The sequence below is a fragment of the Gymnoscopelus braueri genome (genome assembly GCF_963280865.1).
Source record: "Gymnoscopelus braueri genome assembly, chromosome: 7".
In the NCBI taxonomy this organism is placed as follows: Eukaryota; Metazoa; Chordata; class Actinopteri; order Myctophiformes; family Myctophidae; genus Gymnoscopelus; species Gymnoscopelus braueri.
Window position 1 is genome coordinate 20,526,756 of NC_137608.1, and position 60,948 is coordinate 20,587,703.

At 43.0% G+C, this 60,948-nt stretch overlaps 2 protein-coding genes across 2 annotated transcripts; both read left to right on the forward strand.

Annotated features, from left to right (window-relative positions):
• Positions 1-18,442: 18,442 nt before the first annotated feature.
• Positions 18,443-26,074, forward strand: LOC308088752 (uncharacterized protein). The gene is made up of 10 exons (XM_080433315.1): positions 18,443-18,620; positions 18,815-18,919; positions 20,172-20,214; positions 20,323-20,472; positions 20,840-20,960; positions 21,159-21,371; positions 21,700-21,783; positions 22,469-22,610; positions 25,007-25,169; positions 25,290-26,074. Coding segments are annotated over exons 3-10 (1,110 nt in total). The 5' UTR covers positions 18,443-18,620; positions 18,815-18,919; positions 20,172-20,212; the 3' UTR covers positions 25,525-26,074.
• Positions 26,075-29,086: 3,012 nt separating this feature from the next.
• cspg4ba (chondroitin sulfate proteoglycan 4ba) lies at positions 29,087-57,734 on the forward strand. The gene is made up of 10 exons (XM_080433951.1): positions 29,087-29,277; positions 33,040-33,203; positions 37,898-41,470; positions 41,851-42,324; positions 42,600-42,776; positions 47,261-47,459; positions 48,508-48,639; positions 52,989-53,161; positions 53,755-53,938; positions 54,050-57,734. The coding sequence occupies exons 1-10, from the start codon at positions 29,196-29,198 to the stop codon at positions 56,101-56,103; spliced, it is 7,212 nt and encodes a 2,403-aa protein (XP_080290077.1). The 5' UTR covers positions 29,087-29,195; the 3' UTR covers positions 56,104-57,734.
• Positions 57,735-60,948: the final 3,214 nt, after the last annotated feature.

Consider the following 60,948-nt stretch of genomic DNA (forward strand, 5'->3'; position numbering starts at 1 on the left):
CTGCAGAGGGAGAAGCGCGGGCGCACCATCGTGATCATCACGCACTTAATGGACGAGGCCGAGCAACAGGGTGACCTTGTGGCCATCATGGCCACTCTTTTTTTTAAACAGCCAAATTAATTAATCAGGAGAGAAGGCTCCGGTCAGTGGGAGCGAGGAAGAGGAGGTCGCTGGGAGCGCTGTGAAGAGTGAGTTCTTGGAGGAGGAACCGACCGGAATGGTCTCCGGGGTCAGGATCAAACATCTAACCAAGGAATTCAAAGTGGGCAACGAGACGCTGCAGGCAGTTCGGGACCTAACGGTAAACATGTTTGTCTGTTCCCGCCCACCAGTGGACGGGCTTACATCAAAGGTTATGACATCGGTCACGATATGGCTCTGATCCGCCGCAGCCTGAGTCTCTGAGAGTCAGCCCTGACTCAAGAGTCAACCCCTGCCCTGACCGGCGGCTCCAAAGGGGTGATGCTGGATGAGGCCACGGCGGGCATGGACCCCTCGGCGCGGCGCGCCACCTGGGACCTGCTGCAGAGGGAGAAGCGCGGGCGCACCATCGTGATCATCACGCACTTAATGGACGAGGCCGAGCAACAGGGTGACCTTGTGGCCATCATGGCCACTCTTTTTTTTAAACGGCCAAATGAATTAATCAGGAGAGGAGGCTCCGGTCAGTGGGAGCGAGGAAGAGGAGGTCGCTGGGAGCGCTGTGAAGAGTGAGTTCTTGGAGGAGGAACCGACCGGACTGGTCTCCGGGGTCAGGATCAAACATCTAACCAAGGAATTCAAAGTGGGCAACGAGACGCTGCAGGCAGTTCGGGACCTAACGGTAAACATGTTTGTCTGTTCCCGCCCACCAGTGGACGGGCTTACATCAAAGGTTATGACATCGGTCACGATATGCCTCTGATCCGTCGCAGCCTGAGTCTCTGAGAGTCAGCCCTGACTCAAGAGTCAACCCCTGCCCTGACCGGCGGCTCCAAAGGGGTGATGCTGGATGAGGCCACGGCGGGCATGGACCCCTCGGCGCGGCCTGGGACCTGGGACCTGCTGCAAAGGGAGAAGCGCGGGCGCACAGTGGTGATCATCACGCACTTAATGGACGAGGCCGAGCGACAGGGTGACCTTGTGGCCATCATGGCCACTCTTTTTTTTTAAACGGCCAAATGAATTAATCAGGAGAGGAGGCTCCGGTCAGTGGGAGCGAGGAAAAGGAGGTCGCTGGGAGTGCTGTGAAGAGTGAGTTCTTGGAGGAGGAACCGACCGGACTGGTCTCCGGGGTCAGGATCAAACATCTAACCAAGGAATTCAAAGTGGGCAACGAGACGCTGCAGGCAGTTCGGGACCTAACGGTAAACATGTTTGTCTGTTCCCGCCCACCAGTGGACGGGCTTACATCAACGGTTATGACATCGGTCACGATATGGCTCTGATCCGCCGCAGCCTGAGTCTCTGAGAGTCAGCCCTGACTCAAGAGTCAACCCCTGCCCTGACCGGCGGCTCCAAAGGGGTGATGCTGGATGAGGCCACGGCGGGCATGGACCCCTCGGCGGCGGCGTGCCACCTGGGACCTGCTGCAGAGGGAGAAGCGCGGGCGCACCATCGTGATCATCACGCACTTAATGGACGAGGCCGAGCAACAGGGTGACCTTGTGGCCATCATGGCCACTCTTTTTTTTAAACGGCCAAATGAATTAATCAGGAGAGGAGGCTCCGGTCAGTGGGAGCGAGGAAGAGGAGGTCGCTGGGAGCGCTGTGAAGAGTGAGTTCTTGGAGGAGGAACCGACCGGACTGGTCTCCGGGGTCAGGATCAAACATCTAACCAAGGAATTCAAAGTGGGCAACGAGACGCTGCAGGCAGTTCGGGACCTAACGGTAAACATGTTTGTCTGTTCCCGCCCACCAGTGGACGGGCTTACATCAACGGTTATGACATCGGTCACGATATGGCTCTGATCCGCCGCAGCCTGAGTCTCTGAAAGTCAGCCCTGACTCAAGAGTCAACCCCTGCCCTGACCGGCGGCTCCAAAGGGGTGATGCTGAATGAGGGCACGGCGGGCATGGACCCCTCGGCGCGGCGCGCCACCTGGGACCTGCTGCAGAGGGAGAAGAGCGGGCGCACAAAATTAATTAATCAGGAGAGGAGGCTCCGGTCAGTGGGAGCGAGGAAGAGGAGGTCGCTGGGAGCGCTGTGAAGAGTGAGTTCTTGGAGGAGGAACCGACCGGACTGGTCTCCGGGGTCAGGATCAAACATTTAACCAAGGTGGACGGGCTTACATCAACGGTTATGACATCGGTCACAATATGGCTCTGATCCGCCGCAGCCTGAGTCTCTGAGAGTCAGCCCTGACTCAAGAGTCAACCCCTGCCCTGACCGGCGGCTCCAAAGGGGTGATGCTGGATGAGGCCACGGCGGGCATGGACCCCTCGGTGCGGCGTGCCACCTGGGACCTGCTGCAGAGGGAGAAGCGCGGGCGCACCATCGTGATCATCACGCACTTAATGGACGAGGCCGAGCGACAGGGTGACCTTGTGGCCATCATGGCCACTCTTCTTTTTTAAACGGCCAAATTAATTAATCAGGAGAGGAGGCTCCGGTCAGTGGGAGCGAGGAAAAGGAGGTCGCTGGGAGTGCTGTGAAGGGAGTGCTGTGAAGAGTGAGTTCTTGGAGGAGGAACCGACCGGACTGGTCTCCGGGGTCAGGATCAAACATCTAACCAAGGAATTCAAAGTGGGCAACGAGACGCTGCAGGCAGTTCGGGACCTAACGGTAAACATGTTTGTCTGTTCCCGCCCACCAGTGGACGGGCTTACATCAACGGTTATGACATCGGTCACGATATGGCTCTGATCCGCCGCAGCCTGAGTCTCTGAAAGTCAGCCCTGACTCAAGAGTCAACCCCTGCCCTGACCGGCGGCTCCAAAGGGGTGATGCTGAATGAGGGCACGGCGGGCATGGACCCCTCGGCGCGGCGCGCCACCTGGGACCTGCTGCAGAGGGAGAAGAGCGGGCGCACCAAATTAATTAATCAGGAGAGGAGGCTCCGGTCAGTGGGAGCGAGGAAGAGGAGGTCGCTGGGAGCGCTGTGAAGAGTGAGTTCTTGGAGGAGGAACCGACCGGACTGGTCTCCGGGGTCAGGATCAAACATTTAACCAAGGTGGACGGGCTTACATCAACGGTTATGACATCGGTCACAATATGGCTCTGATCCGCCGCAGCCTGAGTCTCTGAGAGTCAGCCCTGACTCAAGAGTCAACCCCTGCCCTGACCGGCGGCTCCAAAGGGGTGATGCTGGATGAGGCCACGGCGGGCATGGACCCCTCGGTGCGGCGTGCCACCTGGGACCTGCTGCAGAGGGAGAAGCGCGGGCGCACCATCGTGATCATCACGCACTTAATGGACGAGGCCGAGCGACAGGGTGACCTTGTGGCCATCATGGCCACTCTTCTTTTTTAAACGGCCAAATTAATTAATCAGGAGAGGAGGCTCCGGTCAGTGGGAGCGAGGAAAAGGAGGTCGCTGGGAGTGCTGTGAAGGGAGTGCTGTGAAGAGTGAGTTCTTGGAGGAGGAACCGACCGGACTGGTCTCCGGGGTCAGGATCAAACATCTAACCAAGGAATTCAAAGTGGGCAACGAGACGCTGCAGGCAGTTCGGGACCTAACGGTAAACATGTTTGTCTGTTCCCGCCCACCAGTGGACGGGCTTACATCAAAGGTTATGACATCGGTCACGATATGGCTCTGATCCGCCGCAGCCTGAGTCTCTGAGAGTCAGCCCTGACTCAAGAGTCAACCCCTGCCCTGACCGGCGGCTCCAAAGGGGTGATGCTGGATGAGGCCACGGCGGGCATGGACCCCTCGGCGCGGCACGCCACCTGGGACCTGCTGCAGAGGGAGAAGCGCGGGCGCACCATCGTGATCATCACGCACTTAATGGACGAGGCCGAGCAACAGGGTGACCTTGTGGCCATCATGGCCACCCTTTTTTTTAAACGGCCAAATTAATTAATCAGGAGAGGAGGCTCCGGTCAGTGGGAGCGCTGTGAAGAGTGAGTTCTTGGAGGAGGAACCGACCGGACTGGTCTCCGGGGTCAGGATCAAACATCTAACCAAGGAATTCAAAGTGGGCAACGAGACGCTGCAGGCAGTTCGGGACCTAACGGTAAACATGTTTGTCTGTTCCCGCCCACCAGTGGACGGGCTTACATCAAAGGTTATGACATCGGTCACGATATGGCTCTGATCCGCCGCAGCCTGAGTCTCTGAGAGTCAGCCCTGACTCAAGAGTCAACCCCTGCCCTGACCGGCGGCTCCAAAGGGGTGATGCTGGATGAGGCCACGGCGGGCATGGACCCCTCGGCGCGGCACGCCACCTGGGACCTGCTGCAGAGGGAGAAGCGCGGGCGCACCATCGTGATCATCACGCACTTAATGGACGAGGCCGAGCAACAGGGTGACCTTGTGGCCATCATGGCCACTCTTTTTTTTAAACTGCCAAATTAATTAATCAGGAGAGAAGGCTCCGGTCAGTGGGAGCGAGGAAGAGGAGGTCGCTGGGAGCGCTGTGAAGAGTGAGTTCTTGAAGAGTGAGTTCTTGATCCTGACTGGCTCCAAAGGGGTGATGCTGAATGAGGCCACGGCGGGCATGGACCCCTCGGCGCGGCGCGCCACCTGGGACCTGCTGGAGAGGGAGAAGCGCGGGCGCACCATCGTGATCATCACGCACTTAATGGACGAGGCCGAGCAACAGGGTGACCTTGTGGCCATCATGGCCACTCTTTTTTTTAAACGGCCAAATTAATTAATCAGGAGAGGAGGCTCCGGTCAGTGGGAGCGAGGAAGAGGAGGTCGCTGGGAGCACTGTGAAGAGTGAGTTCTTGGAAGAGGAACCGACCGGACTGGTCTCCGGGGTCAGGATCAAACATCTAACCAAGGTGGACGGGCTTACATCAACGGTTATGACATCGGTCACGATATGGCTCTGATCCGCCGCAGCCTGAGTCTCTGAGAGTCAGCCCTGACTCAAGAGTCAACCCCTGCCCTGACCGGCGGCTCCAAAGGGGTGATGCTGGATGAGGCCACGGCGGGTATGGACCCCTCGGCGCGGCGCGCCACCTGGGACCTGCTGCAGAGGGAGAAGAGCGGGCGCACCATCGTGATCATCACGCACTTAATGGACGAGGCCGAGCAACAGGGTGACCTTGTGGCCATCATGGCCACTCTTTTTTTTAAACTGCCAAATTAATTAATCAGGAGAGGAGGCTCCGGTCAGTGGGAGCGAGGAAGAGGAGGTCGCTGGGAGCGCTGTGAAGAGTGAGTTCTTGGAGGAGGAACCGACCGGACTGGTCTCTGGGGTCAGGATCAAACATCTAACCAAGGTGGACGGGCTTACATCAACGGTTATGACATCGGTCACGATATGGCTCTGATCCGCCGCAGCCTGAGTCTCTGTGAGTCAGCCCTGACTCAAGAGTCAACCCCATCCCTGACCGGCGGCTCCAAAGGGGTGATGCTGGATGAGGCCACGGCGGGCATGGACCCCTCGGCGCGGCGCGCCACCTGGGACCTGCTGAAGAGGGAGAAGCGCGGGCGCACCATCGTGATCATCACGCACTTAATGGACGAGGCCGAGCGACAGGGTGACCTTGTGGCCATCATGGCCACTCTTTTTTTTAAACGGCCAAATTAATTAATCAGGAGAGGAGGCTCCGGTCAGTGGGAGCGAGGAAGAGGAGGTCGCTGGGAGCGCTGTGAAGAGTGAGTTCTTGGAGGAGGAACCGACCGGACTGGTCTCCGGGGTCAGGATCAAACATCTAACCAAGGAATTCAAAGTGGGCAACGAGACGCTGCAGGCAGTTCGGGACCTAACGGTAAACATGTTTGTCTGTTCCCGCCCACCAGTGGACGGGCTTACATCAACGGTTATGACATCGGTCACGATATGGCTCTGATCCGCCGCAGCCTGAGTCTCTGAAAGTCAGCCCTGACTCAAGAGTCAACCCCTGCCCTGACCGGCGGCTCCAAAGGGGTGATGCTGAATGAGGGCACGGCGGGCATGGACCCCTCGGCGCGGTGCGCCACCTGGGACCTGCTGGAGAGGGAACCTGCTGGAGAGGGAGAAGCGCGGGCGCACCATCGTGATCATCACGCACTTAATGGACGAGGCCGAGCAACAGGGTGACCTTGTGGCCATCATGGCCACTCTTTTTTTAAAACGGCCAAATTAATTAATCAGGAGAGGGGGCTCCGGTCAGTGGGAGCGAGGAAGAGGAGGTCGCTGGGAGCACTGTGAAGAGTGAGTTCTTGGAGGAGGAACCGACCGGACTGGTCTCCGGGGTCAGGATCAAACATTTAACCAAGGTGGACGGGCTTACATCAACGGTTATGACATCGGTCACAATATGGCTCTGATCCGCCGCAGCCTGAGTCTCTGAGAGTCAGCCCTGACTCAAGAGTCAACCCCTGCCCTGACCGGCGGCTCCAAAGGGGTGATGCTGGATGAGGCCACGGCGGGCATGGACCCCTCGGTGCGGCGTGCCACCTGGGACCTGCTGCAGAGGGAGAAGCGCGGGCGCACCATCGTGATCATCACGCACTTAATGGACGAGGCCGAGCGACAGGGTGACCTTGTGGCCATCATGGCCACTCTTCTTTTTTAAACGGCCAAATTAATTAATCAGGAGAGGAGGCTCCGGTCAGTGGGAGCGAGGAAAAGGAGGTCGCTGGGAGTGCTGTGAAGGGAGTGCTGTGAAGAGTGAGTTCTTGGAGGAGGAACCGACCGGACTGGTCTCCGGGGTCAGGATCAAACATCTAACCAAGGAATTCAAAGTGGGCAACGAGACGCTGCAGGCAGTTCGGGACCTAACGGTAAACATGTTTGTCTGTTCCCGCCCACCAGTGGACGGGCTTACATCAACGGTTATGACATCGGTCACGATATGGCTCTGATCCGCCGCAGCCTGAGTCTCTGAAAGTCAGCCCTGACTCAAGAGTCAACCCCTGCCCTGACCGGCGGCTCCAAAGGGGTGATGCTGAATGAGGGCACGGCGGGCATGGACCCCTCGGCGCGGCGCGCCACCTGGGACCTGCTGCAGAGGGAGAAGAGCGGGCGCACCAAATTAATTAATCAGGAGAGGAGGCTCCGGTCAGTGGGAGCGAGGAAGAGGAGGTCGCTGGGAGCGCTGTGAAGAGTGAGTTCTTGGAGGAGGAACCGACCGGACTGGTCTCCGGGGTCAGGATCAAACATTTAACCAAGGTGGACGGGCTTACATCAACGGTTATGACATCGGTCACAATATGGCTCTGATCCGCCGCAGCCTGAGTCTCTGAGAGTCAGCCCTGACTCAAGAGTCAACCCCTGCCCTGACCGGCGGCTCCAAAGGGGTGATGCTGGATGAGGCCACGGCGGGCATGGACCCCTCGGTGCGGCGTGCCACCTGGGACCTGCTGCAGAGGGAGAAGAGCGGGCGCACCAAATTAATTAATCAGGAGAGGAGGCTCCGGTCAGTGGGAGCGAGGAAGAGGAGGTCGCTGGGAGCGCTGTGAAGAGTGAGTTCTTGGAGGAGGAACCGACCGGACTGGTCTCCGGGGTCAGGATCAAACATTTAACCAAGGTGGACGGGCTTACATCAACGGTTATGACATCGGTCACAATATGGCTCTGATCCGCCGCAGCCTGAGTCTCTGAGAGTCAGCCCTGACTCAAGAGTCAACCCCTGCCCTGACCGGCGGCTCCAAAGGGGTGATGCTGGATGAGGCCACGGCGGGCATGGACCCCTCGGTGCGGCGTGCCACCTGGGACCTGCTGCAGAGGGAGAAGCGCGGGCGCACCATCGTGATCATCACGCACTTAATGGACGAGGCCGAGCGACAGGGTGACCTTGTGGCCATCATGGCCACTCTTCTTTTTTAAACGGCCAAATTAATTAATCAGGAGAGGAGGCTCCGGTCAGTGGGAGCGAGGAAAAGGAGGTCGCTGGGAGTGCTGTGAAGGGAGTGCTGTGAAGAGTGAGTTCTTGGAGGAGGAACCGACCGGACTGGTCTCCGGGGTCAGGATCAAACATCTAACCAAGGAATTCAAAGTGGGCAACGAGACGCTGCAGGCAGTTCGGGACCTAACGGTAAACATGTTTGTCTGTTCCCGCCCACCAGTGGACGGGCTTACATCAAAGGTTATGACATCGGTCACGATATGGCTCTGATCCGCCGCAGCCTGAGTCTCTGAGAGTCAGCCCTGACTCAAGAGTCAACCCCTGCCCTGACCGGCGGCTCCAAAGGGGTGATGCTGGATGAGGCCACGGCGGGCATGGACCCCTCGGCGCGGCACGCCACCTGGGACCTGCTGCAGAGGGAGAAGCGCGGGCGCACCATCGTGATCATCACGCACTTAATGGACGAGGCCGAGCAACAGGGTGACCTTGTGGCCATCATGGCCACCCTTTTTTTTAAACGGCCAAATTAATTAATCAGGAGAGGAGGCTCCGGTCAGTGGGAGCGCTGTGAAGAGTGAGTTCTTGGAGGAGGAACCGACCGGACTGGTCTCCGGGGTCAGGATCAAACATCTAACCAAGGAATTCAAAGTGGGCAACGAGACGCTGCAGGCAGTTCGGGACCTAACGGTAAACATGTTTGTCTGTTCCCGCCCACCAGTGGACGGGCTTACATCAAAGGTTATGACATCGGTCACGATATGGCTCTGATCCGCCGCAGCCTGAGTCTCTGAGAGTCAGCCCTGACTCAAGAGTCAACCCCTGCCCTGACCGGCGGCTCCAAAGGGGTGATGCTGGATGAGGCCACGGCGGGCATGGACCCCTCGGCGCGGCACGCCACCTGGGACCTGCTGCAGAGGGAGAAGCGCGGGCGCACCATCGTGATCATCACGCACTTAATGGACGAGGCCGAGCAACAGGGTGACCTTGTGGCCATCATGGCCACCCTTTTTTTTAAACGGCCAAATTAATTAATCAGGAGAGGAGGCTCCGGTCAGTGGGAGCGCTGTGAAGAGTGAGTTCTTGGAGGAGGAACCGACCGGACTGGTCTCCGGGGTCAGGATCAAACATCTAACCAAGGAATTCAAAGTGGGCAACGAGACGCTGCAGGCAGTTCGGGACCTAACGGTAAACATGTTTGTCTGTTCCCGCCCACCAGTGGACGGGCTTACATCAACGGTTATGACATCGGTCACGATATGGCTCTGATCCGCCGCAGCCTGAGTCTCTGAGAGTCAGCCCTGACTCAAGAGTCAACCCCTGCCCTGACCGGCGGCTCCAAAGGGGTGATGCTGGATGAGGCCACGGCGGGCATGGACCCCTCGGCGGCGGCGTGCCACCTGGGACCTGCTGCAGAGGGAGAAGCGCGGGCGCACCATCGTGATCATCACGCACTTAATGGACGAGGCCGAGCAACAGGGTGACCTTGTGGCCATCATGGCCACTCTTTTTTTTAAACGGCCAAATGAATTAATCAGGAGAGGAGGCTCCGGTCAGTGGGAGCGAGGAAGAGGAGGTCGCTGGGAGCGCTGTGAAGAGTGAGTTCTTGGAGGAGGAACCGACCGGACTGGTCTCCGGGGTCAGGATCAAACATCTAACCAAGGAATTCAAAGTGGGCAACGAGACGCTGCAGGCAGTTCGGGACCTAACGGTAAACATGTTTGTCTGTTCCCGCCCACCAGTGGACGGGCTTACATCAAAGGTTATGACATCGGTCACGATATGCCTCTGATCCGTCGCAGCCTGAGTCTCTGAGAGTCAGCCCTGACTCAAGAGTCAACCCCTGCCCTGACCGGCGGCTCCAAAGGGGCGATGCTGGATGAGGCCACGGCGGGCATGGACCCCTGGGCGCGGCGTGCCACCTGGGACCTGCTGCAGAGGGAGAAGCGCGGGCGCACCATCGAGATCATCACGCACTTAATGGACGAGGCCAAGCCCAAAAGAAGTGACTGTTAAGGCCACATGAGGTCGCTTATAATAAGAAGTCATGGCAACACCAGAGTCGTGGGCAACACTGGTAGCAACGCAATCATCCTTCATTTCATTCAGTGTGCATGCCTTTCTCTTTTCTCTCTCAGTGGTGGTCTTCTCCTCAGCTTTCAGGTCAATGGTGATACTTGCTGAATGCCTACCTCGCTAGGCTCTATTCATGCTGTGTTTGACGACGTAAGAGAAGCCATGGTCAACCGTATGCTAATGCCATGGCCGTGGCTTCAGTGGCTTGGCTATTGTTCTCACAACAAGTCTGGCTATAATAGACCTTTTTTTTCCTCTTTTTGTTTTCATTCACAGGTAATATGAATTAGCTTATTCTTTAATCATGTCGCGGGCCTATAAAAGGAGACTATTTACATATGTTTTGGTATTGCCCCTCAATTAAAAGTTTCTGGATTTGGATTAAGGAGATTGTTATAGCTATTATTGGTAAACCTCTTCCCAGCTGCCCTGCCCTTTTACTTATTGGATATAACCCAAATATTTTGTTAACATTTCAGGATAAACACATATTACTAGCCGCCTCAACTGCCGCCAAGAAAACTATTATTAAAAACTGGTTTGAACCAACTATTAATTTGAAAATAAACTGGCTTAATAGTTTTTCGGATATTTGTTTACTGGAGCGCTCTACTGCCAGAATGAACGGTGCCAGAGCTGACACTGTGGATAACTGGTCCAGAGCTCTGGAAGCAGTTCAGTCGCTTGGCTAGCTTTAATCTGTATTGGGTTGTGGCCTTGTCCATTTCTCCCTTTCCCCGTACCTGTGGCTCCTGTACATGTCCTGTACTTGTCCTGTGCTTGTCTCGTGTTGGTCTGTCCCTGTCTGTACCTGTCTTGTACTTTTTCTGTTCATGTGGATGTCCATATTGTATGTTTTGCTTGTTATGTTTTGCTTGTTATGTTTTTTGTTTAATGCATGTATGCATGTCTCCATCTAATGCATGTATGCATGTTTATTGCTTGACTTGTCTCATTTATTTAGCTCTTTGTGAGTTTGTTTGTCTGACCGAGTTTTGTATTCTTTTTTATTCTATTTTTTATTAATTTTTTATTATTATTTTTTGTTGTATGTCTACATGTGTGTATGTGTATTATTATCAGTTTATTTTTCCTTTCCCTTTTCTGTCTTGGTTTTTCCTGAGTATGGCCTCTTTGTGTGCTTTGGTGATCTCACCTGTTTGCTTAACTTGAAAAAAAAATAAAAAATTGATAAAAAAAAAATAAAAAAAATAAAAATCATGTCGCGGGCCTCATTGGACCTCTCCGCGGACCGCAAAATGCGGGTTCTATGTTCCCGGCTCAACCAATAAAAGGGTCTATGTTCCCTGCTCACCCAAAAATGTAGGACATGGTGGGCCCTGGGAAATGCACTTTTCTGTCCGAGTGAATTATTTGATATTGAAAAAGGTTTAAATAAGTATATTTATACCCACTTTTTAAAAACCCTAGCAACCGTTATTAGACCCTAGCAACCACCTGTTTTACCCTAGCAACCACCTATTAGACCCTAGCAACCGCATATTAGTCCCTAGCAACCGGCCATCAGACCCTAGCAACCACAGTTTTACCCTAGCAACCGCCTATTAGACCCTAGAAACTGCCTATTATACCCTAGCAATCACTGTTTTACCCTAAAAAAATACATTTTACACTATGCAACACTGTCAACACTATCAAAACTTTCAACACTACTAATACTTTGACACCTTTCAAATCTTTCAAACCTTTGGAACCTTTCAAACCTTTCGAACCTTTCGAACCTTAAACCTTTCAAACCTTTCAAACTTTAAACCTTTCAACCCTTTCAAACCATAAACCTTTAGAACCTTAAACCTTTCAAACCTTTAGAACCATAAACCTTTCAAACCTTTAGAACCTTAAACCTTTCAAACCTTTAGAACCTTAAACCTTTTAAACCTTTAGAACCTTAAACCTTTCAAACCTTTTAAACCTTTAGAATCTTAAACCTTTCAAACCTTTCAAACCTTTCAAACCTTTCAAACCTTTCAAACCTTTAGAACCGTAAACCTTTCAAACCTTTAGATTCTAAAGGTTTGAAAGGTTTACGGTTCTAAAGGTTTGAAAGGTTTAAGGTTCTAAAGTTTAGAACCTTAAACCTTTCAAACCTTTAGACACTACTAACACTATCAATACTCAATACCATTAACATTCTTAGCGATCCCACACTGTTTCTTTAGGAACAGTACTTTCTCGTATAATTTCTAGTAATTATTATTCACTATTCTGTCGTTTTTGGACCCTAACTAGTCCTTCATACTTTTAGCTACAAACTCTGTTCCAACTCTACAACGTTCCGTCTACTTAGGACATATCGGCTACCATTTCAATTTTTGAAATAATTAGTACTTTTAGAGATATTTCACTTTTAATTGCTTAAGAAATCCCATTAATTTCAAGGGGAAATGCCATTTAGCTACAGTGGAGCCTAGCAACTGCTTGTTAGACCCTAGCAACCGCCTATTAGACCCTAGCAACCACCTGTTTTACCCTAGCAACCGCATATTAGACCATATAAACGGCATATTAGACCATAGCAACCCCCTATTGGACCCTAGCAACCGCTTAATAGACCCTAGCAACCACCTGTTTTACCCTAGCAATCGCCTGTTTTACCATAGCAAACACAAATTAAACCCTAGCAACCGCCTATTACACCCTGGCAACCGGCTATCAGACCCTAGCAACCACCGTTTTACCTTAGCAACCGCCTATTAGACCCTAGCAACCGCCTATTAGACCCTAGCAACCACCTATTAGACCCTAGAAACTGCCTATTAGACCATAGCAACCGTCTATTAGACCCTAGCAATCACTGTTTTACCCTAAAAAACTACATTTTACACTATTCAACACTGTCAACAATTTTAACACTAGGCCTACTAATACTTTAACACCTTTCAAACCTTTCAAACCTTTCAAACCTTTCAAACCTTTAACACCTTTAACACCTTTTGTACAAAAGGCCAGTAATCATTGCCCTCAGACTATATTTGTTAATTATTTTATGTTCAGGCATTCTTAATTGGCTGATGTCACCATGACCTACTCATGTCACCATGACCCACAGACCAGGTGTGGTCAATTAAGCCTCCTGTCTGATCAGTGCCTAATGCCTGATTAGAGCCTGCTGTATGAATAGGTTGCATCATTCTATGTTAGTCCTCTGTTGGAGAAGCATCTCAGTTGTTGAAGTTCTGTTTGTTTTCCCCCTTGGACATTTTTTGTTACCTAGTGTGCGTGCAACTAATTGTGAGTATTCGTGTTACATGTCTTTAATCACTTTTCTATTTGTTTATGCAAATGTTGTTTGAGTTTAATATTTCATGTAGCCTAATTTTGGATTGTTCTAAACTGATGATTGTTTGGTTAAGTCATATGTGAATGCTTTTATTTCCTTGTCACCACACATGTATAAGAAAAGGGTGGTGAAAAGTGGATGTGGGTGTGAATAAATCTTCATTGAACGGACGTCAATTTCTGTGTTTTTACTGGACACTGTGGAGGTTGCCACCGGTTGAGCAATCAGCTCCTAAGTTTAATAATTCAAATAGAACATTCTTTACACCTTTAGAACCGTAGACCTTTCAAACCTTTAGAACCTTTCAAACCTTTAGAACCTTTCAAACCTTTCGAACCTTTCGAACCTTTCGAACCTTTCGAACCTTTCGAACCTTTCGAACCTTTTGAACCTTTCAAACCTTTAGAACCTTAAAACCTTTAGAACCTTAAAACCTTTAGAACCTTTTAAAACCTTTAAAACCTTTAGAACCTTAAACCTTTAAAACCTTTAGAACCTTAAACCCTTAAAACATTTCAAACCTTTCAAACCTTTCAAACCTTTAACACTACTAATACTTTAACACCTTTAAATTTTCATTTTTGTATATTTTTAAGCCAAGGTTACAGCATTACTCTGAAAGGCATACTCAGGAATGTGAAGTTTTGTTTAGCAGTACAGCTGTAGTAAGTTGATAGAAGCATTACTAAATGCTAAATAAAAACAAAGTTACAACAATAATAATAGTTAATATCCCTTATTTATCACATATGTGACTATTATGGGCTTTTTGAGTAATGGGGCACTACTGGCGAGAGCGCCGATAAACAGGGGCGGGCTGGGACCAAAATTCAGCCCTGGCATTTTGGTCCGAATCGGCCCACCGCCCCCGGACCCTTTTCCCGTTTTGTCAACGGGGGGGGGGGGGAGGGGTCCCTGCCGATAAACAATGCGGCCCCCCAGAGTGAGTGTGGAAATTTTGTGGCCCTCACCATAGACAAAGTTGCCCACCCCTGTTCTAGTATATCTATGATCTCTCTTCTATTGCCTTCATTTGTATTTCACAACATCTTGCATTGAAAGCGATATCTGCACTTTAGGTGTGGAAATGCTTTGCTCCAAAACAGCAAAAGAAGATCACATGCTTTAGAGACAACTTATGCAACACAAAGTGCACTTTGAAATATTTTAGATACCTTTGCTCATTTTCATCTTTGGAAATAAATGAACAAACAAACAAATTCACATGAGAAAGAGAAAAAGAGAAAACAAATGCACATGATGGTGGAATTTTGAAGTGAGGATCCACTATTGCGAGGATTACAAAATTTGGACAAGCATTTCACAGATCTCTGTTGTATTTTTTCTTTACTCAATTTATCCAGTTCAGTATTATTTGGAACCATTTTATTGCAGCTCACACAAAGAACATTTAGATCATAAGACCCAATTACTAAGTGTCAGTCTCCAGGTTTTCCTCATGTAGGCCTATGACACTGATTTACTATGACACTATGGCACATTATGAGTCTATTAGGACAGTGGTTCTCAAACCTTTTATTTTCAAGGAACCCCATATAACTCTGAGACTGCACAAATGTAACCAAATGGACCCTACGTCCATTTGTGCACTCTCAGAGTTACAGACCTGTAAAGGTCATTTAAGGTTATAGCTCTTTATGTGTTTCTGGTCATATTATTGTCCACCTATATATTTGTATGTCCATGGATTATTTTAATTTTTTTTACAAAAAAGTCCACCACAAGCCAGCATGGCGATGACCCCTGTTGTGGGCTATCATCAATGAAACGTCGACAAAGAAGGGTTTTAGATGACCTCAATGAAAGACCTGTTACCTGTTACCTATCCACTTCGTGCCTTGTGGCACATAAGGCCTTCACAGAGCGCTTCCACTTCTCACGGTCAGCTGCTGCAGTCCTCACTTCAGACCATGATTTCCATCCTGCTTCTTTTCTTTCCTTCTCAACGGTACCCTCCAGGTGGTCATTGGTCTTCCTTTTCTTCTTTTCCCTTCTGGTGCCCAGGTCATTGCTATGTTTCAGTCGTTGTTGTGGTCCTGTCGTAGTATATGTCCAATCATCTTCCATCTTCTTAGCTTCACTTCCTCACTCAGTGGTTTCATCTCAGCTCTTTCTAGCAGGTCTTCAGTACTGACGTGATCTTGCCAATGTATACGGAGTATTCTTCGTAGGCATCTATTATGGAACACATCAACTGCCTTGTTGTCTCTTTTGTTCATTTTCCATGTTTCACATCCATATAGCAATACTGGCACCACTAGTGTCTTGTACAGTCTTAGCTTGGTTCTTCTTGTGATGCTGTTGGAGCTCCAGGTCTTTTTAAGTCTGATGAATGCACCTCTTGCTTTTGACAGTCTATTCTTTAGGTCCTTCATACCGCCTCCCTCTTTACAAAGTGTGGCTCCCAAGTAAGTGAACTGGTCTACCTCTTCAATATCTTGTCCATTGATCTGAATTTGTTCCTGGTTTCTTGCATTAATCCTCATTGTTTTTGTCTTTTGTATGTTGATCTTGAGTCCTACTCGCCTGGCTTCTTCATCCATTTGTGTTGTTTTGTTCTGTATCTGCTGTTTTGTAGAGGAGAGTAGCACTACGTCGTCTGCGAAGTCCAGGTCGTCAAGTTTTGATCGAATTCCATCCATTCTCTCCCTCTTTAACTGTTCTTCTCATAACCCAATCCATCACGATCAAGAACAAGAATCCGGACATATTGCATCCTTGTTTCACACCGGTTTTGATGTCGAACCACTCGCATATTTCTCCTTGGTCTTCTACTGCACACTGGAAGTCTTCTCTGGGATTCCGTACTTCTTCATAATCATCCACAGGCTCTCGTGATGGAAGACCTATTCACCAATCGACTCTGACTGCTACCTTCAAGAACGCCAACTTACCATAGGGATTGAAACATCTAGTTCTATTAGCTTTACTACAGTACGTACATTATTTGTGAGTTTTCTCTCTTTTTTTACTCTTTTATTCTCATAAAGATCTATTTTTATGTCTAATTATTTTGACATACACATACGCATGAAAGGTAAATATTTACGAGAGAGAAGGGAATTAAATAAAATTGTGTCACAAATCATTCTAGGATTGATGAATACAAACTTGTCAATATACTTCTTTTGCTGATGCAATTCCTGTGCTAATTCATCTGAGTGAAATTGATGTATGATGACATAAAACTTAAGTATAAGGTTTGAGATTTTTTTGTAGTTTTTGCAGAGTCTACAAATAGTTGGGTCACGCACATAATGGGAAATATACCTCCTCCACAACCAGGCACCAACCAAGTGAATATTAGGTTCACAGTTTTACAGCTTTACAATTGATTGAATATTAAATATTAAATGTCCTATGAGTCACAAAAAAATGGTTAAAGGGTGGATCTAGTAGTAAAGTGAATAAATAAACCGATTAATTATTTAAATAAAATGCCATCTCCAAGAATTTTCAAATGGTAATTAAATATTTGTTCATAATTGGTACAAGAGGCAGAAGAGGTATGATAGTACAAGTATAATCAGTGATTATACTATATACTATACAGTAGAAAAAGGTGCTGTTCAAATCGATGGGCTATAACAATATATAATATCATTTATAATCTACCCAGAAAATATGGCAATATTTGTTGATTGTTTAGAACGGTTCTCAACCTTTTCAGGTCGTGACCCCCAAAAATAATCATATTTGAACTGGGGACCCCCCACCCTGACAAGCACTTGGAATGTAGGAGTTGAGGTATTACATACGTTTTTGGGGAGCTATTAAAAAGGTCTCAAAGGTCCTTAAATTGACACTTCAGTGTCATTCTGGCCTGGGGACCCCCCAAAAATCATGTGGTGGACCCACAGGTTGAGAACCACTGATTTAGAAAGGCATCGCTAACTTTGTGAGAAAGTGAGAAAGAGATCAAACTGTCTTTCAGCCAAGCTTTACCCATACATGTTGTCCAGCCTTGCAGCATTAGAAGCAGAGGACACCTCTCTCTGGAGAAGAGAACACGTCCTTCTTTTGTTGGTGAACAAGAGAAACAGATGTTTACATGTGGACTCAAGCAGTGGTGGAAAAAGTACTTAAGTAAAAGTATCAATCTGCAATGTAGAAATACTCTGTTACAAGTAAAGTCAATAATTAAAAATGTACTTGAGTAAAAGTACAAAGTTATTGGTATAAAAATGTACTGGAAGAACCAAGAGTAGAAAGTTCTCATTGTGCAGAATAGCAAATTTCAGACGTTTTTAAATGTATAAAATCTTTTGAAAATAGCAGATCTACAAGCTCACAATTCTCGCATCGCAACGCATTGTGAGCTTGTAGATCGGCTATTTTCAAATGGCCGAAATGTATTTACAGTAGGGCTGAAGTGGGTAATGTACGTTTTGAAAACAAATACTCCAGTAAAGTAAAAAAATACCTCAAAATTGTACTTAAGTACAGTACAGTACTTTTACTTAAGTACAGTACTTAGAGTAAATGTAGCCTACTTAGTTACTTTCCAACACTGGACTCAAGACATATGGCACACTTGGGGAAATGTGTTTAGATTCATTACACTTTAATAATCCTACAGCCATACATAAAGGTACACATATCCATAAAGACAGTGGTATCGGAATGTTGTTCACTGTGTTGATAAGCATAATAATTCCACAGGTTATTATAGCCCTAAACACGATTTAAAAAAAGGATGTTGCTACTTGCTAGTAAAGACAAACTGTAGCTGAAAAGAGAACCACTATAACAAAGTTTTCATAATAATCTGAATAACCTCTGGTACCATAATATAATAACATGCAAAAACATTATGGTTGTAGACCAGAGACCATTCTCTGAAAAAAATAAATAAAGAAGGAATGATGGTTTATGGAATGGTTTGGCTCTAAAATGTCTTTCTTTCTTTCTTTCTTTCTTTCTTTCTTCCTTTCTTTGACAGCCGGATAAACGTCACTGCGCACGTACTAACCGGAAATCGGTCACTTGCCCGTAAGAATGTAAAAAGAGCAGATCTACAAGCTCACATCGCGTCGTCTCCGCCATCCGCTGTGAGCTTGTAGATCGGCTGACGCAGATTTAAGCCGACAGCTCATGCGCCGTACAGTGTGTGTGGGTACAGACAGTACAGTAGGCTAGTGCCGCACGGCACCAGATCTGGCGACAACAAAATCCAACCAACCTGTCGAATAAAGAAAGACTCGCTCTTAATGGTCGACTGTACAATGGCAGCCGTCTGAACAGAAGTGATAGATGTATTAAAGACAGTGATCCGTGTGTATGTGGGACAGGGACAGGGGTAAGCAAAGACTGAAGACGCAATTTCTCTCGCATCCCCTGGATTCGAGAGAAAATGGTCCATGATCAAAAATGTCAGTTATGTTATGTATCGTTTGAAATAATAATAATTAAAAACACAAACCTGTGATGAGTATAGCATGCTGTTGCTGTATATTGTTTACGAAGACCTTTTTAACTGCTGTTTATTTTCAGGAAACCCAAGGAATGGATGACATTCTGTCATCGTCGTACGGTCGTTCAGCAACATTGCTGATTGGGTGATGAATTTGGAGTCGACCAACGCGTACATGAAAACAGGTCAAAACTGAATTATTGTTATTTACACAACAAATAATATTGTGTGATTGTGATGTGAAAGATCAACAGAGCAGGACACATATGTAACTTCCCACAGTCACTAGCTAACAGCAGCAGTACCATTGAGTCACCAGAAGAGGGCGCTCGCATCGTCACAGTTCAAATGCATTCTAGGGATTTTGTTTATGCAATCCTCCCAGTGGTGGAAAAAGGACTCACATGTTTTACTTAAGTAAAAGTATCAATACTGCAATGTAGAAATAGTAGTTACAATTAAAAGTCCGAAATTCAAAATTTACTTGAGTAAAAGTACAAAAGTATTGGTATCAAAATGTACTTAAAGTACCAAAAGTAGAAAGTACTCATTCTGCAGAATGTCCCATTTCACTAGTTTTCAAGTGTATACAAATCTTTTGAAAATAGCTATTTTCAATTGGCCGAAAATTAAGGGCTGGAGTGGTTAAAGGTAGGGTAAGTGATTTTCTTTGGTTAAAATAAGTGTTAAATAGCTCTAAATTCTGATAGTACTCATTGCTATAGAGTGTCTGATCAGTAACAGGAGTCTCCGTGTCTCTCCAGCTCTTGATAAAACAGAAAATGTATTTTCGTTTCATTTCCAATTTTATCCAATAAGGATAGAGAATTCAGTCAGGATACAGATTAAACAAGTGAAATTGGAAGTGATGACACTAAGAAATGAGCTGACAAAATGGGAACTGGAACACTATAAAAATTAAGCTGATAAATGGGTACTCTCTTCTGATTGGCTGAAATATTGTCACCTACCAAAAAAAATATTTTCTGTTTATTAAAGAGCTGGAGAGACGGGGAGGCCCCTGTTACTGAACAAACACTCTATAGCAATGATTACTATCACAATATAGTGCTTTAACCTTTTAACAAAATACTTTTTGTTTTAACCAAAAAATATCACTTACCCTACCTTTTAATTTGTAATAATAATCAAAATCTTCAAAGTAACTAGTAACTAAAGATCTCAAATAATTGTAGTGGAGTAAAAGTGCAATATTTGACTCTGAGATGTAGTGGAGTAGAAGTAAAAGTACAGAAAATTGGAAATACTCCAGTAAAGTCTAAATTGTAAAAGAAGTGTATTGACAAGTACAGTACTTGAGTAAACGTACTTAGTTACTTTACACCACAGAATCCTCCTCATAAGTAAGTGAGTAAGTGCACAAAGATTACAGATCACAAACCGATTATTACTCACATGTTGTCTATTGTTTTCCAGAACCTGATCCAGAAGAGAAAGCACTACAACGGAATTAAAACATGTAAGCACCTTCGTGAAATAATGTATTATTTTCTTTCAAAAATAATTATGACTTTTGACACTTTTTAACATTTTGGGTGCTTACGATTTGTTCTTTAAACTCTTTAAGGAGTGGTCTGAAAGGTCACGTTTCACTGCCCGTGGCAGCAGGTGCACTACTGGTGGGCCTCCCATATTCCATCTCACTAGTTGCCCAGTGGATATACGGTTGGCCCAATAAGCCTGGATATAAAAAGTACATCGAAGCTCTGAAACCAAGGTAACTGTCCAATAAATATTAGAGGCATTGATCTTTTTTTTTTCTTGCAATAAAATACTTGTAAAGGGCAATTGTAATGACACACAAATACATGTGTAACAAAGGGTATACAATACATTAGTTCATTTTAATTACAGAAAAGGTGATGAAGGTGTTCTTTCTGATGTAGAGATCTTTTTTTATATCATGCATTCACAATAAAACCCTGTGTTAATTTATCCTTTTGTAACTCCCCTAATCAAATGGACCCATTTGTAATGTACACTCTCAAGAGTTAAATGATAAATCCCAGGTTTTTACAGTGTTCTCTCTCAAAGGATTATTTTGCTTCATGACCTCTTAATCTTTTGTTTGAATTCTCCGTCAGGCGAATATATTGTTTGACCAGAGCTGTGCTGGAAACATTGAAATACCTACAGTATGGGAAGCTGTACTTCCAATGGAAGTCATGGTATAAGGATGTTGAAAACCGTAAGCATTATAAAAAGGTGTGTCACTTGCAGTAACACTACAACAGATGAAGTATACAATGCTGCATATTCAAATGTATACACTACAGACTTTTGTTTGCATTTTGTTTGGCCAAGTAAAGACGAGCCCTAATACAGACCTCAGATCTGTAAACCGGGTTGGCCAGTGCACCTGTGTTTAAACCTAACAATTTTGTGTTCTTGAACTCTTCAAAGGGCATCACGTTTGGGCGTCGAAGCAACAAGCTGGATTTGTACTACTCTCCCACGCTGGACAAGTGTGGAAATGGGCCTGTGCCCGTGGTGGTGTTTATCTATGGAGGTGCATGGGGCTCAGGAGACAGGTCCATATACTGTCTATTGGCCAGGCAGATGGCTGAAGAGCTGAGTGCAGCGGTCATTTGTCCTGACTACTGCCACTATCCAGAGGTAAGATGTTCTCAGTACAGTTCATTGTACCTGCCTATACTGTACGTTGTAAATATCGTCACTGTCGGGTGGAAACCACAAGCTCTCGTTAATACTTTTTTTTGGTTCAATATTTATAAAAACCCACACTTTTAAATTGTTGCAAAAATAGCATGAAATATGGAGACAAAAGGTTTCTGCCCAACAGCGACAATGTGAACAATGCCGTTTAGTACTCTTTAGTCCTCACTATCCACTGAAGTAATTCTCTACAGCATTAGCAGTTTTACTAGGTTGCCTGAACTACGTTTTGGTTTGTTTTTTAACTCACATTTCATTTGATTCATAGTCAAATGTTTTAGGTATGGTCCAAGATATTGCTGACTGTCTGCTCTGGGCACAAGAGAATGCAGAAAAGTTCAACCTTGACAAAGTAAGTGATTTTTTTGTAAAACACTTTGTAACATTGTTATAAGTGCTATACAAATAAAGTGTATTATACTTTTTTGTACACACCACATACAACATAAATTGATACGAAATGGACAGTAATATTATCAAGTGTGACTATTAATTATTTAACCATTAAATCAAGCCGAGTTGAGCCGGGACCATGCAGCTGGAAAAGCGCCAATTGAAGCAATAAAATATGCATTGTATACTGATGGAGAAATGGAAGTTCTCCTGTTCACATATAGCCTCACCGAAAGTGCCTACATGTACAGTACTGTACCTCAATGCACACAGGTTCTCATGGGTGGAGACATACATGCACATTTACAGTACTGTCAATGATGTAGCTGCAGACCACAGAACATACGCAAGGAAAGTTGAACATCCAATATGGTTCATGTCTAAATGTAACCAAAGTAATGGTGCCTAATCTGACCCAGCTGCAAGCCATAACGCCAGACCAGTCACATGACACAGATTGCTGAGGGCCCGATGACAAATTAATGTAACGCGTGCGTCATCATGGTGCACCACGCTTTTATATCCTGATTCATACTATAAATTAAGTACCGGTATATGATTATGTACTTGCACATTCATTTTCACCTCATGTAAGTCAATAATGTGTCCTCCAATGCATTTTTGTCGTATTCCTTTCTCCACAGAATAACATAGTGCTGATCGGACACTCAGCAGGTGCACATCTGTCCGCACTGGTCACCTTTTTTCTCATTGAAGGTAGAGATGAGCTCTTCGTAGAGGAAACCAAGCAGCAGGAGACTGCATTGGCAATAAGAGGAATTATTGGTAAGCCGGCTCTTTCCCCCCACAAACGTTATAGTCTATAGATATTTATATAATATTGTTTGCAGGTGGACGGCTTGAGATGCTGCACTGTTTCCATATGGGTTTTGTAGTTGATGGCCTTATATCCTGTCTGTCTGTTATTTTTGCATGGTTGTAGTGTTGACATGTGTTTAAATCAAACATGGAAGTATTGATGGCTTTAATAATGATGGCTTTAGATCTTTGTTTAACCCTAACAGGTGTATGACATCCATAACATTTGGGGCTTGGTGATGGATGATACTACTGATGAGAGCGCTTTCATAAAAAGTGCTTTAATGTTCTCTTTGGTGTAATATTTTCTATTACTCCTATTATGTTTTAAGGAAACCTCTGTCTGTCTGTCAGTCAGTCAGTCAGTCAGTCAGTCTCTCTAATCCTAATTTTTCTCCCTCAATGGGTTGAGCAATTCATCTGAACTTACACACACCCTTTGTCCATTACCACATGAAGACAGTGTGGAAGCTTGTTTTTCACTTTTCCAAAATGTAAGCTGTTTATTACACTTGGCTTACACACACACACACACACACTGCAACAGAGACAACGGCAGAACATACAGACGCTGCAAACTTATAAAGACTTTCATTTAGGGCCTGTGTCCACACACGCACATTGACATGTGCACTGTTCAAATCCACGTTGTGTTATTAGCACACATCGCTTAGCTGAAACAACGTAAACATCAACTTCTCATGGTTGTGGGTGGCACCGATCCCAGGTTGGGTCGTAAATGACCGGCTTGTCACACACACACACACACACAGTACACCACACGCCAATAGGGTTAAATCACTGTGCATACCGAGCGCATAACCCAAACGTCTGCATATAGTTTGACTGTGCACATCGCCGGGTATGGGCTAGTCTAATCTAATTTGGATATCAGGAGTAATAGGCTCTTCTATGCACAGCAGCCATATTATCACTTCCTTCTAGGTGTTACCAATGATACTAATGAAGGCTCTGTTCCATTTAGAGTAGCACAGTGGTTCTCAGACTTTTCAATTTCCACAACCACCATAACTCTGAGAGTGTACAAATGGAACCAAATGGACCCTTACGGGTCCATTTGGTTCCATTTGTACACTCTCAGAGTTACACACCCGTAAGGTGCCATTTGGAAACCCCTTAAGGAACCACGAGGGTCCCTGGACCCCAATTGTAGTCCACTGGTGTAACGGAGTGTTTCCAGTGAGCCAACATGCACAACATCAGCACCCTGACTCTGTTTGACCAGAATGGAACAGAGCCTTCATTAGTATCATTGGTAACACCTGTGAATGTCTTCGCAATATGGCTGCTGTGCAAAGAAAACAGAAATGATCAATCTTTTAAATATTGAGACCCTTTGTGACAATCAAATCTCAGGTGTGTTCCATGGGTGGCCCCTCCCTTTCACGTGGTGAGACGTCCAATAGTGTCCAGATGGCTGCTGACGGCAGCGGAGAACATTGTCTGTTAGAATCCATTCCGGCCCTGTTTGGATGGAGGCTGTCTGTAGGGCTGCAACTATCAATTATTTTCTTAGCATTTATTCTATCGATTACTTTTTCGTTTAAACGAATACTTGAGAAGCTATAAATATAATTTGTAAAATAAATTGATAATAATAATCACATTTCAATGTTTTTTTCACAAATGAATGCCCTACTTCATCATACAAGAGTGTCACACAAAAGTGTCACAACACGTCGCGATGCGAAGCTTTGTGAGCTTGTAGGACTGCTATTTTCACTCTTTTATAATAAAATAATAAGGAACGGTTTTGGACATACAGTATGAGGTTCCACCCGAACAGCAAAGATATAGTCCTTTTTAAACTAACCAAAATGAATCCTGGACCAATAACTAGAAAACCAAAGAAAAGGGACTGAGTTCATTTTGCAAAGATAACTTGATTCTCTTTCTCGTCAAATTAATCTCTGATAAGGCCTCAGTCCTCTTTCTGTTCAAACTACAGTTCTTTTTTAGGGTTGGAGCAGCAGGCGATCTATCTGCAGCAAGCCTAGAGGGCTAAAATACAAATGGTGAAGTGAACCTGCAGCACGTACTAGAAGTGAACCATTCACTTCAGAGGGGCCTGAGTCCATTTGGAGTGTTCACATATGCGAAAAATGTCAGAGTCATGGTCAGAGTCAAGAGTCCACTTCAGAGGATGAATAAAATTAAAAGAACATTCTTTTCTATTTTCCCATTTAATTTAATTTTAAATTGATTAATTTGATTAACTGTTACACTCCTAGTTCTCTGCTCTGAAAACATGACACGCCTAGAACAGAGTTAAAATCATCAATGTAGTTGAGTCATTCCATGTATTCAATCCAGTATCTTTTTGCTCTTCCTTTTCTGAATAGGTTTGAGTGGTGTGTACAACATCATGGACCATTACGAGCATGAACAGATGCGAGCTGTTGAGTATGTCTCCACCATGCACAAAGCCATGAATGGAGTGGAGAACTTCCCTTACTATTCACCCACACACCTACTGAAAACGTTCAGCGAGGACCAACTAAAAAGGTGTGAGATTTTGACTTACCTGTCGACTATACACACACAAACACACAGTATATGTTTTTTGGTTGTACAAAATATAATGATTTCTGTCTCCTGTTCTTGTATTGTGCCTGATTCTGCCAGAGTGCCACCCTTTGTCTTGATCCATGGAACCACTGACATAATTGTTCCTGTGGAATCTTCAATAAAGTTCTCAGAGCTCCTCAACTCACTAGATGTGAAAGTGTCTCTGTACCTGCTCCCCAAAGTTGACCACACTGAGATGGTCACTGACCTCATGATGCCAGAAAGGCACTTCTACCATTCGATCTACAGCTGTATCAAACAAGAGTACAGAAAACTAATTGTGACATGTTGACACTGGGCACATTATCACTGTGTGTGGTTTCATGCCTCTATAATGCCATTATGTACTGTACAGTTCTCTTATCTGTTACCTGAAACAGAGTCATATTTATGTTGTATTTAAACTCTGGTTCCATGATGATCATTCCATGGTTTTAAACATTCTCTGGTCCAAAGACCTTGGGACCCCATTGTAAATGCGAGTAGAGCTTAATGTTGCTTCTGATAAATTGAATTCATCATGTGTGTTCTAGAGAAAGTTGATTTAACTGAAAGAACTAATAAGTAATCTTGAAGAGGGGGCATGATCATAAGCCTTTGTAAATTAAATGATATACAAACTGATTGTTATTTTTTTTAAAGTATAACACTGGACTCGAGATGTTAGCAAATGTTTTATTTATCATTACTACTACCTTGTCTTTTTGCAGTAAGTTAAGTTGTAGGTACATAGTATTTTGAGACATTGACGTTATCTACATGCTACAGATTTATGCCAACATTTTGTTCTTAATATCATGTATTTATTGTTTCAAATATTAAATCCACTATAATGTTCTGGATTGATTGGCTTGTATGGTCTTATTTAATTAGCTGTGTGAAACACATGCTAAGTACTGTACAGGAATGATATCTAAATACTCTTAACTGTCATTTTATTCTTAATGAATACTTTACTGATCACTTTGCCTTCACATCTTTCAATTTGGTTTCTATGCTTGAAGACTGTAAAGATCTTGGTTCGTCTGTCTCCTTGTTTCTGGCTGGTTACAGAGCTGATGAGTTGCTGAAAGACAGCAGACGGGATCTGTGCATTCCCCAACATTTGCAGGTAGAGGTTGTTGTACACTCAGGACAGGAGACATTAGTCTGGGAAGATCACTCTTTAGTCAATGCTGCTGCTGCTGCTGTACATGGACTGTGATGGGGATGGAGGGGTTGTTGGGGCTGAAAGATTTATCAAAGGGAGATTTGACATTACGTCATTTGATCTCTCACTCTGTTATATCTTAGCTCTCTGTCTCTCAGTCTCTATGTATCTCAGGACACTAAGGATACTATGGTTTTATGTCAAACCGATTTGCGCAGGGCAGGCACTGTTACAGCTAGCAACATCAATGGTACACCACTGCCAGTAGTTCTGTTCTGACCTGGAGGATTTATCTGCCATTCTCTTTTCCATTCAAATAAAAGCAGTTTGGATTCATTCATCCAAAATGGGCCAGATAAATCTTTAGGTGCGTACACTATGTAAGATATGTGCATTCTGCAGCACTAGTAGACCTTCATGTCCTGGAACTAACGGCCTTGAGACAGGTATTGATGATGTGATGTGATGTTATGTATTTAACGAATGCATAGTCACTTTGTTCAGACAACTTGAGCATCCAAGTGTCACACTGCATTTTTGGCTTGTGGAAGTTTGCTAGACAATTCATTATGTCTGTATTTTTCATGTTTGTCAGTTAAATTTGGTGATAACTTGAGTACAGTGATGTTACCCCTTCACCTCTTCACATTAGGGCCAGTTGCAGCGATGCAAACATGTTCTCCATATTGGACAGGGCAGAGTGTACCTGTAGACAAATGCAGGGAAATAGGGGGGCTGTGATTTAAATGTATTTTTCACTATAATATTTACTTTTCTCAAATGATTTCATTAAGTAGTTTTTATACTCAAGCCTTGTGGTCTACGTGGAGTGCAAAAAAGTTTTGTCTCCAGATACTAATTTTGAAAGGGATGCTCAGTGGAGCGCATAACTCCACCAGGAGGCATGACCCTGCCAAGCTCCATCATTGTCTGTGTGGTGCATGACAATGTCTTGGCATTGTGTGCATGTATGAAAAGCCACAAGGCAATGGGGGGGTGCTATGAAAAAGGATGCTGATCGTTAATATCCTGTGTCAATTATGTTTGTACAGGGACAAACTGGGGAAACAAATCAGGGTGGGAATGTAAATGACAGCTCCCCCATGTCTGTCTGTCACTCTGTCCCGGGCGTAGCTCAAACTTGCCGTGTGTCTCACACGACCCTGATAGGCTAACCTGACCCATCTGCTTAACTGATCGGCCGAGCGCCGCAAAACATTTGTGTTGCATAGCCAGTGTAACTTAAACTTAAAAAGCCTTTACTGAAATATACAAAGAAATGAATGACAATGACCGGTACCAATAATCAAAATGAATAATGTGCCAAAATAGACCATAATATTAAATTAAAGGTACTGTAAGTGATATGTTTTGGATAAAACAAAAAAATCACACCCAGTGTGAAGTGGGTGGTGTGGTCATCACAGTGGTCATCATAGTGATGGAAGCTCACTTCCAAAAAAAAGAGTTTTTTGGAAGTGCATAATCCTATTTATAGGTTATTAATGTCATCATGTGTCTCGCTAGCCAATCACAGTGCTGAATAGAGTCAGCCAATAGAGTCAGCCAATCACAGTACAGCTAGCAGGGCTAGGTGGGCCAATCACAGTGCAGGAAACTAATACTAACGAGGTGTCTCAACCCCACTTATAGGGGCGGCTACACCGCCCAAAAATATGTTCTTAAAAAGTCATCAGAGTGATGTCATAGTACTGACGACATATAGACTGGTCTCCAAGTACTTAGTAGGTAGTAGGTACTGCACTAAGAACTCTGACAACAGGTCTTGCATAATGGGGGGGCATGAGTTCCCTTCAGGCATCGTTCCCAATGGACATCATTCCCAACGGGCATCATTCCCAACGGGCATTGGCCTAGTTCTTATTAATGCTAAGAACAGGGGTCCCCTATTTTGTTTGTATAGTGTCAGTTTTATTTAAATGAAAACCACATAAAGATAGGAACGGGAGAGACGATGGGATAGCACCAAACAGCTGAGACAATCATGTAATCAAGGGAACAAATGCGATCCGTCTCACACCCCTCAAACAAGCTTGCACTGGCCCTCCACGTAGGTCAGGCTGACAGGCCTACAGCGGGCTTACAGCGCAGGGGCCACTGAGAATTTGCTCATTGGCCAAACGTTGGCCCCTCAACGCTGGCCCGGCTGCAGCCCTCACTTAGCCCTCACTATTCACAGTAGGATATACCCTTCTGTATATCCTTCTATGGCGCCCAGTTCAGAAGTTATTAATGTACCATTTGTTCATTCATAATTGACCTTCTTGACTTTGATCAATTTCATGACCAAATTGACTGTTATTGTTGTAGTAGCCTATGACGTTTCAAGCATCCAAGTTTGATGATGATACAGACATTGCCAACAGTGACACACAAAAAGACTCATTACAAGTCAAAACAAATAACTAAAAAGTAAAACATGAACAAACAAAAATGATTGTCCCTTTTTTTTTTTTCCTGGAATTTGCACGCACGCACACGCACGCACGCACGCACGCACACACACGCACGCGCGCACACACACGCACGCGCGCACACACACACACACACACACACACACACAAGGCGGAGTTACGGGCGATTTGCAGCTGTGTGTGTGTGTGTGTGGGTCTGCTCTGCGCTAGTCCGCAGTGAGTGCACACACATAGCTAAACACACTGAAGTAGGAGAGGAGGAGGGCAACTTCTACCTGAAACAGTCGATTAAATGACCGGGAATCTAAAGTCAAACAAATCTGTAAATATGTAACTTCTGGACTTACAGACTTAAGCAGTATTTTGACACGTTCAAATATGGAATCGCTTTTGAAAAGCACAAAGAAGTTGTTTTTGTACGGTCTGCTTTGGTGGTCGCTGAGCGAACTGGCATTAGCAGGTAAGAATACTTTTGTGTTGATCTGAAAAGTGGTCTGCCATTAATGACGACCATAGCAGCAGAAACATCTTACAGAATTGATCATTATGCTACGACGTTTCTTGTCTGTTCTTTGCGTAGAGGCTGCACAGCTTTAAATGAGCTTCGACAAGTGTATGTGTGTGTGTGTGTGCCCTGTATCCCCCCAGGCTACGGCTACAATGTATCAAATACACACTGGCTACAGTAGAAGTGGATGGAACCAATGCTATTTTAGGTTCTGGGTTAGTTAGACTGTGTGAAGTGTTTTATTATTGTTTTACAAAGGCATAGGCTTATCTGTTTTAATAAAAGATTAGTTGGTATGGATACAGGGTAGGTGGGCACTATAGGGACATCTGGGCACTTTAATGTAAAATTGGCTATTTTTGTCCAAAATGTCAAAAAATTAAATATTAAAAAAATGTCTTAAGTAATGTAAAGTATACGTGATGTGAACATGCACATTTTCAGACTTAATTTGATCCTTCGACTTCTTGTTTATGGCCCAAAATGACTGTATATACAGGTTTTGCAGTAGCACTTGTAGAAATATTAGACCTTAATTGTCGAATGTAAAGCATGTTTTAATCATGTAGGCTATACTTTAATTTACTTAAAAACATTTTCCAAATATTTTATTCTTTAACATTTGGGACAAAATAGACAATTTTACATTGAGGTGCCCAGATGTCCCTTTAAGTGCCCACCTATCCTGTTACCGTTGGTATTACTGCTACATTATTACTGATCTTTGTTAAATAATACCACCAGCTTAATGTGTTTTAAATGCATTAAACCTTTCACGTTATCAATGTTTTAATTGGTTTTGAATAAAAAACGCAAAAGTTAAAGTCTAAACTATGCAAAAGTTAGTCAGTTATCCTGTATTACATGGGTATTGTGTACACAGGTAGAAGATGTAATCTACTCCTCTCTTCCTTATAATAACCATCTGCAGAAACATTCTATGATGCTCAATGCACTGTAAAAACACTATCTGGCCATCATAATAGCAGGAACATTTGAATTCAACAACATCTAATGAATAAGATGTATTTTTAAAGTGACACTTTAAACTTACGTTTGTTATTTACTTCAATGTAAACATTCATAAAGTTGTCTCCTGGGTTTGATAGTGGGATTATGACATCTAGGCTGTATTTATTTTTTCGCTTCATAGCTGTTTATAGGGGCTGTGGATTATAAAGCACATACAAATATTTCATATTGTCTCATCTATAGCATGTTCTTTCATTCCAAGTAACTACATTATGGAAATTTATTTTACATGGCAGATTTTTTTGTATAAATACTTTTATGTACCTGCCTATGGCTTGAACCGTGCTGTCATTTGTTGTACAAACCACCCATTTTGACCCTCAAATTAACCCTGTAACTGTCAGTTTACTAAAAGGTCACAAGCTTTGTTCTTTGAGGGAGTTTGTGGAATCTTTCTAACAAGGTCTTTATCACAGAGACACTGTTTGTACCAACATGTAGATACCACCCTGTTTCTGTGTCGGAACACAGGTGTACATGGGTATACTTAGGTGAGGGTGTTCTCTTGCGCTGATTGCTGCCACAGAATTTTCCATTTCAGAACTGAGATGTCTCAAAAAAGCAGAAACAAGTTAAGATATTCTTGTACCGTTTAAGGTACAACTAATATGTGGTCTGTGGTCCTTAGGTTTGTACTTAAGGTTTAATCCTCTGACGTCTGGCATTTTGTTTTATAATGCAATTTGTGGTCATGGGTGGTATGGCCGACTTTTAAACTCTGTACAGTGCAGTTCATTGCATATCATGGACAAGAAAGGTTTGCTTGGTTCCTATTGTTTTTAGAGCCTGACCCATTCTAGATGTTTGGTCTGATACCGATATTATACCGATTATTTTGTGAAAAACTAATGACATAATCATCCAAATTCTTATAACTCTATCTGTCTCACACAAATGTTATTTTTCCAACACATAACATAGCATTACCTTTGGGCAAATCCCTCAACATATCCTGATTGCTATTTTTAAACTGCTCTCGAAGAACACGGTCGCAGGCAAATACATAACAGAGGAAAGACTGTGGTTTAAGCCAGCCATGAGAAGGCAATTGATATGAAAAGCAATGGGGGTCATGCCAAAATACAGCTGCTAGCCACAAACATTTGAATCTCAGTGTGCATTGCAATGGCTCAAACATCTTGCTTAGATGGTTGCTAATAGGGTACACACACGGATCAACCAAAAGGTATGATTTCACTCCGATTGATATGCATAAACAATCGTTTTTGATAGATGGCCAGCTTAAGTTTGACCTGTATTGATCGCTCTGCAGTCAGGTATTGATGGTCGACCATACAATTGATGTTGAAGACTTAAATTACATGGTATTGGGGTTTAAAGTTTTTATTTACACTTCACAAGTTTCCTTAGGTCAATTATTTGATTTGGTAAAGCAAATTATCCCTCAGTACATTTACCCTTTTAAGAAGTGCATCTGGCTTCATCAGTGGTCTGGTCAATAATCAGTAATGTATCATTAATTGCCAATCCTTACCATTTGGGTTTTGAAACTGACATTTTCAGTTTGTACATACTGTACGTAGCTCCTTTTGGAAGGAAAGAAGTGATTGTGTGTCGCCCTCAGGAAAAAAGCATTCCAAATCTCATGAGAAACATTGGAGCGGTGGTGCCCAGGTTTTTAGGCTCCACAGTCCAGATTACAGGGTAATGTGAAATGGCAGGGACTAGCGGTAGAAGCAACAGCTGGGTCCAGCCACCACAGTGTTTCTGGAACACGCGGCTGCAGACAATGTGAGGATGTCAGAGCCTTTCATGTTCAGGTTGAAGGTTCCTGTCAGGGCAGGGCAGGTCCCAACGTGTCTTGACTCCTTCTCGTCACCTTCTCATCCTCTACCTTTGTACGCTCCAATTGTGCCATTAAAGGGACCTCTACATTTAAAAATCCAAACCTGGTGTTTCTACAGTCAGCAGTCGTGAACACAAATTTGTTCCCGATTCACAATACATGTGTACATCTAACTATAATCAAGATGTGAAGTGTGAAGCATTTTTAGAAAATAGAATCTGTATACAGTTGGGCATATAGCCAGCAAACGTGGCTATTCTGGGCGGCTAATATGGATGAATTCATTATTTATACAGGGTATATCTGCACACATACAGCTGTGTGAGCACCCGTTCAAATCTGGTGGTGGTATGGCTTTCAAAATCTTGACCTTGCCTCACAGAACTATAAGGCATCCTGCCTCAACCAATATAATGGAGCCTGTTCCGCTAGTAAAGAGCAACCAGGCTGATAATGAGTTCAGCCTCTAGATGTAAATGTCACATGTTGGCTATTGGCTAATGGCTATATTAAGACCACAATGCTTGGCTTGGCTTGACTTGTTCTGTGTCTCAACTGCAAATGTATTTGTATTTTTTGGTTGCATCTTTTATCCCTGTTCCTATCCTTAACGAAAATGAACTGGGCTCCACTTGGAAGGATTAAGCCCGATTCATACCTCGCCGTATGATGGTATTGAGCGCTGAAAATAGTTGATCTACAATCTCACGGTGCGTCGCATTGTGAGATTGTAGTTCAGCTATTTACATATGACAGAGCATGAATTAAGCATTGTGACGTGTCCACAAAACACAGTAAATGCCAAATGTGTACGTCATTTCTCTCTCTTTCTCCCCTGTTTTCTGTTCCTACCCCACCCCCCTTTCTTTCTCCAGCTTCCTTCTACGGCGATGGCTTCGTACAGCTCAAGGCAACGGAGGCGTCCGACCGTAACTCGCTCCGCATTCGCTTCCGAACCTCAAGCGCTGATGGCCTGCTGTTCCTAGCTGCTGGTCAGACCGACCACTTCATGGTGGAACTTCATGCGGGTCGCCTGCAGGTTGGTACACCCGTAGCCTCAGCACACGGACATATGTGCACAACGTGTGTGTGTGTGCGTGCGTGCGCGCGCGCGCGCACACGTGTGCGTACGTTTGTTAGCATGTACCCAAACCCACAGACAGATACATACTACATACCCAAAGGCACATACTATGTTGTACACATGCAGTGATAATTGCACCTTAAGCTATATCTGCATCTCAGCTGTCAGTCAGTCACTCGACAGAACAGAACCTTCTGACAGACCAGCTCACTTGATGTGATTGAACTCCACGCCAGCTGTGTTTTGTCACACTGGGGCATTTTAAAAAGAAGTTAAATGGAATTAGACAAGTAGACAGATCATCATGCAACTGCAACACATCTGGGGCCTCATGCATAGAACCTGAGCGATGCCAGAGTTTTTTAACCTGACTCTGTCAAATGGAAGAAGCTTGCGACACAATGCAAATGAGATTTCCGGAGGGAGGGGGGTTTACCAGGCTAAGACTTTTTTGGGTCCGATGCCAATCCCAATTTTGGAGAGACGATTACCCATATTTTCACTGATATTTTGTCAAAAAGTGCAAAATGTACTAATCAGTTTAGAAACTGTATGTTTATCAACCACTTTCAACCTAGGATCCCTATTTTGGGCATGTCATTATAGGCTTTTCAAAAACGTTAAAAAAGTGCAGATCTACAAGCTTACATGTCACATCATGACACGTTGTGAGCTTGTAACGACTAAATAACAGTCGATATCGATCATGTCATTAAAAAAGTCAAATAATGGCCAATATATCGGCCAGACAGATATATCCATATCAGTTGGCTCTACTCAAGTACTCATGCGTAAATCACTGCCAAGAATCCATACTAAACGACAGCATACGGACAACTGAGAACTTTATACAGTACCAGGGCAGGAATTTCATGGAGGCCATGAAGGCCATGCGCATCGTGGCAATAAAAAATAAAGGATATAATGAGCGCAGTTTCTTAGTTACTTTATAATGAAGATTCCCCTGAGCTCAGTGAAGAAAGACGGATTAGATTATTGGAACTGATTAAAGTGCTGGACTCCAGTTATGAACTCAAAATGGACTGTAACTCTCTGTAACTCTCGGAGTTACAGCGCCGTAAGGGTTCACTTGGTTTCATTTGTACACTCTCAGAGTTACAGCCCTGTAAGGGTCCGTTTGGTTCCTAACTATCAATCATTTAGCTGGGGACCCCCTGGAACCTCCTCAAGAACACCCTCACATTGAGAACCAATGGTTTAATGGTAGTGTAAGTAATATATTTGTTAAATCAAAAAGGGTTTGTTAAAAGGTTAAAGCTCTATATTATGATAGTACTCATGAGAGAGCTGTACTCTCTCCAGCTCTTAAATAAAGAGAACATCTTCAGGTGGGTTGCCAATTTCTTCCAATCAGGAGAGAGTGCCTATTTATCAGCTTAAATTTCACAGTGTTCCAGTTCAAACATTTTATGCTCATTTCTTTGTGTCATCAGTTTTTCACTTATTTCACTTATCTTGTATCCTGTATGAGTTCTCTCTCTTGATTGGATAAAATTGGTATCCAGGCCTGAAAATATATTTTATGTTTATTAAAGAGCTGTTGAGACAGGGAGACCCTGAACAAACACTGAAGAAACACTGATGATTACTATCAGAATATAGAGCTAATTAACGCTGACTTTAACAAAAACATTTACTTACTGTACCTTTAACTAATGAACCCTCTGGTTTCTTTTGGCTTCATTCATTATCAGGATACTCTTCAAACTGGCAGCATTATCAAATGATCCGCCATGCAAACTTGTCACCTTGCGGTGAAATTAACCATTGACCATTGAATCCAATAGAGGAAGAAAGTCTAGTTATGCTCAGGAATTAAGTCTATGATATCGTAATGACTATCATTGTAGCCAGCAGCCTTCTACCTAGACGGCAGCTCTAGCGGGTCTGTCTGTCATGTATCCTTCTTGCATTTTTCACTGCTAACCAGTTTGCATGCCTAATCATGATAAATATCAATATAGATCAATTTGAAAAACAGGTTTTCTGCTATATCACCCAGCCCTATTGTGCAGTTCTATTGTTCTCATTTTGAATGCATTTATCAGTATCCCTTATTCAAAAACAAATGCAAAAAACAAGAAACTGTTGCCCCAAACAAAATATTGCAGTACGTGTAATGTATAATGAATAGCATACAGTAGGTATTTGGGGGATAACTGAAGTTAGTCCCTTGCTGTGTCGTTTACATTGCTTTGGCAATGTAAACGTATGTTTTCTCAATAAAGCTCCTTTGAATTTAAATGTGTCACCATGGTTTCACACAATACAGGCTCATAATCAATAGCAGAGAGTATTTTCCTTTGCGTCTGTTGATGATTCTTGATTCTGGCATGAGATCCAAAGGCTGTTCTGTTATAATTACTTTGGGCTCACCTAGGAAGACTGACCTCAATGTTTATGAAGGGTTTATGTTCCAAGCAGTGCAGGATGCCTGCACTATTTAGGGCATAGCAGAGGAGCTTTGCTGACAGGGTTCCTTCAAGACTGCTACGAAGGCCCTCTGCAAGCAGCTTTGTCAGGCTAAATCAGCACACATTATGGACAAATGTTGTAATGCACAGACATAGTGACGAGAAACATTACAGAAAGTCCTGAGATATGTATACTTTTAGTTCAGTTGCACTCAGCATCACACTGGAGAAACATTTGGCGTTAGTCCTGAAGTGAATCACACTGACTTCTTTGCATTATTTTACTTCAGTGAGCATGATTGAATCTCTTGCATCACTTTTTTGACACCTTTGACCGATAGATGCTAGTTTATATATCTTGGTCACTTCTGCTCATGTTTTTGTTTTTTTAGATTCGTTTTTTTCTTGACCACAAATGTTAAGAATGTTATTGATTGATTGATTGATTGATTGAAATTTTTATTAGCCAAAAGAATGTAAAACAACACAGTTACATTTATAATACTTTTGTCTAAAAGGTCCGACCAAAAAAGTCCTTGCGGTCTTGTTTCTGTTGGGGTCCTTGAAATAATTTCATAGACATATATAATAGCAACCAAACAGTTCAAATCAACATAAAAAACTGAGAAAAAATACCAATATGTACAAAAAAAGCATCATGAAAAATAAAATAAAAGTAAAAAACGGGGGAGGGGGGTCAACTTATAGAGATAGCATGTTGTTTAGACAGATGATAGGTTCATTGTTTACCTGGATTCCTAGCTTCTCTGAGCCACTTCATAGTTCATGCTTACTCAACTTATTCCGATCTCTAACTTGTAAGTTGCTGTGGATAAGAGTGTCTGCCAAATGCCTAAATTATAACTCTAATTTGAATTGCCCAGTCCCCCCCCCCCCCTCCCTAAACTGGCATACTGTAGGTCACCAAATAAACTTCCCCACTAAAGTTTGTCCTCAGGCTTTGGATCTCATTCCAAGTGAGTTAGAGACGTGCACTATTGCCCTGAAAGCCTTGCTTGAAATGCCGAGACACAACAGCAAGCCTTGACAAGCGTGTCGTCTAAATGCCGGATTACCCAGAGATGGTGACATGATGCTCCAAGAATATAGCTAAAGGCTAAAAGATAAATGCGGTCTTCCTGCTGGGAGACACACACAAAGCTCACTGTTCTAACATCAGGTGACATTGAGGAATGTAGCATAGCACTCTGTATTTCAGCCACTTTTTTCAGAGTTTGCAAATAATCGTCATTGTCGGGCAGAAACCTTGTATGTCCAATGTAGTTATTATTTAGTCACAAGCTCTTGTTAATACTTTTCACTGGTTAAATATTTATAAAACCCACATCCACTTCCAGCCTGGCGTCCCTATTTTGAGCATTTGTAGGTGAAACTTTTCAAAAATGTTCAACTTGTAGATCAGTTATTTTCACTACTTTTTTCTTTCTTGAAAAATAGAAATAAAATATATATATGGAGATACAAGGTTTCTGTCCGACAGCGACGATATGTTATGTCAACCAATATATTGGCATGGTTGATTATTAGGGCAGATTAGAGTTTTTATGAATTTGTCAAGTTGAGTGCTGATTATTGCACAAAAAGAAATTTGGAGCTGAAAATAAATAGCCCCTGTTTCCATCTGGTGGCAGACTGTTTGTATTTGTGTGTTTACTGTGTTATCACTATTGTATGGGAGCTGATAATGGAAGACGTTCCGGTGACCACTATACAATATATCAATCTTTATTTTTATGTTTGCAGTTTGTTTACTTGTACAATCCATGAAGACATCACTATAAATTGAAATTATTCTATTATGGTATCACTTAACAGTAAACCATGTCAAAAACAGTGGGGAGAAGCACATACCTAAATAGAAGTGCACAATGAACAGACTTGGCTACATTTACAGCAGCATTGAGATATTGTATGACAGAAAAACACGGTGTTGTGAGCTCAGAGTTTCAGGAAGAGGACTGAGTGCTTTTCTGTTAAATGTTTAACTTTTTGGAAAGCAAGGAACTTCTCTAAACTATTCAGTATAATTTTTGCTCTATTCTTGCCTTAAGTGAGTGGACTTTTTTCAACTATTTCCCTATGACAAATACACACGGGTGTAATTGCATGTAGTTGTTGCCTTGGCTTGTATTTTAGTCCTATTCACGTCACGTGCAACTTGTTGTAATCCAGTGGTTTTGTTTCTGCCCTCAGGTGAAATTGGAACTTGGATCAGGGGAGCGAGTGTTGCATTCAGAGAGAAGCACCCAGCTCAATGACCTGGCCTGGCATGCTGTGGAGGTCCACCATGAGAAATACAATGTCACTCTAACTGTGGACAAGAATTCCCAAACAAGTTTGAAGATGCCAGGGCACAATTTTGATCTCAACATAGAAGATGGTCTCTATGTTGGGGGCTCAGGGGGTCTAGACAAACTTTACCTGCCAAGTGACCTGACTGGCTTCCGTGGCTGTATGGATGAAGTGACCTTCAATGAGCATGACATCTTGTCATCTTTGAGGCCTTACACAGGATTCAAGAGCATCCATGAAGTCTCTCTAGGCTGTAGTCCACAGTTCTTTGCCAGTGAGGAGGACCCCATTAGCTTCTTCAGTTCTAGGGCCTATATTTCTCTACCACCTTGGAGTGCACAGCAAGAAGCCGTGTTTGAGTGTGTTGTGCACACTTCAGCAAAAGAAGGGATTATCCTGTACAACTCTGCCAGAGAAGGGGATTTTGTGGCAGTGGAGATCCAGGAAGGTTTGCCGGTGGCATTGTTGGGGAAAGGTGGAACCAAAACAGAGCTTCGGTCACTCACATTCATCAATGATAAGAAATGGCACTCTGTCAAATTGTACTTCAATTCAAAAAGCCTCCAGCTGACTGTGGATGAAGAGATGGTGAAAACCAATATTGTCTCTCGCTCCAAGGGCATTCAGCTTAGAGGTCCTCTTTTTATCGGAGGCATTGATGATGGCACAAGGTCAGAGGTCAGAAAGATGGGGCTACTCTCTGTGTCTGGAAAGCGTGTGCGAGGAGGGTCGCTGAAGGGGTGTTTAAGGAACATCAGAGTCAATGGTGTTACGATGGGTCTCCCCGCCACTGTAGTCACCAAGGATATCTCAGTTGGCTGTGAACCAGAGAAAGATCCAGAGCCATCAACCACCATGAGTCCAACCGCTCTTCCGGGATTCCAGTTCCATCCAGTGACCCCAACACCCGCACTTTACACGTCCACACTGGCAAGGGGCTTGGACAAAAGGTATGGGTCTAACTTTGTGCATCTTAGGAATCTTGTGGTCCCAGAAGGCGGTCGAGCATCCCTTGAGTCTAAACATATCAAGGTTCTCTTAGATTTCAAGAAACTTGGCATTCGGCAGTCTCAAATTATGTTCAGAATTAATGAACAGCCAGTGCATGGTCAGATAAGACTTGACGTTGACCAGGACCAGGAAGAGAACACCTTCAGCATGTTGGACCTCTGGCATGGACGGGTCATGTATATCCATGGAGGCTCGGAAGACCCAGATGATGCCGTCATGTTTTCAATATATTCAAGTAGTAGGAGGCAAATTCCGGATTACTTAAAGGGGAATGTATTGTACTGCTTCAACATTACTGTAACCCCCACCAATGATGCGCCAGAGTTGAGTCTCCCCGAAGGTAATCTCTTTGTCCTGTTGGAGAACTCAAGGAAACACCTAACCACAGATGTTCTGAAGGCCACAGACATTGACAGCAACCCGACCAAACTCATCTTCTCTGTGCTGGGAAACCTGAATGCAGATGCAGGATATCTGGAGATCGAAAACAAACCTGGCTCTGCAGTGACAACATTCTCTTATTCAGAGTTAGAGGAAATGAAGGTATATTATGTTCACACGGGAGTGAGAAACTCAAGGATTGTGCTAAGGGTTAGTGATGGGGAAAGGGTAAGCAATACTGTGGTTCTACGGGTCATGGCCATAGCTTTAGACTATAAGATCTCCAACAATACAGGCCTTGAGGTCACTCAGGGAGAGTCTGCTGTTATTAGTTCAAAGCAATTGGCTGTGCAAGCCAATGCAGTGAAACAGGTCATAGATGTCCGTTATGATATCATCGAACCCCCTCAGTACGGAGAACTTCAGAGGCTTCACTCAAGTGGTGAATGGAGGCACACTGACTCATTCTCCCAAAGGCTTCTTGACAAAGAGCGTCTAAGGTATATTAGCACTTTCCAAGAAATCCAGACATCCAATGCAACTGATTACTTAAAGTGCAAGGTTACTGTGGCTAACAGAGCAACCACTGAACTGTTTTTCCTAATCACTGTGAAGTGGGTGAAGTACAACCTAGAGCGGAATGTAATGGCAGATATGGACAAAGAGAGGAAAATGACACTGGACTCCGAGCATCTTCATGTCACGGCTGAAGGGGCAGCACTCTCAGAGGATGAGCTCTTCTTCAGGGTTCTCACTATACCAAAGAAAGGAAAACTCCTACTTGATACTAAAGTATTATGGAAGAACTCAACCTTCAGCCAAAGAAATGTAACAGATCTACAAGTACATTATGTGTTAGTTGACAGGCCTCATGAAGATACGAGTGACAAGTTCAAATTTCACGTGTTTTCCAAACATGTTCAGTCACAAAACTATGACTTCCAGATCTCCATAAAAGCTGACATCAATAGCGTGTTCATGACAAATAACGGACTCTCACTTCTGGAGGGGGAAAGTAAATTGATTACAAAAGATGAATTCTTTGCAGAGACTTTGAGTACAAAGGATATGTTTTACACTGTCATAAGCAGTCCGAAACATGGAAAACTAGCCCGAATTAGTCAATCAAACTCTAATGCTAGTTATAGCAACATCCTCACATTCAATAACAAGGACATATTAGATGAACGTATCATGTACATTCATGATGACAGTGAATCGACCCAAGATGAATTCACGTTCATAGCCTCCACCAGTCAAGAGTTCAAAACGTCAATTGCTGAGGATGAAATTGGGTCCAAAGAAGGAATTTTCAACATATCCATCCAGCTAGTCAATGACCAAAAGCCAGTACGTGTTATTGACAAAGTTTTCCATGTAGTAAGAGATGGACAGAGATTACTAACAAGAGAGGATCTGTGTTACCATGACGCAGACACTGATTTTGATGATGGCCAATTAATTTACACCCGCCGTGGAATCCCGATGGGAGACCTGGTTCTGGTTAATGACACTTCTCAACGGCTGTTCCAGTTTCACCAGAAGGACTTGGATGAGAAACGAGTGTTGTTTGTCCACAATGGCGTAAGCACTGGAAGGTTTGTGCTCTTTGTCTCAGATGGGAAACATTTTGTCTCAAGCCTCTTGGATGTCAGCGCTCATGACCCATTCTTGAAAGTTGGCAACAACACCGGCTTATTGGTTCAGAAGGGCAGATCGTTCAACCTTTCCCCTGGGAACTTCAGTGTAACTTCAAACTTGGACATCAGAGACGATCACGAGGTCGTCTTCAAAGTGTATGAAGCCCCTAAGCATGGGGGACTGTACCTACAAGACACAAAAGTAGAATCATTCACACAGTCTGACTTAAAGAAGAGTTTGATTTCCTATCAGCATGATGACAGCAAATACTTGTCAGACTCCTTCAATTTGACAGTGACAGCCAAAGGCATTGCCCTTACTGCAAGAGTCAGTGTGAAGGTTTACTTGGAAAGCCACCAGAGACCACCCATTGTGCAGCACAGCAATACTCTATTGGTAGAGGAGGGGAAACCAGTTAAGATTGATGAAACTAAACTGGAGGTAAGTGTTTGTCAAAGACACTGAAAAGGAGTTCTATACAGTATAAATATGGTTGTTGACAAGTAGAAATTGTTTGTGGGTTACTGTTCCATCTCACCAGAATGCTGCTCCCATCGTGGGTTAATTTATTGGTAACGTTTCGAGCCGGGAGGCTCTTCCTCAGACCTTACTGAAAATAGTGCAGTATTTTCAGTAAGGTCTGAGGAAGAGCCTCCCGGCTCGAAACGTTACCAATAAATTAACCCACGATGGGAGCAGCATTCTGGTGTGCAGATTTTATAGTTTTTTCATGTTGAATTTTTGATCCAGAACCCAGCCCAGCAGGACAGGATATGCGTGCCTTTTGCCACTGTGTGACACCTTTTTCATTACTGTTCCAGGTCACTCATGAGGACAACCTGCCATCTGAGATCATATTCACAGTTAAGGCAGCCCCTTCTCACGGCTTTCTCCGGAGATTTGTCGAAACTGAAGAGCGATACGTAGGAACCAAACAGTCTCCCATTCGGACATTTTCGCAAGCTGACATAAATGCTGGAAACATTCAGTACATGCAGTCGGAACCCAACGAGGTCAACGACACCTTGACCCTGGACGCCACCAACGGTGTCACAAATGTCAACAGCATCAAGATTTCAATTGACATCATCCCACGCCTCATACCACTGCAGGTGTCCAATTTCACGGTAAACGAGGGTGCGTCCAAAGCATTAACACAGGAAGTGCTAAAGGTCACCAACCGACACTTTGCTGGAGTCAATTTCCTGTATAGTTTGACCGTACCCCCACAACATGGTCACATTGAGCACTCTCGTTACCCAGGTGTGGCCATAACCTCTTTCTCCAGGAGGCAGGTAAGATATTCTTAATGCATCAAATATATCATGACAACATTTTCATTGATGTTTTTTTTCTCCAATTTTTTTTTGTAATTATAATAATACATTTTAAAATTATTTACGCTTTTAATTGTGTTTAATTTTGGTCTTTGAATATAAAGGGATTTATTTTTTAAAACATGATACAGTACTTATCAATAGGGGGATTTCTGCAACACATTACTTCTCTACAGGTCAATACAGGTCGGTCCATCCGTCCTAATAATTTTCACCTCATTTCCCAATCACAGGTGGAGCATGAGTTTATTTACTATGTCCACGACAGCAGCGAGACCTTGAATGACAACTTCACTGTTGTGGCCAATGACACCGGCTTGAGAAAGCAGAGCATGGCAAGGACATTGTACATCCAAGTTACAGCCGTCAATGATGAACCTCCCGTTATTATAGCCAACAGGGTCCTCAGGGTGAGTATGTGATGCTGGCCTATATTTAAACCACAGGCTATTTTACTTCTGGCCTCATGGCTTCGTGCCAGACTAGCTTCATGTGGGTAGATCTCTAAATTGCCACGGCTGACTAGCTGTGGTAAAGTATGTTAGCTATGCGGAGGAGGATTCAGTTGGGCTGGCTATGCAGAACAGACATGGAAATACATTGTGAAGAGGCCCCAGCCTGCTTCACATAATCACAGGGAGGAGACAAAGCATTAATGGTTAATTTGTCCGCAAATTCTCCTAGCGTAAAATTGCTTTAATGGAATACTGGTTTGTTTGGGTTGTCTGGAAGTTACTTAGTTACAGTGTCATGCTTCTTGTGGGGGGGAAAAGTGTTCAAATAAATATCTATTGATAGCTGATACTACTGAAAATGTAGACCCATTTGCTTGAATTCCACATACTCATAGTCCTGGTGTTGAGTGACCTGCATCTTGGAAATACCACACTCATGGCCTCGTGGCCCCCTTTGCAGTTGTCTATTTGCTGTCTCTCCTCACTACTATTTACAAGACTTGTCAAAACCTAGTACAGTATATGGCTGGACCGTGTATGAAGTACTGGAGGGATTCAAATTATGCAGGAATGGTGGTCTATAAATAACAATGTCATTCAAAAATGTATGACATTTGTGGTAAAAGGGTTAATTTAAGACTAAGGCATTACATGTCATTAACACAATACAGTAAATTACCCTTTATATTGTCCTTAGCTTTGAATAGCATGCCCCCACCCAACCATCAGTTCTGTCTTGTCTGTCAATATTGCAGCCACATATATTTAATATTGTTGGAGGAGGGTTTTTTCATGCAGCCAATTCTCAAGATTTGATCCATATAGAGAAGATGTTGTAGTTGTTCACTTTTGGTTAGCACATTGAATATTCAAATGTCTGCCTAATAGTCCACTTGGTTTAGCCCGAGAATCCCATGCAATATGTGCATACCGTAGTTCACTGCTGACGTTTTAAACTACAGTGCTTAATGATAGCCTTATCGATATCTTGCATTTTGATTACCGGTAGTTATACAGAGTAATACAGAGTTTATCCTTTGCCCATCACAGTTGTTAAATTAATGAAAACAGATTTTTTAAATCTATGTTTTGGAAATCATTCAATTAACACAAGAGTATCAATGTAATTGTTTGAAAACTATTTGATGTTATCATGCACACACAATCTCAGCTAAAACCATTAACTAATGTATAGCTCTAAGCGTAAGTTCAATAAGGAAGATATCTTCTCTCTCGCTTTCATCTTTGCACTTTAGTTTCTTGCTGGCAATTCTCCACAAAAATCCTTTCATTCACAGCTTGAAGCGTGAACACTGTGTGTGCCAAAACATAAATGGTAATTTCCCCTGCAGGATTAACAAAGGTCTCCCTTCCCTACCTGTAACATATACAGTACATACCGTAAGTACAGGTCATCCCCTGTTGGATAGATTTTTACTTTACTCTGCTGGGCCGGATGGCTAGAGCTGGAGGGCCTATCTATTCGACTGGCTGAAGTACAGAGCACTACTCTGAAGCATGTTTTGACCAAAGGCCATAAATTCCTTTGGGCACTCACATACCGTAGGCTGTGCTGAAGAGGAGAGCCCTGTACAATTAACTTTACTGTAGACCAGCTTGAATAAATCCTAACTTGGTTTGATACATCTAGAAGTGGAGCAGGTGTGCTTCCTCTGCTTGCCTTATTTGGCCATGGGTGCTCAGCGGACAAGTAATACTCAGATAAAAAAAACACCTAGGTTGAAAAAGCGGCACTCAAAAATAAAATTGCAAGACGAATAGCTCAATTGGCCATTTCCTTTATTCCTCCACCTGCTAACGTGAAGGCTACACGCCGAAACGTACAGGTTTGGCATGCAAGCATTTTGTAAATTGAATTATCAGTAAGCATCCTCGATCAGTCTTGTCATAAGGGAATGTGACACCAGTGATCATAAGGTAGTTAATGTTTAAGCTCTTATTGTTTTGACTAGTTACACTTTGACTTGTCCCTAGGAAACTGTCCACAAGGTGGCTCTCTACCACCACACCTTTTGTGTAACATCGTTTTTTCTTTATTGTTCTTTACTTTATTTTCATTCTCAGTTACAAGAACTAGTAATTTGCTACAGACACTATGGTTTTCGTTCCATTTTTACCAACCATTTGATTACATCAACACTTAAAATATTACATTGATATTTTAAGTGTTAATTGAGAGACAAATATCCATTGCTATTCTCAGGATAAAATATGTAATATAGACCAGAGTGACATATGGCTTCTCTGTGGACGCATTATACAATACTGTCAACAGTGTCACCTCCAATCATAGTCATGCTGTGCTTTGTGGTCACAAGGTGCTTCCTCTCAGGCGCACACCACGCAATGGAATACACTGATGAGCAGGAAATACACATGTAAATGTATTGTAGTCAATATATTTTTGCTTCAAATACCACACTGTAAAATCCTCAGTGTTCATTTATCCACTTGTAACTCAGAGAGTTGTACAAATGTAAGACTGAGGATTTTGCTGGATGCGTTGTGCTCTTTATTTCCGTGCACAGAAACTTTGGATAATGCTGAAGTACTTTTATGGACGTGATCTGCAGCCGCTTAAAAGAAAACTGTATCCGGGTGACCAGTAGGGCCCTGCAGTGTTATGAGAATTGAAAGGGAGTCTTAATGAGCTGTGGAAATGGATCCTGTGTGTTTTTACTTTGAAATGGATGAGTCACACTGTTGTTTGTCTGAGTTGTGTGCCCCTGGGATGTCCTGTGAAGAGACTGATTACCAGAGGTGTAGTCATTCATAACCCAGACACACACACAGTAAAATCCCCAGTGTTACTTTAACTCTGAGAGAGTAAGAATGCAAGCACATGGACCCTCAATTGTTCATTTGTACACAACGCGGAGTTACAACTGGTTTTATTAACACTGAGGATTTTACTGTGTATGCTTGCAAGCTGACACACAGACTCAGCTGACACACAGCTTTGACCATCGTACGATGCCTGCATGTGTACACACACCCACACAAACATTTAAAGATGTCTATTCTCCCATGTGCACAGTGGATGTGGGTGGCCGGGTGCTAATGGATGAAGGACGCCATGCGGTGAAGTCATAGGAAGTCGATGCTAATTAGTTTTACTTGTGATGCATTCAGAAGAAAGCATGTTGCTTGAGGTTTGATATAATGGTAATGTAGTAGATTGTTTTCAGATTATGGTTTTTTTTTGTAAAGGAAAGAGAGACACACGCACAGCAGATAACTTTATCATTCATCTTAAGCACTTAAAGTTAAACCATATACGTTGTTGACTGGCGTCCCCCATGGGCCTGTTCTTGGGTCCCTCCTTTTTTCCCTCTACAACAAATCTCTTTGCGGAAAATAGCCCATCTACAAGCTCACAACACTTTGCATCCCAAGGCGTTGTGAACTTGTTGATCTGATATTTTTTGCAGAATGACTGCCTATCTGTGACATGCCCATAATAGTGACGCTAGGGTTCCATCCATGTGGTTAATATGAGAATGTGTCTATGTGACCGCCTGTGACCGACTAATAGGAGCATGTCATTTGATGTCTACTGCCTTATGGTTCAGCGCTCCTGTGTTCTATCAATGTGTCGATTCCAGTGGACATGCAGCTAGACAGACGCGCTGGCCTCGAGGCTTTTGGATGTACTTGGGAGGAAGCCATAATTGTGTCTCAGCGTTGCTGCATCCGCATCATCTTGTTTACAGTGCACAGCATCTTGTCATGTACAGTGTGGTGTGTCCACGTCTTGTTTACAGTGCACAGCTATATTTAGCCGTGTCATGGACAGTGCGGTGTGTCCATGTCTTTGAGTATGATGCCTAAAGAGATGCAGCCAGTTGCATTTCCTCCAGGTTAACCTTTGATGTAGTTGAGTGAGCATTTATCTACATCTTTCCTAGTTAGAGGTTATTTAGAGGCCATTCCGCTTTGCATTTGACTTTATTATTTCTTTTTATCAAGAAAGATCATTCACGTGGCTGTGCGGAAGTCTATGGGAAGGATTGCAGGATTCGAAACTATAGGCACAGACTTTGTTTTAACCAATTATGGGGCATCTATTTCTGTACTTTACTCTGTTCCATCCATACAAACCAGATAAAACAGCTCTTCACAGTTTTGAAATATGTGTGAAACTGTGAAATCAAAATGAGAAAATAAGTGAAAGGCGCAACTGACTTGATGAGGTGCCAGCCAACAAACATTAAGTGTATAAATGATGAGTTCCCGCATAGTTGCAACAATTTAGTGATACATAAACAAAGACACCTCCCTTTGTCAGTGTTAAACACTCAAATACATACTATCAGTATCGGGCCATATATCATAAACCCTCCAGACCAGGAGGCATTTAGTTTGGTTTAATTGTGGATTATGGATTATGGATTGTCCGTGTCTTCCCTTGTGTTCAGGTATGGGTGGCTTCTGTGACGGAGATCAGACCTGAGGATCTTGGTGTTCAGGACTTGGACACTCCACCGGAGGAACTGTACTTCATGGTGACTCCGCCCAGTAATGGCCACCTGGCCCTGAAGAGTGCCCCGATGAAGCCACTGCTCAACTTCACACAGGCTCATATAGACCAGGGACAGCTGCTGTTTGTTCACAAAGGTAAAGTCTGTCTCCACTTTGCTGCTTTTCTGTTCTGTCACCTGGTGTGTGTGTGTGTGTGTGTGTGTGTGTGTGTGTGTGTGTGTGTGTGTGTGTGTGTGTGTGTGTGTGTGTGTGTGTGTGTGTGTGTGTGTGTGTGTGTGAGCAGGTTCCCAAGTTGTCTGTGATTGGGGAAAATATTGTACATCTGTTTGTAGTTGATTTATTTTTCTGCTGTTGTGATTTGTTGTTATTCCTCCTACCTCCACTAGAGTATGCTGTTTAGATTTGCAAAGAAGTGTTGGCCTTGCAGAAGCGTGTCCATTTATGAACTGTACTTGATATGACCATGATGTATCGAATAACTATGTCTAGCAATGCAACTAAATTAGTTGTTGATCCGAGTAGGAATAAAGGTCAGGTTGAGTTGTTTGATAGCCTGGTACTGTTGATTTATGATGCCAGATAGGCTCTGCAAAAATGTTATGGTGTTGGCCTTAAATAGGCTTCTGTTTACTGTTCTGATGTTAATCTGCTTCAGCTTTGCCTGAACATGTACCATCACCAAAGGTTGTGAAGTTTGTTTGCTAGATCAAGACTTGCCCTTTACGGTAAAGGATACTGTATATGTCTTTGACATTGCCTTCTGCCATTACACCCCCAAGCCTTGCACACTTCACTCATAATCTTGTCACTTCTTGATTTTGAAAATCTAGATGTGAAGGCAGAGTATCATCTGATAAGAGTGACCTTATCTGTGGTTTGCAGAAAGCACACGCAGCTGTTTGTTTCACCATAGTAAGATACAAATAGAAGACTTCACAAAAATAACGTTGCAATAATCACACACAGTAGCGGTTAGAAACCTTTATATTTACAATTTAACCAGTGACTTACAACGGCTTGTGTAATTAGAGTGCTCTAGAATGTTCTATGAAGTAACTTGTATAGCAGGTAGACATTAAACATACAGTATTTAGTTTTAATATGCTTACAAGGGAAGGCTACCATGGGGTCTTTGAAAAGTTTGTGCTTCATTCCTCCTTTGTTTATTTTTTTCCTCACAAAGGAGCCATGTCTGGAGGGTTCAACTTCCAGGTCAATGATGGGGTGAACTTTACCCCCAGGCAGATCTTCAGCATCACTGCCAGTGCGTTGGTCCTCAGCTTGGAGAACAATCGCCCTCTCAAAGTGTTTCCAGGTAAAACCTCTCCTTCCTTTTTTACTTTTAGTTTTTTTCCAAACTGTTGGGCATCAGAGCCTATGTGGTGCGTGCCTTAACCACATGGTATCGGCACCCCATATTCCAGCTTTACTGGTGACTGGAGGGTGGTTGGTACTATATCTACGGTGCCCACCAACAAAGTGCCCGCCAAAAGGCCCTTGAGCAAGGCACTGTTCCAAGGGGCATTGAACCTGTGCTGCATAGATGTGTAGAGGACTGTGTAGGAGGGACAGATTTCAATTTGTATGACTTGCCAATAAAGTGATCATCCTCTTCTTAAAGGACCATTCAGTACGTATCTGCATCAATACATATCAGCCTATTCACAGCATCAACCATATTATCTTACATATTTAAAAAATAAAATAAAAGTGTTTTGACATTAATGGCTTCATTTTAAGATTTCTAAGTTTATTTCCATTTTCTCCAAAGTCTTTAAAATGTAACAGAACTTGTCTGAATATTCAAGTCAATGTAGAGCCAAAAGCATGCTTTGGAAAATGGTTATCAATGGGCTAAACATGGACATAACAATGGCGAGAGACAGGAAAGAGAGGGTGTTTTTTCTTCTTCTCCAGATTACACCACACACAGGAACTTAATAGTTCCTCTTTAATCAGTTCTCTTCCTTTTCAGGTCAGAGAAACTTTTCTCAGTAAAATCTTTTAACTGTGTGTGTGTGTGTGTGTGCGTGTGCGTGTGTGTGTGTGTGTGTGTGTGTGTGTGTGTGCGTGTTCCAATATATTTCAACCCATATACATTTAAGGGCAGCTTAAGCCCCCTTTCCACTGCAGCTTAAGCACCACACCACACCACACCACACCACACCACACCACACCACACCACACCACACCACACCACACCACACCGCATCAAAATATCTTCCGTTTCCATTACACAATATAAATGAGTGGCCAACTGTCCTGTATACAAATGCAAATCACCTGTGCACGTGCGGGTGAACCATTTGGTTCGGTATGAACCAAATTGATCCTTATAACTGATTATAATACAATATAAATTATAATGTTTTACAACTATGCTAATTATAATACACTATAATGGATCATAACAGATTATAATACAATATAAATTATAATAATTTAACTATGATAATTATAACACACTATAATAGATTACAACTGTGATCACAATACACTATAAAGTAGTATAATGTTTTACAACTATGATAATTATAACGCACTATAATAGATTACAACTGTGATCATAATACACTATAAAGTAGTAATGTTTTACAACTATGATAATCATAATACACTATGATAGATTATAACTGTGATTATAATACACTATAAATTATTATAATGTTTTACAACTATGATAATTATAACACACTAGAATAGATTTTAACTGTGATTATAATAATCTATAAAGTATTATAATGTTTTACAACTATATCCTGTTCTAAATAAAAAGTCGGTGAGTGATCAGTCATTATGAAGTGTTTGGCCCCGTTTGGCCTAGCTCAGACCTACCCAGGACTGGGTACTTTTTAGGCACCAGTTTAGTACCACTAACACACCACTCTACCCACTTCATTGTAGTGGAAATCGAGGCACAAGTGGACGGTGTGGTGTGGGGTAGGGTGAGGCCATGCATATGGAAAGCCGCCTTAGTGGCCTGGGTAGAGAGGTCGTCTAGTATTCTGAAGGTCCCTGATCCAGACACCTAACTCCTAACAGCTCCCCCCCGAGTGCTCATCATGACCATCTGAGCAGCCGTCTGGGTGAAACTGAATTTCCCCTGAGGGATTAATAAAGGTCTAACTACCTATTCCACACCTCACTGTGTGTGCTTGCTCTGAAGTGTCCAGTCCACACTGTGACAGCAGCACAGTGGAACCTTCCTACAGAAGCTAAAGAAATACCCAAATGCCTGCTTCTTAAGGATGTCTAGCTTTTCGTTTCCCTGTCCTAGTCTGACAAATGCATTTGCTGCATGCTGCAAGGAAACATAACCTGACTGTCTATTAAGGCTTGAAAAATAATTCAGTACTTTTAACTGGAACACTTAGTTCCAAAATATGACTTCACCCAAATCCCAGACTGGTTCATCACAAGCTGCAGTCATTGCTTTATTTAGGGAGCTTAGTCATTTCCCCCTTTTAAAATACTTGGGGTCTAAAAATAACCTGAAAATTTTTTTGTTTTTTGGAGTTTCTTTTTGGTCAGTCCTCATGTTGGCTAAGTCGACTGCTTTGCGAGTTAGATAGCGAGGCCTGTAAACAGTCAACTGGCACGGTCCACTGAGGTTTCCAGTCACTGAGTGAGTGGGTACTTGAAAACTTGCAACTGAGTGGCAGCTTTATTTTCCCTCTGCACCAGTATGCCTGGCAGGGAACAGAGGTTGGTGGCAAGGGAGGCTTTTGACAATGAGTGGCTTTGATGCTAGAGAGGAGAAGGGTGACAAAGGGAAGGGAGACGCTTTCACATTTCCACGTTTCCTATTTACTACAAGATTTTAGGGGCCTTGTGGAAAACTCAAAACTGTGACTTCACTGTAAATGGCTGCGTCAGCACAAATGAGGAAGCCTGTTTATTCCAATAAACATTCTGATATATTCTCACAGAATAGCATATACTCTTTTTATTAACATCCTCATTCCTGATAAAGCGGAACAAGGATTCGTAACGCAAATGAATCAAAGGGAGGAAAATCCGCAGCTTCGATGGATTACCTTTTATTTGAAGTCCCTCATCTATTCTCCACAGACATTTACTTCAGAGCTCATTTAGGCTAAGTTTGTGATCTTTTACCAGTTGCTTACTTTGGGCAAGTGCTTGGGCTCTTGGGCTGCTTACTCGTGTAAGCATTTACATGAAATGTTCCATTCCAATGTATTTCAAAGCTGTGTTGAACAGTTCCACAAATAGCTTGACAGTTCGCTATACAATATCAGTTAGCTTGTGTAGGTTTAGTCATGCACTTTTCTACATGGAACAAGCACAGGGGCAGAGCTTGCCTTTCCAGTATGGGTACTACTGACTATTATTACTAACTATTATGCAATAGGAAATTAGGAATATGACAAAATCTTATTGGCAAAGTTTAGATATTTTACAAATAAAAAGAGCAGGATGTGACAGACACTCATGGCAGTTGAGCGCAGGTTGTCAGGTGCATTTTAAGTAGAAGTAGTCGTTCATGGTGAGATTGTAATCTCTGCAGGTCAGTGCAACAGAGTAGTCCTGCCTGAATACTTGCCTTACGTCTCCCTTTGGATGAGTGGTAGAGGTTTGGTTTCCAATGTGCGAGACCCAGGTTTGAATCCAGGTAGCTACTGTATACTAGCACTTTATGTTAAATGCGGTTAAGCAGCACAGTGAAAATGTCTCTGCTGCTGCTCCCTCCAACGCTAAGGAGGTTTCCAGAGAGAGAGAGAGAGAGAGAGAGAGAGAGAGAGAGAGACTCACTGCTGCATTTCACTGTTATCATTGTCTCATTGTTTGTTATCCACTTGTTTTCATTATCACAATATTGCTTGTTATTCACTTATTATTGTTAGGATGTGTGTTATTCACTTGTTGTCTCTGTATACATAATGTTGTGACTTGTTTTATGTTATATGTGTGCGTTGGCAATGTAAAACACATTTTATCATGCCAATAAATCATTTTGAATTGAATTGAGAGAGAGAGAGGGAGTGAACGTGTAAAGTGATAAATGAATCCCTCCCTATCCCCAGTTTACATTGCTTATCAGCTCACTTAAATTCATCTTCAGAATGAGAAGCACCTCATTCCTGTTTGTCTTCATTATTCCATGGAGGTGTTTCCCCTTTACTCTCCCCCTCTGTCCAAGCATTGTGAGACCAGTGCTCACAGGGAGCTCATCCATTTTAATGTGTTGTTTGGATTTTATGCAACACACTCAAATGTAGTTGTGTTTTGCTATAAAATGTCTGTGTTGTCTGCAGTATAACTTTAATTTGACACATCAAAGGGGGTTTGCCCGCCTATTCCAGACATTGTTTAGCGTAATGTGCCGTTGGAAGATGTGAAATGCTTCCAGAGAGAACTTTTTTTTGCTCAACTCAAAGCAGCCACACACAAATGTTAACGTGGCCATAATAAGCACAACGCCAGACAATGTGCTATGTTGTTCTATTCTATGTGTGAGACTGACCTCTAATGACTCTGTTTTATATATTTTGCAACTACTCTATTTTGAATAAAGTAGTGTGAAAGAAAAAACAGATATGTTGTGCCAAATGATCCCCACAGCTAATGTGAAATGACATAGATGTTACTTTACCATGCTATTAATTTCTTCACCCTCAACTCCTTCCCCTTCTTCACGCCTAGGCTCCTCAACACCAATCACAAGGGAGGATTTGCAAGCAATGACCAATGACAACAGTGGCACCTCCAACCGCACGATAACGTTCAGTGTGATTCGTCGTCCTAAACTGGGGAGGCTGGTGACCATACAGCCTGATAATTCCACTCTGGACATCTCCACCTTTACACAGACTATGGTAAGGCATGGCATGGACATCCACATAAAAATAATCTGTACGAGTTATGTCTTGTAGAAAATGCAAAATGCAAATCCAGTCAGGCACAAATGGGCACAAATGAGATGCATCATGGAATCCAGGGAAAAATACGTTTCAAGAGTTATTGGCCTAAATGTGAAGCGACCTTTTATAGTGCCACCATGAGGCCGATTTGAACATTTTGATTGATTCCTTGGCTTATTGGAAGTGTGCGTACAAAGTTTCAATTCACACTGATCGGTCCAGTTGTGCCGGAGATTAGCTCTGTTCACACAGACACACACATAGACGGACAGGGGCGAAAACCTAATCTCTGGCCTGGTGGAGATAATTAAACTGGAGTTTATCTAAACTAAAGGTGTCATGTGAAACTTTCATGTGAATTATTTGTGGTGATGGCATGGTGTTATTTGGTTAGTGGTTAGCTAGTTGAAATTATTTAGGACCCTGTGTAATTTCTGGCTATTCTCTGACATCCTTTCTTTTGGTAAGATTTACAATGGACATTTACACTGTTTTTGTGCATTTTGATCAATGTGAACTTTTCTTGGATTGTGCTGTGTGTACCTCAGGTGGACAAGAAAGAGGTGGTGTACATTCAAAGTCCCATAGAATCAGTGGGATGGGCAGCCATGGACTCTATGACTTTCTCTGTGGCATCACCTCCTGCATCTCTGGACACTCAAACCTTTAAAATAGACATTTCCTATGAGAATGCTGGGCCTGACTGCAAGACACTGCTACTAGCAAACACAGGTGTGGATAACCACTGAATGTTTTTCCTCATATTTAAAGGAATATTAGCTGGTGTTGTCCTTGGTGATAAAGCTTTTCTCTTTTTCTTAAATGTTTTGAAAATGTCATCAGGTGCCGTGGTAACAGAAGGGGAGAGTGTTGTGATCGATGAAACAAAGCTGGATGCCTCAAACCTCATGTCCAAGCTGCCAACGCCTCAGCGGAGCTCCCACGAGGTCTGGTTCCAGGTCAAATCTCTGCCACAGCACGGTGTCATCGTGGTCGGTGAGAGAAACCTCACCAGAGAGAAACCTAACTTCTCCCAGTTCATTGTTAACAAGTACGGTATCACCTACAAGCATGACAATTCAGAGACCACTCTGGATTTCTTTGTCTTTGACACGTGGGTGAATTCCAAGGGGAAAGCGGCTCAGCGCCCCATAGAGGACAGTGACGTTGTAGAGGAGCGGTTCAACATCACCGTCACTCCCGTAAATGACCAGCCGCCAGTTCTGAAGACCAAATCCCCAAGCTTGCGCGTCGTTCAAGGAGATACGGCGGTCCTTAGGCCTGAGAACCTCAAGGTCGAAGATTTGGACAACCCTCCTGATGACATCACGTTCTCTGTGATTAGCAAGCCCAGCAATGGGTACTTGGCTCTCGAAGGGAATATGAATGAACCTGTAGTGGCCTTCACGCAAGCCCAAATCAACAATGGAAGTGTGCACTTCATCCACGATGGAAGTCCTGCCTCAGGTGTTTTTTATTTTAGTGTTACTGACGGACATCACAAGCCAGTCTACAAACTCTTTAATCTAGAGGTGACAGAGATAATTATTTCATTGGTTAACAACACTGGCTTGATAATTGAGCAAGGCGAGACATCAGTTTCACTAAATCAAAACAACTTGGCTGCAGTTTCCAATGGGAAAAACACTACCATTCACTACCAGATTACAAAGCCTCCAGATTTTGGCAAGATTTTAAGGGACGACAAAGAGGCCACACAGTTTGAACAGGAGGACCTACAAACTGGAAGGCTGACCTACCATATGGTGACCCTTTCCTCTGCTGAGGACAGCTTTGAGTTCATTGCCCTCACTTCAGAAGCTAACCTAACCGGCCTTGTGCTCAACATTACTGTTAAACCTTTGATACAGTTTGGCAAAGATTTGAAGATTCCCAATGGCATTCCTGTCAAAGTAAACACTGATTTCTTCAATGCCGCCAAACTTGCTAACATAAGTGACAGTGATCCTGTTTTTGATATAGTTTTCCAACCAAAGTATGGGAAAGTGGTTTGGACAAAATCGAAAACGTCCAAGCATGCTGTACCAGTTGAATCATTCTCCTTGCAGGACATGAGGCAGGGAAAAGTCACCTTGGAAGTGAACGCCAACATGACAGGAATTCAAGAGCTAAATGACTCACTGGTGTTTGTCCTGAAAGCTGAGAACATCCAACCCGCAAAAGCAGTGTTCCATTTCACTGTTGTGCCGTATGACCCGCTACTTTTCCCCACCACAAAGAGTCCAATCCCACCCACCACACCTTTCCTTCAAACGTTGAACCAGACGGACAGAATCGGAACAGCTTCACCAGCCTTATCATCGACCGTCGTCGCCACACAGCGGCCGAACAAAAACCAGCAGAAGCCTAAAGGACGCAACCGCTGGGGTAACTCCAACCGGACTGACACTTTCGGTACGACTCTTGGTAGACCGACTATTGGGACGGTGGACATTCCCTACAGGATCACACCGGTTCGGGTGGAGTCCTACCCGCAGAAAAGTTCCAACCCCCTCCTGGTCATCTTACCTCTGTTGGCACTGCTGCTGCTTGTAATCATCTTCGTCGTCCTGGTCGTCCTGCTTCGACGCCACAGGCAGAGGAAGCAGAAACCCGTCACTCCAAAGCCCCCGCCGTCACCAGTTCTACCAAGCGGTCAGTCCTATCAGGGCCAACCACAGAGAAGCCCAACAGTTCCTACGGTGACCGTCACCCCACTGAGCCCGAGTTGCCCAAGCAGCCCGCTCCTCGAAAGGCTATGGACACCGAATCACGGCATGGTTTTCAGCACCCTCGAATCATCCATTCCATCCTGGAGCAACACCGACTCAGTGGCTTCTTCGCAACTTATTAGAACCACCACTCCACCTCTTCAGAAGAATCAGTATTGGGTATGATCTTGAGCAAACATTTGTTACATTTATGAGTTGGGGAATTCTGCTGATCGTTGACTGCAACTCACAAAGTGTTTGTATATTGTAGTGAAGTTGGATAAATATTTTTTTACTACGATTATGATGCCCTTCAAGTGCAATAGAATAATCAGCAGTGTTGGGGTAATGCATTACTTCATGCATTATGTGATATTACTTTCATGAGTAACAGTAAGTAATGTACCCCTTTCAAGAACTGCTACTTATAAAGTTTTAAGCTTCTAATGAATTCATGCACACTAAGGACAATGTCTAAATAGTGAATGGTAATTGCTATTTAGACTTTTATTCAATTTATCAAAATACCATTTGAAAATAGATGACACTGCAGCTTGTCCCAAACCAAGCAACAGTTACATTTTTCTGTGGCTAACTGTCAAGCAGTTCTTTGTGCAACTAGCAGCATTAGACCTACCAGAGATTCAGGACAACCAGCTTTGAGTATCAAACAACTCTTATTGTGCCTGCCCGAGTGTATTTCAAATGACATCTACCCATTATTTAACCAAATAACATTGTCCACAAAATGTGGAACATTTATCATGAAAAAGTATGCAAATTAACCATAAGCCATTAAGCATGTTCTTATTTTTATATTTGGCTAACTGTTGACATCCCTTTGAAAACTGTTAACTTTTACACAGATCACTTAGTTTTCTGGACATCTCTCTAGTTGACTACTTGCAAAGGAGTTATTACTATGACTCAAACCTAAAAACAGTTTGATACTCAAGTTTAGTCGAGTTGCTAATGCTAACCTTGTTACTTGTTCCTCATGCACATTGAAATCTTGCGGGCGATGATAGTCAGTTTGCCTGAGTGTAAAAGAAAAGGTAAAGACCAACTTGAAACTGTGAATTGATAAGAAGACTGGTGCATAGATTTATTTTTAAGAATTTCAATTGATTGTGCACATTTTGTATTTTTGTTATGTATTATACTTATATCCTAGCAGCTCATTTTGTAAACTCAGGTATTTTGTTAATTGTATTACACCCTCACATTACTGTAATTGATTGCACAAGCTGTAATATATTGAGGTCTTTAAGCATCAGTACCTCTTTTAGAGTCCTAATCACTGTCGTTAAGGGTCTTTGAAGTCCCTTCAAATGAATTTAAACTAACTGGTTTTGTACCAGTATTAATCTGTTTAATCTGTTTTGTAAACTATTTTTGTTGTTATTTTTTTATCATTACCACTTTTTTGTTATTATTTTATTACGCACAGTATTTTATTCTGAACTTTCTCAAGTGTATAAGAAAATTCTAACCATTGAGGGTAAACATGCATACAAAATAAACTATATTCTGACCTGGTATATCTCAGGCTTAAAGATTTACAGAATTTAACTTTAACTAATGTCAAGGATGCCAGTATGCCTATGTAATGTGTAGTGCCAGGTTGGACTGAAATTAGACTGTATTTGTTCATTTAAATATTGTCTACAGAGATATGTAGTTCGACATGGTCCCAGAGAGACAAATGGTATTATTCCATGCCAGTAATACCACCATAGAAGTATTACAAAACCTTTAGAAAAATAATTGGTGGACCCTTGGAATAACAGAACTAGGGCTGCAACTATTGATTTTCTTCTTAGCGATTATTCTATTGATATTTTTTTTTTATTATTTTGAATAACCGAGAAGCATGTTTTTTATATACTATATATAATATGTTTATGTGTATATATATATATATATATATATATATATATATATATATATATATATATATATATATATATAAATGCATACACAAATTAATTCTGATAGATTTTTTTTAGACCGTAATCGACTAAATTGATTAGTCTGATTAACAACTTAAGCCCTATTTTATACTTCGTTTTACAACGGTGTCACACAAAAATAGCCGATCAAGCTCTCAACGGCCGATGCAATGCGTTGAGCTTGTGGATCTGCTATTTTCGGTATTGTAAAAAAAAGATGTCCAATTAACTATAACTTTGAACTGCTAGATTATAGTAGTTAACATTGAGCAGATGCTGAGAGAACACTGAGCCAGAATTGAGAAACCAGTTTGTATATTTTCCTGTGATATTTTACATATGAGGACAGGCTATTGTAAGGAATAGGCTGTTTACATGTGCATTCATCTGCCAGAACATATTCATGACTAAATACAACCTGAAAATCTGGTTTGTTGACTAATATCAGGTTACTATGGGTATCGTTTACTGTACTGACTGAAAAATATAATACTCAGCGTTGTGCTATAACACAGTCACAGTCAAAGAAATAACAGTGAATAGGCCTACTGTATGACAGCACGGGGTCATTTTCAGGGGGTTGTTCAAGTACAGATTTTACTGTTCCAAGCAGTTCCATCTCAGAGAAATGTCCTACTCTGGTTTCTATTTTGGATATTTTGTTACGTTCAATTTCACTGATAGCTCTGCTTGCACATAGTACATACACCGTAGGAACTATCAAATTATTAAATGGAGAAGTATTTCCTGACAAAAGTGTTGCTGCAATTTTGTAATTGACAAGCCTGTTTGGCCTGCATCCTCAGGTGCTTGCCATGGTCTCCTGTGGTCCCTGTATGATCAACAATTCAAGGTTCTGACACTGTAATAATCTGTATGCTGTAAATCAAAGGTACTCTTAAATGAGTTATGTATATGTATCTCTTTCTTTCTTTCTTTTTTTCCCTTTTTTTTCCGGGGGGGTTGGTGATGGCTGATCTTAAGCAGTCATACCTCCACTGAGTGAAACTAATTTGACTAAGTTGGGTGTGACTAATCAGGGCTGATTTATCCTACATAACTACATCAATTAGCTTGATGCACAACAGGTATGCGGTCACACCCAGCTCAAGTCTAATTATTTTTGCCTCAGGCTAGGTGTAACTGCTTAAATCAGCCATCACCCACCCTATAGTCTACATCCTGCATATATTTGTAAATATGATGTAACCTCCTATGTCACTGAAGTGTCATATTTATTTATACCATAGATTTGTAATAAACCACTATTAAGTGTGTGTAAGTTTGATTGTTTATGGACCACATAATAGTATTTTTTTCCACTCCTGCCAACTTTCTTGTTTTGCTGTCAGAAAGGGCTTAAAAGTAAGATACACATTGTATTTAGTCTAGTTGGCTTGAGAAACTGCTGATCATTGCCTATCTAAAAATACCTTACTTCATTATGTTTCAGATCAGTTATCGCCTTTGCAATGCATCCCTCTCACACTGTTGTAGACTAATTGTAGCCTGCTCTTTCGGCAACAAAAGAAGCAGTGGAGGAAAGGTCCAATTAGCAACAGATTAATTACCATTATCACATTCTTTCGTTTCCCTTAATTACAATGATTTCTGTATCTTTGTGTCTTGGTAAAAAACATCTGCAAGAGTTTATTCTATAATTTTTTTTTACTAGTTTGGGCCACAATCTTTGAACATCTCAACAGCTGTTGTGGTAAAAGTCAGATAAACAAGTAGTTTAATTAGAAACTAGAAAAAGTGCTCCTCGGAGCACAGGTCTCCGCCAGGTCAGGTACGTTATTGTGGCCTCCTGGTGACGCTATAATAGGCCAATGTGAAAAGGGTGCCATTTATTCTTAGGTCTTTCACGGCAATCAGACACTGCATTCATGATTTGAGGCATTTTGTTCCAAAAATGTGTTTTGCTAAATTAGACCTGCTGGTGGCGCTATAACAGGCCAATGTGAAAAGGGTGGCATTTCTTCCTCGGCCTAGTGGGAATGTGTGTGTGAAAATTCACGGAAATCGCAAGCTGCGTGCATAGTTTGAGGCTTTTTGTTCAAAACGGACCAATCCTGCAAACTTTGGAAGCCAACCATTGGCAATGAGGATGGAATATGGGAAATCGGACAGATTTGTGTTGATCACATGACTATAGAGATACTGTGTACCGATTTGCATGACGTTTGGATAAAATCTGTAGGAGTAATGTTAAAAAAAGGGTTTTGCACAAATCGGCCTCCTGGTGGCGCTATAACAGGCCCATGTGAAAAAGATGGGGCAGAGGTTCTGAATTGGCATCCAGGGAGTGTGTGTGCAGTTTCGGAGCGACCGGGGCAACGGTGCCAGAGATTAGCTGCTAACACACAGACAGGACGGACGGACGGACAGGGGCGAAAACATACTCTCTCGCCATGCTTTTCGGCCTGGCGGAGACAATAAAAAAACAGAATAACCTTTTTCTTCTTTTTAAAGAGATGAGAGTCAGTCCACATGACTCACAGCATGATGCACACAATCAAGCCTATCAGTTACTGGAATCAGACACACAGTAGACAAGGGACGTCATCCTTATGTACACATGCTGTTTATTAAAGCCCTACAGTATATACTACATCGTATGACAAATAGCGAAAGTTGCTGATCTATAAGCTAAAAATAAATTATCGTCTCGCAATGCTGTTTTAGAAAAGGGAATTGAAAACATGAATGATTTAGACAATTTAGACGCCAGGCAGGGTAAATGTGGTTAAATATTAACCCATTAAAACTGGGAAAGCATCTGTGTAATTTTAGAATTTTGCGTTGCCTGTTCAAAAATAGCAGATTATGCTGTATACAAGCTTTTACATCTGCCATTTTTGAACATTTGTAAACAATCTTGAAAGTGTGAGAGCGGATTCGGAAGGCATTTGTAGAATCGGCCGCAGGTCTTAATTGGTTGAATTGATGAAAATATACATAAGATAGACTCTAACCTAAAATAGAATAGCATCTTTTCGAGAGCACCAACAGTCACACGTGGTGAGCTGAATGCTACCCTTGACAGTAAACGGGCTAATTGGAATAGTGCGTAATT

Bases quoted from the DNA above. Each gene is read 5' to 3' on its own strand.
- LOC308088752 (XM_080433315.1), top strand. The intron at 20,473-20,839 runs GTAACTGTCCAA...ATTCTCCGTCAG, and splicing joins ATCGAAGCTCTGAAACCAAG to GCGAATATATTGTTTGACCA. The intron at 25,170-25,289 runs GTGTGAGATTTT...TGATTCTGCCAG, and splicing joins AGCGAGGACCAACTAAAAAG to AGTGCCACCCTTTGTCTTGA.
- cspg4ba (XM_080433951.1), top strand. From the start codon at position 29,196: ATGGAATCGCTTTTGAAAAGCACAAAGAAGTTGTTTTTGTACGGTCTG. The intron at 41,471-41,850 runs GTAAGTGTTTGT...TTACTGTTCCAG, and splicing joins TTGATGAAACTAAACTGGAG to GTCACTCATGAGGACAACCT. The intron at 53,939-54,049 runs GTGTGGATAACC...AAATGTCATCAG, and splicing joins ACTGCTACTAGCAAACACAG to GTGCCGTGGTAACAGAAGGG.